Consider the following 60,948-nt stretch of genomic DNA (forward strand, 5'->3'; position numbering starts at 1 on the left):
TTAATTGAAAAAGTTTTTCTACATAAAAATTTTCTTATGTTTCCTCGTGAATTGGATGTTATTTTCAACATAATTTGCTCAATGTTATGCTTTTCATAGATTTATTCATGTAGTAAAGTATTGTGTTATTGCATTACTTTATTATATTATATCATTTACTTAAGGTTTGATAATTTTTTTAAAGTTTTCATTAGTTGTTTGACAAACAATGGCAGAATTGTGGAGGTCCCCCCGAGCAAAAATCCTGGGTCCACTACTGTTACCAGACATACACATAACATCATGACCACCGTATTATTCTACAAAAACCAAAGAGTATTACACACTTTATCAAGATAAGATCATTGATATATAAAAAGAATACTTTTTCAATGTTTTGTTATTTAGTGCTTGCGAAATCAATTTAAATTATGTGTTGTCATACGAAAAATTGTTTCCATTGGTGGAATTATACTTGGTTGTTGTAATTTTTTTTTTTTTATCGTATAATTATTGAATCAATATATCAAACGAGAGTGAGTGAACATAAGAAGCCTTGGAATTTTTATTGACGATCACTTTGCATGAAATTACCCAATTCACGTGGTGTATCACGCAAAGTGGATCATATGATTTCGAAGATCCATCACATCAACTAGGTTATTTTGAGCAAAGTGACAGTTTTAATTGTATTTAAAGTTTAATTTTGCATTTTTTATCATTCGTATAATTGCATGACTACTTAAAATGAACAGTAAATTTGGTCCTTTGACCGGTTATAGGGAGAGGTAATATGCCTTTAATCACTTCCCGTGGTCCTTCCACGTGAAATGATGAATACCAAAGGCATCATTATCATTATCCATTTCACGTAATGAACCACACAAACTAGGAAATCAGTACGCAAACTCATTGGAAGCCATAAACGCAAACCTCAATATAAATATTTGCGAAAAAAAAAAAAAAAAAAAGAATCAATTTTCATCACATTGAAACACAAATACACTTCATATCGTTCAAATTGAAAAACTGATATATATTTTTTAACAGAAAATTTAAAATTTCTCTTAGTTTTTACATATAGCAAATTTGCTGAACGACATACACCTACCCATAGTTTGTTGTAAAGACAATTTGGTATCCAAAAGGTTTAAAAATGACAAACAGTTACTTTTCATTAAAATCTGTTAATAAATTCCGTCTGAATAAGGGCAGTGTCGTAATTTTCCATTCAATTAAAAAAAAGGCCAATTTCCTCTCTTTTCTTCTTTCTTTTTCGCTGCATTATAATAAACAATACTTCAATGTCTTCGTCTCCACCACTTACCACCTTCTAATGAAACTCCATCTCTGACTCTCTATTTCCAATCTTCCTTCTTTCTCTCTAAAGATTTTGCCTTTCCAAGTTTTGGAGGGAGAGTAAAGGGTCCTTGAGTTTTTTTTTTTTTTTTTTTTTTAAGGAAGGTTGATCACACTTCACACCCCTTTAACCATCATGTCTGATTTAGCTAAAGAAGCTTAGAGAAAAATATCTTATACAACTCCAACTACACCCACTAAGGACCAAGGTTTTATTCTATTCTTGATCCTTATCAATACCTGGGGTGGTGGGTGGTGGGTTGGTTGGGGAAGTAGTTGGTGTTTTTGGTGGAGGTGAAGCTTTTGGTGGATCAGATGGTGGTGATGGAGCTGAATTTGATGGTGGAGGAGGACCTGTTGGTGGATTGGCCACTGGTGGTGGTGGTGGAGGGGAATTCGTTGGTGGAGGTGAACTCCTTAGTGGATTAGATACTGGCGGTGGTGGTGGTCGAGATGAACTGGTTGGTGGATAAGAAACAAGTGGAGATGATGGTGAAATGGATTGTTGAGGAGGAGGAGGAGGAGAAGGTGTAGATGTCAATGGGGGTGGAGATGTTTTTTGAGGAGGTGGTGGTGAGACAGGTGGTTGTGCAGGAGGCGACGGAGTAGAAGGTGTGGAGGGGTCAGGTGGATTTGCATTGGGCTCACACGGTGAGGAGGTTGTAGGAGGTGGAGAAGATGGCTGCGATGATGGGGGTGGACTGGTGTTAGATGGTGGTGGACGGAGGGTGCTGGAGGTGGCACAACAGTTGGAGATGAATTTGGAGGCAACATGGCAATAAAGAAAATATTTGAAGAAAAGAAAAAGAAATAAGAAAAGAGACGAAAGTGGTCTCTTTTTCGGCTGACTGCAAAATTATCATACTGTCCTTCTTCAAACAGAATTCGCTAATAGATTCTAACGGAAAGTGATTGTTTATCATTTTTAAGCCTTTTGGGTATCCAATTGTCTTTATGACAAATTATAGGTGGGTGCATGTCGTTCGGCCATAATAAATTTAATCAAACCAATATGTGAAATGATAATTAGGCAGCCTAGAAGTGCTATCTTGAATGAATGGAATGAGTTATTTTAGACTATAGGTGTAATATTTTTTTTTTTTTTTTTTGAGCACCCATTAAGTGATATATATAATTTTCCTATTCAGAACCCTCCAGAGTCTAAGGCTTCGTTTGGTTCAAAATTTAGGGGTTTTGGGAAAAGTTTTTTGAAAAAAGTTAAAAAAACGTTGAATTGGGCGGGTATTACGATGTAAAATTTATAAATTAATAAAATGCCCCTTATGTTTTTTTTTTACAAAATACCCCCTATAATAAAACATTAAAAGTTAACAAAAACACCCCTAACCCACCCTCAAACACCCCCAGCCGACCACCACCACCGGAGGTGGCCGGAGTCTCCTTATGGGCGCATGACCGGTTGGATCTTACCGGTCATACGCCGATATGGCCTTTTCCGGCCAGATCCACGGCCAGATCCACAGTGGATCTGGCCGGAAAAGGCCAGATCTACTGTCAGATCTGGCCGTCAACTGCCAGATCTGGCCGTATTTGCTCTCAACGACGGCCAACAAACGGTCGTCGTTGATGGTCAACGATGACCATTTGTTCCATCAACGACGACCGTTTGTTGGCCGTCGTGACCGAGTGTTACGGCCAAAGATCTGGCCGGAAAAGGCTAGATCGGCGCACTACCGGCTAAATTCAGCCGGTAGTGCGCCATCCTACCAGATTCCGGCCATTTTCCGGCGGTGGTGGCCGGAATCTGGTAAATGTGGATTGTTGGGGTGTTTTTGTAATTTAAAAAAAATATTTAGGGTATTTAATTAAATTAACAAATTTAGAGAGTTTAAAAAAAATTAAATAATATTGAAAATAGTATTCCCAAAAATGAGAGTTTTTGGGTATTTTACTATTTAACTTTTTTGGGAATACTAAGAGTAGTATTCCCAATCTTGAACCAAACGAAGCCTAAATTGCTTTCTTTAGAATGAGTCAACTGAAAATTTAACCATTAAAATATAAAGTAAAAGTAGAAAATTTAACTATTAATGCATGTACTGATATAACTTGCAAAAAATATGAAGTAGAAAGTCTTTATTTGTGAAAGTATTAAGATTGTTAATTTTCAACAAAGATAGATACCCTACAAGGTTAATTTTCTCAAGAAATAAAAAAAATGATGGCATTTCAAAAGCATCTTTATGGCAAGTCATTACACAAGTCAATTGGATTGCATATTCGAGTCAACAGGCTTGAAAGTTTGGGGGATTGTTGTATAAACCCTCCGAGGTTTGGTCAATTATAGGAAAACCCACTCAAAATGACCTTAATATTTAATTGACAATAAAGATGTTCAAAATTCAGTCCGATCCAATCAAACCAATCCAATTTTCATGGGTTTCAGTAATTTAATTGGATTAGATGGAATCTCAATTTTGAGAATCTAATTAGATTGGATCGGTTGTTGGATTTGCTAAATAAATGCAATTCAAAATCAATCTAATCCAATTATGCCTTTCAATTTATAAATTTTTATCTATTTTATTAATTTTTATTATCTCAAAATAATTTTTTTTTTTTAAGTTTTAATACTTGATAAATTCATTTTATTAGGATTATTTTCGTTCGTTATTTTAGCTTTGTAATGGACAGCCAACTTATGTCTTTTTACAATATAGGGAAATGATTATATTCAAAATTTTCAAATCGGATTTAGATGAAATCAATTTATTATTTATTCAATTGGATGCAATTTTCTTAAAGTCGAAGTAATTGAATTGGATTTTAATTTTGTAAAAATTGGATTAGGTTGAATCGGGTTTTAGTTTTCTATATTAGTAATACTAAACTTACCGACTTTTCCCTACCGATTTTCTATCCAGACTGACGTGGCATGAAATTATTGAGGCAGATTTGATGTGGATTGATGTGGCAGATGAGAGGCACATACCACGTCAGTCTGGATAGAAAATCGGTAGGGAAAAGTCGGTAAGTTTAGTATTACCCTTTCTATATACTGTATTAATAATTAATGTAAAAAATAAAGATTGAAAAACAGGTGACCGCTCTCAATCTCGCTCCTTGCTGCCAATCCCACCCATCCAACCTCGGAGCTGCACCAGTACCACTAGTCGCCGCCTCCTTCACAAATCAAAGAAACCAAAGTTTAACCCCATCTCCAACACACCTGACCTGACCCCACCAGAAACAATTAACCTCACAAACAACATATATCGAAATCTGTTGATGCTTGATTTTGGCACCAACTAATTGTCACGTGCGCAGCGTTGATTGGTCAAGAAGCACACGTGAGTATGAATATAGACAGCGAAATAAATGCTATGAGAGCTTTTAAAGTGGTTCGGATGCTAAGGTAGCAAGTCCTACGTCCACTGATTTGTATTGATATTGAGAATGTGGGTCAGGTCGCAACAGCGGACTGACTTACATATGATTTAGAAAAAGTAAGAGTGCTGTTTACAAGAGAGAGAGAGAGTTTTTTTAGTGTAAAAATGACCGAATCCCCTTAATGAAGGGGTCTTCTTCATTTTATATCGAGTTGAAGCGTGTAATCATCATTAAATCCATGGGTTGGTGTGATTGTCAGGATATAATCCGGCTTTACGTCCCATTGCCCTCTTCCCAAGCTGATTTCGCACGATTTATTGTAGGAAAATGGACGTGTGGGAGCTCCATATCGTTTGGCAGGCCTGACGTGTGCTTGTTACTCTGATGGGAGCAGGTCACTCTTCACGTGACTTTCCCACGTCAGCCCTTACTTTCCCAGGCATAACAGAAGCCCCCCTAGTTTTTAAGGTTTGAGGATCGAACCTTGGAAACTAAGTCATGCCGCGATTGAAGGTTTTGGTCGCTCCGACCTGAATGGGATAAGCTCGAAACAGGGCCCTTGGCGAACACGACCTCGCGCAATTCTTTGCCTAAGCGACCTGACAATCTTCATCCTAGCGACCTAGATTCGTCGGATGTTCCTTTCCGTACCTTAGGGTTAGAGATTCAATGAACCTAGTTTTGCACTGTCAGGCGCTCTGCATGCGCTAAAGCGTTTGTCAGGCACATTAAATGCGTTGTGTGCTGACTCGACGTCGTTTTGACAGCATTGGTTGTACGACACATTTGAAACGACGACTCTTATCACGGCATTTAATGCGACGTGGGGCGCATTTAATGTAGGGAGAGAGAGAAGGCTGTCGTTTTGATTCCGAGAGGTGGTAACCGTCGATTCGCAGTCCATATAAAATCTCACACTTTTCAGATGATGCCACCGAAATTCTTTTTGCTTCGAGTGACAAGCCTTTGCAAACCGAAAGCTCTTCTTTTTTGGTCGGAGCCTCTCAGATATCTGAAACAAGATTCGGCCTTGGTTGCGCGCTCCAGAAGGTAAGATTCTTTTTCTTCTTCCTTTTTGTTTGGTTGGGCAATGGCGTTGGGTCTCCCGGTGTTTCACCAGAGACGCGACGCCGTCGTTGGACTCGAGCCATGGATGGCGGCTCGAGTTACTGTTAGGGTTTAAGGGATTTGTCCTATGCTGCCGTGCGGGACATGCGATGGCTAAAATGACCTGTCTGTCGATGTTGCAGACTGGAATGGAACCGTCGACGTCCAGACCCGAGGAAGCAACTAGCTCGTCCTCGCGGGATGTTCCCGAGGATGCGTCCCTTGATGTCTTCTCGGTTCTCACCCAAGAAGAGCTGAATAGGATAAAAAGGCAGTACGATGTTCGCGCAGAGGTGTTCCTTGACAACACCCGGTCATCACGACATCCTTCAGATGGCCTTGCTGCGATCTTCGAAGAGATCTTCAAGGGTGGAGGGATGATCCCCCACATGGAAAATGGCCAAGGGCTAGACATAGTTATCAGCTCATGAGATGGGGCTCGCGGAATGTTCGCGAACCGCTGACACTTGTCACATTTCTTGACAAAGATGTGCGCATCTTCTTGAATCCAGGGCCAATAATATCCCTGACGAACAACCTTGTTCGCAAGAGATCGAGTAGCTGTGTGGTTACCGCAGATCCCTTCATGGATTTCCCTCATGATGTAGTCTGCTTCTTCACTGGTTACACATCGGAGGAGAGGGGCACTGAATCCTCTTCTGTACAGCTGGTCCCCGATGAGTGTGAAACGAGCAGATCTTACTCACAGGACCCTTGCCTCGACCTTATCGCTTGGCAAGGTCCCATCCTTGAGGTACTGGACAATGAGAGTCATCCAGGAATCCGGTTGAGCCACATTTACGGCCTGTTCAATCGAGCTGATAGTTGGAGCATCGACGAAACGAACAGGAATGTTGTTTGGAGCCTCTGAATCCAACGAGGAGGCTATCTTTGCTAAGGCGTCCGCTATAGAATTGCTCTCTCTAGGGATCTGAGCGATTTTAAAGTGCTTAAACGACCCCAGAGCGGTCTTAACCTCTTTCAGGTAGCGGACCATGTTCTCTTCCTTGGCTTGGTATTCCTCTAGAATCTGGTTGACGACTAGCATAGAGTCGCTGTAAATGCTGATCGCGGTTGCACCCATTTCTTTGGCGAGTCGCAACCCGGCGAGCAGGGCTTCATACTCTGCCTCATTGTTGGTCGCCTTAAACCTGAACCGGAGAATACCATGAATTCGAGCCCTCTCGGGGCTTACAAGGAGAAGACCCGCACCGGCTCTTTTCCTGTTTGATGACCCGTCGACGTAGAGGTTCCAGGTCGACAGGTTCTGAATACTTTCTTGCCCGACTTCGCTAGGCTGTTGCTCTCTTGGGAGATAGGAAAATTCCGAGATGAAGTCTGCAACAGCCTGCCCTTTAATGGTCGACCTGGGCTTGTACTTTAGGTCGAACTGGCTCAATTCCATGGCCCATTTGAGCAGTTTACCCGAAGCTTATGGTTTCTGGAGGACCTGCCTGAGGGGGTAATTAGTCATTACGTTGATTGTATGGGCATGGAAGTAAGGTCGCAACTTTCTGGACGCGACCAGCAGAGCAAAAGCTAGTCATTCCATTTCCGGATACCGCATCTCGGCATCCAATAGACGCTTACTTGCATAATACACTGGCCACTGCGCCTTTTCCTCTTCCCGCACTAAAGCTGCACTGACCGCGAACTGGGAGACGGACAGGTAGATGAGCAGCATTTCCTGCGGAAGAGGCTTAGAGAGGAGAGGTGGCTTCCCAAGATGTTCTTTTATACTCTGGAATGCTTGCTCGCATTCGGGAGTCCATTCAAATTTCTTATTGGCCTTCAGAACATTGAAGAATGGTAAACAGCGGTCTGTTAGCCTTGATATGAAGCGACTAAGTGCCGCTATTCGCCCATTTAGACTCATGACCTGCTTTTTGCTGGTCGGGCTCTCCATATCGAGCAGAGCTTGAATCTTTTTGGGGTTTGTTTCTATGCCTCGCTGATTGACCATATATCTCAGGAACTTTCTTGACGATACCCTGAACGAACACTTGAGAGGGTTCAGCTTCATTCTGTAGAGTCGGAGTATGTCAAACATCTCTGCGAGATGCGCAATATGTTCTGAGGCGACCTGGGATTTGACCAGCATGTCGTCCACATAGACCTCCATTGTCCTCCCGATCTGGTTGGAGAACATTCGGTTGACCAACCTCTGATAGGTCGCACCCGCATTCTTGAGGCCAAAGGGCATGACTTTGTAACAGTATAGCCCCTGGTCCGTAATGAAGGTCGTATGTTCCTCATCTGGCCTGTACATCAGGATTTGATTGTATCCCGAGTATGCATCCATGAAGCTTAACAGCTCGTGCCCCGAGGTGGCATCAACGAGCTGGTCGATTCTCGACAGGGGGAAGCTGTCTTTCGAGCAAGCTTTGTTGAGGTCGCTGAAGTCTACGCAGGTCTGCCACTAGCCATTTGGCTTCTTTACCAGGACCGGGTTGGCAACCCAGGTCGGGTAGAGAGCCTCACAAATGGATCCATTTCGGAAAAGGTTCTCCACTTCTGATTTTAGTGCGGCGTACCGCTCCGGATCCATCGCCCTTCTTTTTTGGCGAACTGGTTTGGCTTCACTACTAACATTCAATGAATGGCAAATAATATCCGGGCTGATCCCGACCATATCTGCGTGCGACCAGGCAAACACGTCAATGTTTTCCTTTAAGAAGCTTGTCAGTTCGGCAGCGAGCTGAGGGTTGAGACAACTTCCTATCTTTAACACTCGGCTCGGCTCTTTCGGATCAACCGAAACTTCGGACAGATCCTCAACCGGGTCGCTAGGGGGGATTTCCTGAATTCGCGGATCTATGTTATCCTCTGCTGGACTAGGCTGTGGCTCAATCCGGCTGATCGCCATAGCCTGGCGGGGCACGCAATCTCGAGATGCCCTTTCCCTTGTCGGCCATTTGGACCGCTTTTACATAGCATTTGCAAGATGCGCTCTGCGATCCGCTTACTTTCCCTATCCCCATTGGAGTGGGGAACTTCATCTTGAGATGATAAATGGAAGTGACTGCCCTGAAGGTTCTCAACAGAGGTCGCCCCAAGATTCCATTAAAGGCCGATGGGCAGTCCACGACCAAAAATTCAGTAACCCTAGTCACCTCGTCGTAGTCGCCGAGCGTGATTGGTAGCTGGATCGTTCCTTTGGGGATCAGGTGATCCCCTGTAAAACCGTACAGAGGCATCGAGGCTGGCTTCAGGTCGGCCTCGACTATGTTCATTCTATCGAAAGCAGACTTGAACAGGATGTTCACAGCGCTTCCGTTGTCTACAAGCATTCTGCAGACATTATGGCACCCTATGAGGGGCGTGATCACTAGAGCATCCTCATGAGTATGGTGCAAGCGAGCTACCTCCTTCTCGCAGAAGGTGATCGGTTCCTCCTTTCTGGCTTTTTGAGGTCGCTGCGAAGTGTTCATTACCTTGATCGGGTCGTGATGCGCTTCGTGAGCATACCTTTCCTACGCTCCTCGCGTGTTTTCCGCGAGGTGCGGACCTCCAAAAATTATGTTTACACTGCTGTACCCGCTGCGATCACGACGCTTTTTCTTCTGCTCCCCTTGGTTTTCTTTTGGGGAGTCATCAATGTACTCCTTGAAGTGCCCTTTCTTGATGAGCTCTTCGATAGCCTGCTTTAGAGCTCGGCATTCATCAGTGAGATGCCCATTATCCCGATGGTAACGGCAGTATTTTTTGTTGTTTCTGGCCGTAGTAGGGGTTTTCATGGGTTCGGGCTCACCGAGCAGGCTGGGCTCCTCGGATTTGTCGAGGATTGCAGATATGGACACGTTCAGCGGAGTGTATTGAGTCTTGTCGCGGTCGCGACGAGGAACAGCAGCATCAGACTTTTTCTGCTCGTAGGGGGGTTTCTTCCCTTTTCGCTGATCGTCAATGTCTCCTTTGCGATCAGGTCTCCTATTATCTCCCCGACCAGACATACTGCTGGAAGTGCCGTGATCGCGACGGCAGAGTGCCGCCAATGAATTCTCTATTCGGAGATACTTTTCTGCCAGGTTGTAGAATCTAGTGAGGGAAATATCATCCTCAGCCTGCAGTTCTTTCCACAGGCCGGTTTGCGAGCGAACTCCAGCTATTATAAGTGTTCGGATGGACTCTTCTGGAGTGTGAGCCACCTTGTTGAGTTCCCTGTGGAAACGGTCAATGTAAGATTGCAGGGATTCGTCTCTTTCTTGCCTTATGTTGCTGAGGTAGCTCAAAGGCATCGAAAACTTCCGATTGGCTTGGAAATGCTGCAGGAACGTCGTGCTCATCTGAGGCCACAAACTGATCGATCCCGCTGGGAGCGACCTTAACCACCGTTTGGCGTGAGAAGTCAGAGTCACGGCCAAACAACGGCATTTCGCAAGGTCCGAAACCTGGTGGAGCTCCATCAGGTTGTTGAACTCATATAAATGATCCTGCAGATCATAGTTCCCGTCAAACGGTCGCATATCTGGCATTCTGAACCCTGGTGGAAGTGGAGCAGCTAGCACTTCGGGAGAAAAAGGGGATGCAGAGGCGACCTGCGCCTGTTCATTTTGCTGCTCCCTTAACCTGTCCAGAGCTCGCTGTAGCTCCTCAATTTGTGGTAACGGAGCCAATTGGGGATTGCTTTCACCCGTGTGAGTTCGGCCTTCTCGATTACGGTTCAGGAAAGTCTGGAGGTCGGATTCCTCTTCTCCTCGACCGGCATTTCCAGCCGCACTTGACACACGCTGACTAGAGGCGTGTGAAGGCGATGGATTGTGCGGGGCATTTTCACGACCCTCGCGGTGGTACGAACCACCCCGCGAGGTGTGGGGGCCACCCGCATGATAACGATCGGGATCGTTCTACTGGTGGTGATAGGAATCATCCCGCCCAACATTTTCGCTTGGGTTTGCCTGCGACGTGGCATGGGACAGCTCGGGATTCATTTTTTCGCCGAGTCTCAGCTTTGCCGATACCCTGCTCGGGGCACCTTTTGTGTTCGCTGGTCCTTGGGAGCCCGTAGGCTTACTTTTTGCCACTTGGTTACCCTTGCGCCTATGCGCTGCAGTGCTCGCGGCATGGGCTATTGCCCTTTGCCGTGCTTTCGCGCGACCTGCAGGCGTCTTTGGCGGTTATACCGCCCCGGCTGTCGTAGAAGACATGCCTTGGTCCAAACGGTCCAACCTCTGGTTGACCGTCTGGAGATTATTGTCGAACCTCTCCAGGTAGCTTCTGATGGCAGGGTCGAGTTGCTGAGCTGTCGGGATATCCCCCGCAGCATTTTGCGAAACTGGAGGTATGTTGGAAGGGGTATCCCTCTGGACTAGGGGGACTCCTTCAGCACGCTGGTTGACTTGCTCAGGTTCAGATTGGCGGGCCATTTGTAGCTGTAGGACCAGTGGGTCGAAGATTCTCCTGATGAAGGGTAGACACTAAATCAGGCCCTCCTTCTAACGTCAAACTATTGATGCTTGATTTTGGCACTAACTAATTGTCACGTGCGCATCATTGATTGGTCAAGAAGCACACGTGAGTATGAATATAGACAGCGAAATAAATGCTATGAGAGCTTTTAAAGTGGTTCGGATGCTAAGGTAGCAAGTCCTACGTCCACTGATTTGTATTGATATTGAGAATGTGGGTCAGGTCGCAACAGCGGACTGACTTACATATGATTTAGAAAAAGTAAGAGTGTTGTTTGCAAGAGAGAGAGAGAGTTTTTTTAGTGTAAAAATGGCCGAATCCCCTTAATGAAGGGGTCTTCTTCATTTTATATCGAGTTGAAGCGTGTAATCATCATTAAATCCATGGGTTGGTGTGATTGTCAGGATATAATCCGGCTTTACGTCCCATTGCCCTCTTCCCAAGCTGATTTCGCACGATTTATTGCAGGGAAATGGACGCGTGGGAGCTCCATATCGTTTGGCAGGCCTGACGTGTGTTTGTTACTCTGACGGGAGCAGGTCACTCTTCACGTGACTTTCCCACGTCAGCCCTTACTTTCCCAGGTATAACAAATCAAATACCCAACAACACTTAAAATTATAAACTAAAACAAAATATGTCGAAATCAAAGACTAAAAATGAAAGCTGAAATTGAATTGGAGAGTGGGGTTGTTGGGATTAGCCTTTTGTATAAATACAGAGCTTAATCATCAACCTTTGATTTTCTTTCTTGTTATCTATATGCATTTTTTTTCAACAGTAACAAGTAATATCTCATTGAAGTCTGAAGGCCATTTATTAAACGAAAAGACATTGAAGTCCAACATAAGTGTTGAAAGCGCAGTGCTAGTTTAGGATTGTGGTAGTTTTAAGTTTAATAAGTTTTTTCTCAGTTTTGAAAATAATTTTCATTGTGTTTGGCAAAACAAATTTTAATTTTTTTAAATATATGATAATGCATCTGGGAAATTAGATTTTTAAAAGTTTCATTGTATGTATAATGACCAAAATAAACATTTTATTTCTTAAAATATTTTCATAATTCTAAATTTGTATTTAATCAATATTTAAAAATGTATTAAAATAATATATATTAAATAAATTTTTAAAATTAATAATTTAAAATTTTATTCAAAAATAAAACTCTTGACTGACGTTGATTATCGTTGGTGATGCCAACAACCACTCCTATTTCATTTTTTTTAATTTATAAATGAATTATAAAGTTATTTATTTAATATTCTATTTAAGTTTATGAAAATGAAGATTTATGATATTTTTTTTTATCATCATTTACTTTGAATATTTGTAAACTAAAAAAGTTGAGATAATTGTATTGTATTTGGATAATTGTATTTCTACTAGAGATGTAATTGTTAATGTCAATTCTTAATAATAATTTCAAAATTTGTATTTGCAATTTATAATTATAAGTAATAAAAAGTTTTGAAATTCAATTAATATTTCAATGTTTCATTATTTTATTGCATTTCATAATGATTATATATTTTTTTTAATTAATACAAATACAAAATGTCACTAAATATAACTTATAAATTTTTTTATAATAATTATTAATAATAAATTGAAATTAGCATAATTTATAAATATTAAATATTAAAAAAATGTTAGGCCAACCCATGTGCTAGACTCATGGCACGACCTTCGACATAACAAGCTATATAGTTGACTTTGTCGTAGACTTTCAGATTTGGTGGGTTGACACAGCAGGACAAGACACAAATTTTTGCGGGCTTTAACACAGTATGGCCCACAGCGTGACATGTCTTAAATTTTTAGACACGACACAACCCACCGTCGGATCTAATCATGACATACAATTTTGCTAATATAAAATTCATAATCCAATAATTTATTAATATTTCATATTAAAAGAATGCAAATTAAGAAGGTATTGGCATATGGAAAGTATGAGCAATATTGGTAAATGAGAAAAAAAGGCAATTGTTGTATTAACAATTAGAGCCGGCTCTCCCCATCTATTATCAAGCCTCGTTCTCTCGTAACACAGTAATAATGTTTGAACTTATTCTTTAAAAAAAAAAAAAAAAAAATCATATAGTTTCCTTTTCAATGATTAACTCTTAAAACATTTATTCAAAGTCCAAATAATTGTTTTAATGATTTTCTCTTCGTTAATTAGCATTATTGTAAATTAAAGGCAATTAATCCTTTTAGAGGCTATTATTATTATTTTTTTCTACATGCTAAGGTAACAATATTGGTATCATAATAGTCCACTCTAAACGTGTTATCTAACATTAAATCTTCTATAGCAATAGAGGCAGCAGTTATCCAAGATCATGCAAATTAAGATAGATTGTTTAAAGATGATCATTTTGATAATAATATTGATTTCTAAACTCAGCGAAAGATAATCTAGTGTCCTGAACCTGACGACTTATTCACCAATCTCTAATTTAAAATATTTTATATAATTAATTATAATAACTTACAATAAATATTAATATATAATTAACAATCAATTATAATTTAATGATATAATAATATAATTAATATAAGGATATATTCGTAAAAGGCAAATAGGGAAACTTTTATATTGACATAAGTCATTTTAAAAAATACAAACACATCACATGCTGAAAACAATCCATTAAGGTAATCTATCTTTCCAGTAATTCAACATTCCCAGTAATCTAACATTCCTGAACCAAACGCCCCCTAAGTGTCAGGATTGGATCTCGGCTTAAATGAAATTTTAATTTACTCTCTTAATTTAAACAAAAATTTCCCATTGTTTAATTATAAGTTTTTGAGTAAACCACATGTTCCCACCCAAGGTTTGACGAAATCCCAAGTTAGTACCACTGGTTTCATTTATTCCAGATTCCCACCCTTAAAGTGACGGAAAAACGTTTGATGTAACGGTAAAGGGGTAAATTGGTCATTTTACATGGGCGGCGCACGTTAACAGACCACCGCCTCTAACAGTCCTCCGGCGCACGTTAGCAGCTGTCGTTCCCCGACGTTTTTCGCTCTTTTCTGGCGATTCTTCCACCCAAAATCACCCTAGTCACCACCATTTGAACCCCCATCCTCCCCTCTACAAAACCATACCATTCACAACCCCTCATCACTCGCCAATCTCCGACCACGACAACGAAAAACGGCCGATGAACACGAACTCTCGCCCGGCGAATGACGATGAAACGGTTGCTGGGGACATAGGGGTTTTATAGATTTGGGGACGGTGGTTGCATTGGTGGTGTCCAATTGGATTTTCACCGTCGGAATCTACCGGAATCAAGTGAAGAACACCGAAACCCTAAGCTTAACGGTGCTGGCGATTGGAGGGGCAAATGAGTCGGGAACCAGAGGAGTTTTGGACGACGGACTACGGGGAAGGTGATGGAGGTGACCAGGGGGTTCAATGTCATCGAAAACAGCCCAGATCGGGCTGTTTCCGGTGAGGGTGTATAGTGACCGAGGGTGTTTTGATATAATTTGAAAATAAAATGGTAAGTTTTGTAATTCTACTCTTTTAGGGGTTAAAACATAATTTTAATTAATTTAGGGTTAAGGGCATTATGGTAATTGTACCCTCTAAACCCTAAAAATTCATAACACTGTTACTTTAAGGGTGGGAATCTGGAATAAATGAAACCAGTGATACTAACTTAGGATTTCGTCAAACCTTGGGTGGGAATATGTCGTTTACTCTAAGTTTTTAATTAACTCTGTTTTAACCTTTTCCTAGGATTATACTCATTGAAAAACTTAAGAGGGGCTGGACATGAGCACTAATGAGATCCACCAATTTGTCAACTACAAAACATTTCAATTCATTTAAGGCCCCATCAATATTTTTTAACCAAACTTAAATAATATATAATTGGGATTACGATATTTTGAACTATAAATTTTGTACAAAGAAACAATTTGTGAGACTCTAATATTAAGGGATATCCAGAATAGTTGTGTATAATTATTTTTTTAATATTGTTTCATAAAATAAAATTGAAAAATCAAAATTTTAGTCTGATATGTATTTGAAAACAATTTTCATATAACGAAATATCAATATAAACGGATTTGATACTATTCACTTGGAATTGTAAGGGAGATAAGATTTTTCTCTTTTCTATAAATTTTATTTGACAATGGCAAAAAATAATTCTTGAGTTTTATATATATATTATATAATATATATATATATATATATATATAATTATATTAAAGAAAATGCCTTGTTAAAAGCCCTCACATGGCGGTCAAAATCTGGCCCCAAGAGAGCCAAGAAGCAGCCATTTGGCCGCTACTTGTGGCCCACGCAAAGGCCAAATCTGGCCGCCACAAGGCCTCCATGCGGTGGTCACATCTGACTATTTCTCTTGTACTTATTTTGAGAAAAGGCAGGATTTTGGGGGACCAAATTGAAGAAAAAGGGATACTCATCAATGTATGATGGCGATGTCGCGGCTCCACACTCGCGGTTGGAGGCTACAACGCCTCTACCCAAATCGCCGCTAACCCAATAGCTCTCTCTTCTGTGCATATTTTTCTTATGTTTTTGTGTTTTATGGATTTGTTGATTTTTGTGGATTTTTTTGGGGTTTGTGGATGTGAGGATTTGTTTGATTAATGGAGGTTTTCTGAAGATGGGAGAGACGGTGATAAATGGGGGTGGAGGATTGGCTGACGGGCGCGGTTGGTTGAGGTGTCAATGAGTCGGGCCCTACACTTACCCCGAATTTTAAATTTTAATTTTTGATGCATAATATTAATTGACCATGCTCTCCTCACTTATAATTGCCTACACTTACCCAGGCTTTTGACCATCCTACTATTCTTCACAACGAAATTTACTAACAGAACCAAATTGTGGGAGTAAAGTTGTATTTTGAAACTTTTTAGATGGAAAAGTGTCATTAGGCAATTATTTGGGTGGGAAGGAGTTGTTTACTAAAAAAAACAAAAAAAAAAAAAAACCTAAAAAGATAAAGAATGTGGCCAAAAACATCATTGTTTTAGAAAGTTTAAGAAAATTATTAGAGTACTATGTTAGACACAACCTATGAAATTGTAAGTTTACATTGAGCCAAATAGTAAAATTTATATTATTTGATCTTGTTGATGCAAAAATACACCAACTAGAGCGATTCAATCGACCTTAACGGGATCGAAACTGATGTGTGTATGATTACGGGTAACCAACAATGTATAAACGGAAAATACAATAAAGCAAATGGCACAATGAGTTTTTAAAGTGGTTTGACGAGTGATGCTCTTAAGCCTTCGTCCACTGTTTTTATATTTGCTATGGGAGCTTACAATAATAATCCTAGAACAATTTGCTAACCCCTTTCTCATCGTTGGAGGGGGTTTATATACAAATTTTGTACAAATGAAAGAGCGAAAAATAAATGGATTACAATTAAGATTGAAATGCAACTCCAATATTCTCGGGATTGAGCGTCGAGATTGCGTCAGGATTACTGTCAATCTGATCCCTTCCGAGATATCTAGGATCTGAAGTTATTTGTGAGCTGGTTGAACAACTGTAAGGATTGGTCGTGACTAGCTTGTGCAAGGTCGAGCTACAACTCGACGAGCTTATGTTGGGTCGGACAATTGGTTGAGTCAAACTGGTTCTGGATCAAGCTATAATCTCGCAATTCTCCGAGCTTGATGGAAAAATCACACACACATCTGTCTTGTAGTGTTCGGTGCTCGTTTTGAGTTTCGAAGACTATTGCTCGATTTGATAACAAGCTCTGATCTCATCAGTTATGCGCTGAATACAGATTTGGTTGAGCTTCATGAGTTGGACTCATCTCCAGTTGACATACTTAACACTTGGCTTTTCCTCTGCTGTGGTATTCTTGACAAACTTGGAATTTGAAATGAAGGGTGTATGTGTAACTTCCACGTGGTCATGTTGTATTAAATGCGACAGAGACGGTTACTATTCGTCGCGCGTGGGTGACTGCAACTGTCCATGCACGCAATTGAAGCGATGTGCAACGACATTGATGATTGTGGCAACCTGACGGTTGATCGCCTCTCGCGGATGATCAACACGTGGCAACGTCCAAGGGCTAGGATTGCTCGACAAGTGGAGGGCCATGATTCATTATAGATTGACGGTTGAGATCGAATCCCGCCCTTTCGTCTCCCATGTAAACCATTATAAAAGCATGCAACATTGTCATAACTTCTTCACGCTTTGCAAAAGTTTAGAGTTTTCTTTGCTTACTCTGTCGCAGTTATTTCATTTTCACAACGCTCTTTCGACGAGTTTCATCTATCTTTTTACTTTGGTAAGGTTTCATTCCCTTTTTTTACTCGTTTTCATAACTTTTTATGGTTGAGGGTGGCCATTGTTGTGGCCACATTGAGCTTTTTAGGGCTTTATTAGGGTTTTTGAGTGTGTTTTCGGTGGTTCTGGGGTTAAGAAGTGTTTATGGTAGAGGCCACTAGAATCCTTGTAGGTCGCGTGTGTTTGTTGTCCGATGCGAGCTACCCTGGGTGCCTGAATTGAAAGCAAAGTGTGGATAGGTCGCCGAATATTTGAGCTCTGACACATGTTCGCTTATATTTTAGGTACCCAGAGACAAGCTATCATCATGTCTTTCTCAAGCAACCATAGCATTGATCGCATGTTCGACTCCCTAACGGGCTCAGCAGTTCTTGGAGGTGTAGTCCCTAAGGCTTTCAAGGATGTCATTGTCTAGAGTTTGGACCCCGATGCGGTAGGTTGCTCAGACCACGCTTTTACGGAGATTATTCAGTCGAAGAAATCTCCAGTCCATAAGCTACGCAAGGAACCACAATCGTCAATTAGGGTCGAGAATCTTATGCGTATAATTGAAATTTATGCGCCTCAACTTTCCTTGAGGGCTCTGGGGAGCTTTTCTTGGAAAAATCCTCATACCAGTTGTGTGGCGGTCTCTGAATCCCTTTTGAGGTATGGGATGTCCATTCCCGCTCATCACTTCATCGATAGTGTTTTGAGACAATTTGACATCGTCCCTTTTCAGTTGTCGGCGAACTCATAACTGATCATTGTAGGCTTGTACATATCATACTAGATAGCTGAGTTAGGCGAGCCATCCATAGAGGAGTTCGTCCACTTCTATAGGTTAAAAAAAGGTCAAGACTAAACATACTATCTCTCCAAGGCAAGGAAAGTACATTTTAATGGTTTGGTCGATGTCCTAGAGACTAGTGTTTTTGCTTCGAAAGCTAGTAAGAATTCGATCCTTGTGTGTGTAGGGTGTTTCCAAGCTCGACTGTCAGGCTAACCAAATTTCTTTGCTTTGCAGTAAACATCGAGCAAAACTTTCTTCTTGTAGTGAGCTTAGAACAGCTTCTGCGCTTTAGCAATCTCTCTGACAAGGAGCGCAACATTAACGAGATTATTTCGCTTCCTCGGTTGAGGGCGTACGACTTTTGTGTAGTCGAAGCCACATTCAACACTATTCTTGAGAAAGGTAAAGTGCTTACTTGCTCTTTTTTTTTATGTCACTGATTTTTTGCTTTTCCTTTCGTAGATATGTGGGCCAAGAGACCAAAGGGCTTGAAGAAGAAGACAACAACGTCTGGGGCTGCCAAGAAACCACTGATCGCTCTAGTGAAGAAGCAGCCTACTGATGCTGTTGTAATGGTCGGATAGGGTGCCTCACGCCCCATCCTCGAACGCGGCGGTGGCGAGCTTGGGGAAGGCCCAAGTGCTAAGAGGCCTGCGACTACCTCCAAAGTAGTCAGGGAGAAAGGTGCCCTCGAGTCTCAAAAGGGCCTGGCGAAAAAGACTTCTGAGCCAATTAAAGGCTTGGGGAAGCAGAAGGCGCTCGAGCAACATGATGGCTTGGGCAAGAAAAAGTGTTGGAGCAGCATGAGGGCTCTGGTAAGAAGAATTCGACCGAGCTATAGAGGGCTTGGGAAAACAGAAGTTCATCGAGCAGCAAGGTGGCTCAGGCAAGAAGGCTACAAGGCAAGCTGGTGGCCCTAAGAGGTCCACAGCCAAGGACTTGGCCAAGAAGAAATCAATTCTCACGAACGATGTTGTCATTCCCGTGGGAGGTAAATCAAGCTCGCCTCAACAGGGAGGGCAAAAGACGGATGAGGTAGCTCAAGTTGCGCTCGATGCAATAATCAACGAGCCCTTCGAGCACATTGGTGGTCAGAGATGTCGTCACCCTACGAACTTATGCGAGCACCAGAGATTTGTCTCCTCCCCAGCTACTATCTTGGGCATGTCGCTACGTGACAAAGGTATTGATAGTTCGTCCATTTTTTTTTTTTTTTATATATATATGCTTCTCTTTATTCTTTGCTGACCTTCATTTTTTTTAGGCTTGAGTGGTGACCAAGCTTTTTTATGATAAGAGTTACCCATATTGATGGGTACTAATCAGGGGTGACAAGAAGCAGAGGTGCTCAAGGAGGATGTCTTGGCTAGGGCCAAGGTGGCTAAGAAAGAGAAGGACTCGAAGTAGGCCAGGCTTGAACGGCTTAGGGAAGAGATGGATGCCTTTGGGGTCAAGAAAAGGGAGTTCCTTGACAAAATTAAAGTGAGTGAGACTGCATGGGCAAAGGTTGAAGCCAAGGCATTCAAGGCTGAGAAGAGTTTGGCATAGCAGTAGGGTGCCAACAATAAGCTGAACTTCGAGCTCACCTCGACTCAAAAAGTTGCCTCAGATTGGGAGGCTAAGTTTAAAAAGGTCTCACTCGATCTCATCAAGGAGATGAAAGGTCTCCAGAGGGCTGAGGCTGAGATTGAATAGCTCATGCTCGAAGTCGGGGAGCTAAACTAGGCCATCATGAGCCGAGCTTGGGAAACGTTGGTCTTCTTGTTCATAAACTGTGGGAAGTTCATTCTTCGATTGACTTTTTTCTTTTCTTCTGAAGGCTTACCAGAAGGAGGTTGATAGGATTCGGACCGAGGCTCAAGGCATGGCCTATGTTTACTTGGATGACTCTGAGCCTGATGGTGAAGGTGAGGAGGGAGTCGAAGAGGGAGAGGAGGATGATGGCATCAAACAGGGGGTCAAGGATTTGGCTCCTCTGGCCACACTTCCACTTATTGTTGTCGACCTTCCTCCTATCAAGACTCTAAAAGACATCCCGGCTACTATCTTTGAAGAGGCTGTCGAGATTCCTACTGTCGAGGATCCTTCTGTCCCGATTAGCGATGAACTCCCTGGTCCTATTTGCGATGATGTCCTTGCTCCTCCAACTGCTTAGAGATTTTTTCGTGCCTCTCTCTCTCAATATTTTTTTTTTTTTTTTTGTTTTGCTCTTCAGTTTAGTTTGTAACTAAACTTCATAACCAATGAAAAATTTGTTTTGCACAAATCTGTCGAGCAATTTTTATTTCTGTAGAGTCGTTTCGATCGTCCTAATTAAACTTATCATAAAAAATTTGAATTTGCTCCAAGTTATGCATAGCTTGCTTCTTGAGGAACTTTTTGAATATACATAAGAAAATCTTGTGCGACAACTCTGAGTTTAGACTAATTGTCCACCTTGAGTTTTGGTTGCCAGCTTGTGACCAATTTTCCTTCGACGTGTTTTACTTGAGTTTTTCCAAGTTTAACTTCGTCGATTCAGGAAATTTCTCCCTTAATGAGTTGAATTTTGGCGTGGCTTATCGAGCTAAGCTGCTTTTTCTGAACTCTTGACTTTGAGTTTTGGATGCGATCGCGTAGGTCGTGATTTTGAAACCATAGATGATAAATGACGAACAAGATACTAATAAACAAAATGCAACAAACAAAATAAAGTTCATGAACAATACCTCTTTTTATTGATAGAAATTCAGCCATAAATGACCTTACAATGAATATTGGTAATACCTTTGTAAATGTTCGGCATTTTATGCTCGCAGTACAACTTCACCATTGAGGTGTCCTAGGTGGAAAGTTCTTGGTGCAAGCTTTTCTAAGATCCTGAATAGACCTTCCCATTTGGGCCCAAGTGCCCCTAGATTCGGGTTTTGTGTACCCTAGACAACCTTTCTAAGGACTAGGTCGCCCAATTCAAAGTCCCTATTCTTGACCTCGGAGTTGAAGTATTGTCTGGCTCGGTGTTGGTATGAGGTGAGCCTTGGCTAAGACTTGGCTTGATGTTCTTCGATTAGGTTTAGCCTTAGGCCTAGAAGATCTTCGTTTGTTTCTTCATTAAAGACTTCTTTCCGAAACAAACTAATCCTCACTTCAACTAGGGGCATTACTTCTCACCTGTATGAAATAGAGAATAGTGTTTCTGTCGAGCTTCTGGCTGTCGATCTGTAAGACCATAAGGCCTTAGGCAATTCCTTAGCCCATCTTCCCTTTAAGGCTTGAGCTTCTTCTTAATGATATGCTTGATCACTTTGTTCACAATCTCCACTTGGCCATTAGCTTGAGGCCGATAAACAATAGCGAAGCTCTTCTTGATACCGAGCCTTTCGCAGAAAGATTTGAAGTCCTCATAATCGAATTGTTTCTCATTGTCGGTTATTATTGTATGGGGAATTCCAAATCTACAAATGATGTTTTTGTAGATGAAATCCTTCAGCTCGTTTGATGTGATGGCAGCTAAAGGCTTGGCTTATGCCCATGATGCGTTGAAATTACAACATGCAATGTGTAGCAAGTGTACTAGTCGTAAAAAGTAATACGGTGATAAGTAAAGTATCGTTCCCACGAGGATTGTTTGTTAAGCACTGATTTTCCTAGTTGTTTATCAAGTTGGAGAAATCGAAAGACGTTAGGATTTGCAGAAGAATTTTAAGCTAAAGTGAAAACAAAATTTACTACGTACTTTGAAAACTAATTAAAGACCATAAAACTAATTCGAGAGAAAATATCAATTAAACAAACGGTTTGGGTTTTGACTTCACTAGGATGTTATGAATTAATCTACGAATTATGCTACTTCTACACTCACATGCACGGATTATAAATCAGACTCCTTAATGTGTAAAACATACTTTCTCAGGCTATGTTTTCCTACTTTTCCCTATTAACCTTCCACACCCAACAAATTGAAGGTTAATAGTTCCAAGTTCTTTAAGCTAATGGAATCCTAAATTGATTTCATTGATTCTCAAACCTATCTCTAGCATTCAATACAACAATGGCAATTACCTTAAGAAGCTCATACATGATTCATTTCTCAATCTCATCATGTTCAACAAATAATTTCAATAAAAACAAGAGCAATCCCACAATCCATGCAATAAAATGTAGAAGCAACATTAATTTATTGATTAAACATAAAAATCCCAATTACATCAAAACCCTAACACAAAGTGAGTTAGTTCATACTAACATTAACACAAATAGAAATAAAAACAGTAAACAATGCATTCAACATGTTGGAATAAAGAAAAGGGAATGAAAATCTTCCCTATTTGATGAATCCAAAGAGTTCAATCTCTAATCTCCAATCTCCTCTTCTTTCTCCCAAAAATGACGAACTCACCTCTAAAATGGCTAGGTTTTTCTTATATAATCGGTCCAAAAAAACCTAAAACTCTCGCCTAAAGTAAAACGCACAGTTTTGAAAAACTAAAACTCGCAGGCTTTGCCGCGGCGAAGAATATTCTTCACCACGGCAACGAGTTGGTTTAAAATTGTAAATCCTTCCTGAGAGTTTATCACCATGGCGAAGAAAGTACTTCGCCGCAGCGAAGTCTTCTGAACAATTTTAAAATTACGGAAGTGCCCTCCGCTTGCTTTCTTGCTTGAATCTTCAATCTTTGGTGCTCTCCAATAGGAATAAACTTCATACTGCTTCAAATCCGCTTCAGAACTTCCCCGAATCCTGAGATTCTCTTGCTTCTGGGTCCAGAAACTCAATTCCACTCATTATTTGCTCTAACTGCACGTTTTGGCCTAAAACATAAAATATATGCAATTAAGTTGGAATTCAGGCACAAATGAAATAAGAAGTATCCAAAATTCGGTCAAAAAGCCTAAATAAAACAGTATAATCCTAGGATTATCAGCCTACTTAGTGAAGTAGTCTATTGCAACCACTGCGAACTTAACACCTCTTTTCCCTCAAAGGGCATATCAAATCAATCCCCTAGATTGTAAACGGCCAAGGACTTGTCAAGGTAGTTCACTCTTGGGGTGGAGCTTGAGGAACATCTACAAATCTCTAGCATTTGTCGCACCTCCACACATAGTCTGCTACATCGTCAAAAACTATTGGCCAATAATAACCCTGGTGAAGCACCTTGTATGCTAGAGATTTGCCCTCTGCATGGTTCCCACATATACCTTCATGGATTTCTCTCAAAACATAGTCCGCATCTTCATGATCAACACACCATAAGAGCGGTGAATTGTACCCACGTTTATACAATTTGTCATTGATAAACGTGTATCAAGTTGACTATGTTCGAAGTGTCTTGGCTTCACTTCTTCTTTCAAGCACTGTTCCATCTCTTAGGTAAGCAATTATTGCATCCATCCAACTATATCTCTGTTACTAAAACTGATTCTTGTGGAGCGAGGATGCTCGGACTTGGGAGGAATTTGACAGGTATCGAATAAGTCTTTTCTTGGCTCATTACCGAACCTAGGCGAGCTAGAGCATCGGCCACTAAATTCTTTTCTCTCGGGATATGAAGAATAGTAAAAGATTTGAACTACTCGACATCAGATTTCACCTGTCGGAGATAAAATGTCATTCTGTCCTCTTTTGCTTGATATTCCCTGGAAATTTGATGGAATACAAGCTGAGAGTTGCTGTAAATCTTGATGGACTCTACCCCCATTTCTTTGGTGAGACGGATTCTCGCAATTATTGCTTCGTATTTTGCTTCATTGTTGGAGGTAGCAAACCTGAATCTGACTACAACGCTGATCGGGTTCCCTTCGAGACTTTTGAGTAAGAGCCTAGCTCCTGCCCCTTCTCATTTGAGGACCCGTCTACATAAAGAGTCCACTACCATAGACCAACAAGCTTTGGTTCCTACGGTTCACTTACTCCTAAAACGCTCGCCCTTGGAGGGCTTACTTCTCCCTCGGGCTGAGAGGAAAATTCTGAAATGAAGTCTACCAAAACCTGAGCTTTTATTGTCGTTCTCGGGATGTATTTGATATCATGCTGACTCATCTCCATTGTCCACTAAATTAATCTACCTGATGCCTCAGGCTTCTACATTATTTTCCTCAGTGGGAAGTTCCTCAAAACATGAATGGAGTGCGCCTAGAAATAGGGCAGTAGCTTCCGAGAGGTGATGACAAGTGCATAGGCAAGCTTCTCTATCTCGAGGTATCTTGTCTCAGTATGAAGCAATCTCTTGCTTACATAGTACACCAGCCATTGCACTCCCGCCTCTTCGCGTACCAAAGTCGCGCTAATCGTAGACTTTGACACCGATAAGTACAGTAGCAAAGGAAGCTGCCCCAAATGCTTCTTCAATTCTTGAATGCTTTCTCACACTCCTCTGTCCATTTGAAACCCTTGTTTCCCTTCAGGGTTTCGAAGAATGGTAGGCACCTGTTTGTGGCTCGGGAGACAAACCTACTAAGTGCGGCCACACGTCCTATCAAGCTCTGAACCTGTCTTACGCTGGTTAGGCTTTTCATGTTTAGGAGAGTTTGAATCTTTTCTGGATTGGCTTCGACACCTTGCTGATTGACCAAGAAACCTATAAACTTTCCTAAGCTTACTTCGAAAGCACACTTTAGAAGATTGAGTCTCATTCTGTATTTTTTAAGGATGTTCAACATTTTCTCTAGGTGTTCAATGTGGCTTTCGGCGACCTTTGACTTGATGAACATGTGATTGATGTACAACTCTATTGTCTTTTCGATTTACTCGGCAAACATCTTGTTCACCAAACGCTGTTAGGTCACTCCAGTGTTCTTCAAGTCGAACGACATTACTCTATAAGAGTAAATACCTTGGTCAGTAATAAATAGGCATGTTCTTCATCGTACTGATACATCGGGATTTGGTTATATCCCGAGTATATGTCCATGAAACTGAGAAGTGCATTACCAACTGTCGCATCTACTACTTAGTCTATCTACGACAATGAAAAGTTGTCTTTGGGACAGACTTTGTTCAAATCTGTGAAGTCAACGTAATTTTACCACTTGCCATTCAACTTTTTCACCAAAATTGGGTTGACGAGCCAGTTTGAGTATTTCACTTCCCTGATGAAGTTAATGTTCAAGAGCTTGTCAACTTCATCTTTGAGCGCTTTGGACCGTTCTCCATCCATAGATCTCATTTTCTGTCTGATTGGTTGAGCTTCTGAGTTGACATTTAATCTATGGCACATTACCTTAGGGCTGATCCCCACCATATCCGCATATACCCAAACAAACACGTTGAGGTTTTTCTTTAGGAACCCCACCAGAATATTTGCTAGCTCATCGCTCAAATTGCTGCCAATTTTTAGCACGTGAGATGGGGCTTGCTCACTGACAGATACTTCTCGCAACTCTTCTGTTGGCCCTACTATAGGCTCTTCTTTATAGATACGAGGATCTATGGTGTCTTCCAAAGGTCAGGGGTTTGGCTTGGACTCTACAATGACCATGATTCTCGAGAGTGGCCATTTTAGTGCAACATTAATAGCCCGGTTGTAGCACTCTCAAGATTCTTTTATGTAGCTCTTAATCATTACGACCCCACCTGGAGTTGGGAATCTCATCGCCTGGCAACATACCGAGGTGGCTACACTCAGATAATCCAAGATCGGTCTTTCGAGGATGACATTGTAAGTGGTCGAGCAATCCACTACTAAGAATTTTGTCATCACCATCCTGATCTTGGGTTCTACCCCTACGGTCACGAGCAGGTCAATTGTTCTCTTGTGGACTAGGCTGTCCCCAGTGAATCCATAAAGCGGCGATGGACACACCCATAGATATGGTTTTGTGAACCTCATTTCTCGGAAAGCTCCCAAGAAAATGAGCTACACTACCATTATCAACCATCACCCTAAGTACTCAAGCATTGTCGATCCTTGCTATGATCATGATCGCATCGTGATTGTGGCGAGGAGATTCTTCACACTCATCCACGGTGAATCCTATCACCTTACTCTCTTGTCTAGGCTACTTCGATGGCTTATGTTCATAACTCATTACTTGGGGGACTGCGTCTGTTCTGGCTTTTAAGCATATTGCTTGTGAGAGTGCCTTAAGCTTCCTGCAATGTCGGGCCCCCCATAGATCATGCCTACCAAGACCTCATTGTTGGCTGGGGCTTGTTGGACTTGATTATTTTGCTCGCTTATATTTTCGCTAGTTGGCGCCTCCTTGACAAATTCTTTTAGGTGACCCCTTCAGATAAGATCTTCGATGGCGCCCTTTAAAGCCCAACACTCATTGGTGTTGTGCCCGATGTCCCAATGGTATCGACAATATTTCTGTCGATCTCTTTTGTTCAATGCCCCCCTCATCCTTTCTGAAGCGAGCAGTCTCTTAGCCTCATGGGAGACTTCATATATATGAGCTATGTCTTAAGTGACGGTGGTGTATTCTGCATATTGTGCAAAAGGTTGCCTTTCCCCATGATTTTTTGTTTTTTGTCTTTTTTGTAACCTGTTCTGGTCCTTATCATTGTGGTTTTGGCCCATTCGTTTATCTGTTGGGCAATCTTGTCATCTGTCTAGGGCTTTTCATGGCGAGCTTCAAGCTAGGGCAACTAGCGAGCTTTCCACTCGCTGATGCTTAGCAGCCATCTAATAAAACTTTGTCAGGCTCACGTGGTCTTCATTTTGGAGCTCTTTCCACAGCTCCCTTTCTGGTCTGATGCCCGCAATTAGCAAAGTCCGGATTGATTCTTCGGGTGCATCCATAACCTTTGCTTGCTCGTTGTGGAATCTTGTCAGATACGCCGTTAGCGTTTTGTTTCTCTCTTGATGAATATTGCTCAGGTAGCTGAGCAACATTGAGAACTATCTCCTCGCTTGGAATTGTTGTAGGTACAACGAGAAGAACTATTGCAAGGAGCTAATTGAGTTCGCCTTGAGCCTTTTATACCACCTCTTGGCATCCCCTATCAATGTGACTGCGAAGCAGCGACACTTTGCCAAGTCACAAACCTGGTGTAGTTCCATCAAGTCATTAAAAGTGTTCAAGTGGTCTCTAGGATCTCCTTTCCCATCAAACTTGCTTTTTGGCGCCTTGAATCCCTGGGAAAGTAGGGCCTGGCGAACTTTCTCTATGAAGAGAGAGCTTACTATCTCTTCTGCAGCATTGTTCTGGTGGGCTCTTAGATCGTCGAGCATTTTCTACACTCGATCTAAGTCTTCGTTGTGGGGATTGCCCTAGCTGGCTTTGTTTAGCCTTACCTTGAGCAAGTGAGTTCGCAAATCTATTGCTTATGGGCCCCCTCCATTATGCGCATTGATGCACAAGGTTGAGTCATGATGGCTGGGCTGGTAGGTGCTATCATGCTCATCGGTGTGTTGCTCGCAATGTTGGTTATAACTGGAACATTGGTCATTGTCAGATTGGGGCACATGACTTGCCTCATGAGCTTGCGAGGTCTAAGCTTGCCTTGGGTGTGGGTTAAAGCCGACACGTTGATGTTAGAGGTATTGTTGAGCAGGTTGAGTGTCCCGTGGGTGACCATTGCCTTCATTTTCCCCCATTGTCTGTTTTCCTAGTTGCCTTCTAGGGTTAGTTTGCCCGTAGGACTCACGTTCATGAGCGGAATGTACCCTGTGTCGTCGGGGATGCCAATTGCCCCTTGGTGCTGATAAACCAAATTAGTCGTCGGCTGAATTTTGATTTGTCAGTGTAATATCTGTGAAATGTGGCTGGTCAAGATTTCAGGGGGTCGGTTGCTGATTTCTTAGCTCAACCGCGTTCTGTTGCACTACCTATGCAACTATTGTTCTGATCATCTCCACCAGTTGGCCGTTCTCGTGATTCGACATCCCTACCTCCTAGTTATTTGCAGTCTGTTATGTTGGTAGCACTAGTGGTCGACGCCTGGTGGCGTCTTGATGCACCTCCTAGTGGGTGGTTTCTACGTTGTCATGGTTTTCGGTGGTGGTTTTTGATCGTGTACAAACCATTGTGGGCCTTGAGTGATCGGGTCACTGGGATTGTTTGCTGGAAATTCTGAGATTTTGGTGGAGGCCTGATGAGAATGCAAAATGTCATATTTACCCCCTTAATGCCTAGTCTTTTATACCTATTTGCTGCCTAAAATGTACTGATTTTTATTCTATTTTGACTTAGGGAGCAAATGGGAGCGTTAATTGCAAAACGGAACTAATTAAGTGAATTCGGACAGTTTTGACATTGTTTCATATTTTGGGCATAACTCTCTCATCTGAGCTCCGATTGAGATGATTCAAAATTCTGTAGAACGCTAAGAAATATATCTACAACTTTTATGTTTTGAGTTTGGAGAGATATGCTGCATCAGGTTGTAATTGGGCTTGAAGTTTGACGCATCTGCACTACCGATGTTCTGGAACATTCTACCTTGTAATGCAAGTCCAGAGGCAGTTTATTATTGGAAGATTTGAAGACATGTGGCACACGATTACAGCTGGACACATCACTTTCCTATTTTTATTTTAAGACTTTATTGTATTTTCAATTAATTAGAATCAGATTAGGATAATTGATTTTAGGATATTAGAATATTTAGGAGATGGAGTTGAATTAAAACACTGAATTAGATTTTTGGGAAGGGAGATCGATTAGGTTTTGGTGGACACACGCTCTCTCTGGTCTTCTCTGAACTTTTCCTCTGTAATCCGGTGATGGCCATGAGAGGCTGATTTTGATAACTTGTCGAAGTAACGGAAGCCTCGGATCGATAACTGTGAATCTAATATATTTTTCTTTGTGTTCAATTTTCGTGTTTGAGTATTGGATGTTTTTCTATGCCTAATTTTATGATTGTTCGTTTAATTATAGGAGGCCTACTTTTATTATTGTCCAATCTACTGCTAAGTTAGATATCAAATCTGTAATTGTTTGATCCCTCCAACTTGCGAAGCAATTAGGTTAGTAATTTGCTGCGTCAGAATTAATAACCTTACGAAGAACATTCAACTAAATAAAATACAACCGCTTGTGTTTGTGTTGTTTGCTTCATAGATCTCTCTAATTCTTAAGGCTGCCACTAGATTAAATCTTGACGCTTGTCTAGGGTTGTTAGGGGTAATATTAATTAGGACGCTTGTTTCCTGATTAATTCACAATTAGGAGAGATAGAATTAGTTCCAACGGTGAATATTCATGTGTGAATTGATTATCTTCGTATCAATGATCAGTTGTAAGATTCCTGGTGGATGTTGACGGAGACCAAGTTTCGTTATATTATTGATTTCGAATTGAACTGTTTTGTTTTTGGTTTTTGCTAAGAACGTTTCCTGTTTTACACAGAACCCCCCAGCCTTGTTCACACACAGCAAATTCAGCTAGACACTCTTCGTGGGATCGACCCTAACTTACACTACTACGTGTATTTTTAGGTTTTATTCTGGTGCCTACGACAGCACGCCAAGCCCCCTTCTAACGCCAAATTGTTGATACAAAAATAAACCATAGAGCGATCTGATCGACCTTAATGGGATCGGAACTATGTGTGCATGATATGGTAACCACAATGTATAAACGAAAAAGCAATAAGATAAATGGCACAATAAATTTTTAAGTGGTTCGCGAGAGTGTGCTCTTGAGCGTACGTCCACTGTTTTTTTATTTGCTATGGAGCTTACAATATAATCCTAAAATAATTTGCTAACCCCTTTCTCATCGTTAAGAGGGTTTATATACAGATTATGTACAAAGGAAAGAGCGAAAATAAAAGGATTAAATTAAGATTAAATACAACTCCGATATTCTGCAATTGAGTGCTGAGATTGTGCCAGGATTACTGTCGATCTGATCATTTCCGGGATACCGGGATCTGAAATTATCTTGAGCTGATTGAACAACTGTAAGGATTGGTCCCGACTAGTTTGTGTTAGGTCGAGGTACAACTCGACGAGCTTTGTTGGGTCGGACAATCGGTTAAGTCGATTGGTTTTGATCGAGCTATAACCTCGCAATTTTTCGAGCTGGATGGAAAAATCACAGACACAGATCTTTAAGAAAATGACATCAAATTCTATCCAATTTTATAATGTTTATTGTGATTAATAAAACAAATTTACTTAAGCATGTATGACTCCTGATCGTGAGGTTCATTTATATATTAGTTGACAACGATATGTAATTAATCTTAATTATCCTTTTCAAAATTGTCATTTTCAAGATTTTGTATAACGCCAAATTATTGCTCAAATCTGTTTATTTAATTTAACCAAGATTTTATGAGATTATGCACGTGCTTTTTTGTTCGGGTGTAATTGTAATTATGTAAAGGGCTCCGTTATGTTCTGGGTGATTACAACCGTTGATGTCACTCCTTCGAATATTATCAGGATAAGATAACAAATCTTATGAGTTGTATGGAATCATTTCTCTATCAATCAATAGGGTTTATTTTATATATCTCCCTTAAGTTTGAAGAAATTAACTTGACTCCAGAGGTGAAATGTGTAAAGTGTTTTAATTATGAGTGATAAAATTTATGATTAAAATATTTTTGAGTATATTACTAGAATAATCTTTTTAGAGTTGAAAAGATATTAATTTTTTGGTTATTTTATGAATATCCCGTATCTTAGAAGAAAAAAGTGGTGATTAACCCCAATTAACACAGTAAATCTTTTCCTTAATTATTAATTACAATAAAATAGTGAAAAAGGACAAAACAAGCAAAGACATTGAAACAACTGGAGCCAGCCACACCTAAAGAAAGAGAGACCCAGTAAGCCACTAAACACTAAAAGTACTTTTCAAATAATATCTCAAAACAAATCCTCCCAAAGCAGAAGCTCACACCAAAAGTCTCCCAAGGCGTTCAGCACCACAATGGTTCTTGCTCCCCGGAACTCAAACTCGCTTCTCTCCACTCACCCGACCCTCCTCCGTCTTAAGCCGACCCGAATCCCAATTGGGTCCTTAACCATAAAGGCCAAAATCAATGATGCTTTGGTGAAAGATCCGCCGAGTTGAGCTTCTACGAGCTTCTGGGGATACCCATCAGAACCTTGCCGGAGATTAAGCAGCCTACAAGCAGCTGGCACGAAGTATCATCCTGACGTGTCGCCGCCGGATCAGGTCGAGGAGTATACGAAGCGGTTTATTCGGGTCCAGGAGGCTTATGAGACGTTGTCGGATCCTAGAAGGAGAGCTCTCTATGATCGTGATATATCTAAAAGCCTTCACCTCGCCTTCTCCGCCAGAAGACGATATCAAAACGACTTGGTACTGTGTTTTTTATTTTTATTTTTATTTTTTGGGATATGGATGTGTTGTTCAATTGTCGTTTTCTTTGATTTTTGTCCTTTATTATTATTAATTTGCTAGGGTTTTAATTTATTGTTTTTCGTGCATCAATTTGATTAAGGTGGGTTTGGAGGAATTTGGGGGTTTTAATGTAATTTTTTGATGTATTGAGATAATATTGTTTCGTTGCAAGAAGAGGTGGATGTATGAACAAATGGTACTTCCATGCTTTAATTTAGTAAAGAGAAATCAACTGGGTGGAGAAAACAGCTTAAAGTGAACAAACTTATATGAAAACTATGATTTTTAGGGGTATTTATTGTAATTCTTTTCAAAATTTTGTGGATTGATCACAGTACGAAGCTCAGTTGTGGCCTTCTTCATATTTCATTTGCTTTTTCAGTGTCAGGATTGTCAGCTATCATCCCGCTGTTTAATACATTTCATTTTCGGAACAGAAGTTTGTTTCTTGGTTTATATGAGATTTAAGTATTCCTTACTCTTTTGGTAGTGTGATTGTCATTTTCCGATGCAAATTGAATTGTTCTGTCATGTTTTAGTGATGTAGGATTCAAATCACATTGGTTTCTGTTATGTTTTAGTGATGTAGGATTGAAATCACGTTAGTTTCTTTGGTTTCAAAGATGTCTGCTTGATATTTTATACTCATAAGTTGAGGGGCTGTTTTGGTGGTTATGGTTTAATCTCTTCCAAATCTTCTTCTATATCATTTATTTTATCCATGTGGAAATTTTACTTGCTTTTCTCTTCTTTCAAGAGAGATTTTTTAGCCTTTGAATGTTTAAAAGAAAAGGGTGGACTGGTTATGTTTTCATTGGATTTCAAGATTTGCTTGCAGTGTTTGCAATGCCCTCTAATGTTTTAAAAGAGTTCGTCTTCTTTTGATTTCAGAGTCTAACTGCTGTTATATTAATCACCATTAACTCATTGGTGTTCTCTTTGCAATCAGGAGATGGAAGACAGAAGCGAGTGGAAGAATCGTTGGCAATCTCAGCTGTCTGAGCTGAAGAGAAGAAGCATGAATAAGGATGTGAAAGGAAACATGTCATGGGGAGCTCGAATGCGCCGGCAAAGGGAAGAATTATCAAAGGACTTATAGATATGTTTTATTTTATTGTATATATGCATGTTTCTACTTCATAGATAGTGTGTTTTTTCTTTTTCCTCTCCAGAATGAGAAAATTAAGGTGCTTTTGGGCGAAAAGTGTTGCTTGAAAGAGTTGAGGAGTATTACTTTTCTAATGGTATTTGTTAGTTGCCGAGAAATAGAAATTGTATAGTTTGCTTACTAATCATATTATAGGCAATGAATATTGTACATATAATTTTATCAGACATAAAAAATTTCGTTATAATAATTTTTGTTCTGTGTTCTGATTGTTGATTGTACTCTGTATTCATCTTTGAAAAACAGTCTGAATAAAATTGTTTGTGAAATAAACGGGTAGATGGATTTTCCTTTTAACAGTAAAAGTGGCTGTAAATTAAAAAATTTAAGATTATTAGTTTTTACTTTAAAGCTTTTGGATGAATTAGTTGCTGAATTATTTTTGCTCGAGTTATAATAGATCTTGTTATATGTTTAAATTTTTGGGTTGTTCTGATTATGCATTATGTTTCAATGCTAAATAATTAAACTTCAAGAGGTTAGTTTACGGTCAATAAGGTTTCTCCCTTCATTGACTCAAGAGGCCACCTACACGCGATTCCCAAGCTTTTCAAAGACTGTAAAAACCCCGTTATAATTATTAAATACCTTCCTTAAATTGTTAAAAGTCCTCGTCTTATTGGGGTTTTCAATAATTACAGGGGAGTTTTTAATAATTTTCCAAGATCTTCTATGTGTTAAGATTAAACATTCCCACAAGGGGATGTATAAAATAAACACTAAATTCCCATTGAATGATTTGATTTTGTTGAGCTGAAAGTGATTGGAAGCTTGTTTTCTTCATACAATAATTGATAAATGTATTCATTTTCTATCCTTTTTGTAAGTTTGTAAAGAGTTGAAATATATGTGGAAACTATTAGAAGAAACGGATGTCCTTATTCTATTAAATTAATTATGAATATGACATTGTGTGGACATAAGTGTAAACTGCAAGAGGAAATGGTCTTTGAATACACCAAAACAAAAGCAAGAACATAAAAGAGCATTGCGGGTGGATTTGCTTTATTTTCCAATCACTTCAAGCTTATAAAGAAGAGGTCTATTGCAGGTTTCAACGGCCTGATTCATGAAAAGTGGCAAAGCCCTGGAGTGCTTATCTTTGGGCCTCTGGAGTCTTGTGGTTGTGGCTCAAATTTTATCTTATCCGATATTCTCTGGGTGATTCTTACATTGCCGTCGATTATACAAAGAGTGATATTATTTAAACATCACTTTTTTTAAATTTTTTTAGTTTAATAATATATTGTATTTGTACATACATAATTATTGAAAATTTTTAATAAAATCTTTCAAAACTTTTTACCTCTATTTTCATCTTGCTCTTGCATAACTTTTGGTTGTAAATCACTTCAACTTGTTTTTATTTTATTTTATTAAATTATAGATAATTTTAAGTTGAATTATTTGGTTTAACTGCTTTTGATATTATTTGTAGAATTATGGTAGAAAGTATCATTTCCATCCTTTGGTTTAATTTCTTTTTTTTTTTTTTAATGGACTTTCGTTATTTTTTCTAAATCATAAGTTTATTCGAGTAAAAAATTTCCAAATAAGTAAACAAATGAAAAAGAAGAAAAAAAGAGTAAAAGTGCAATAAGCATTTCCTTTTGAAGAAATCTTTGTTTTGTTGCTTCTCACTTATGATATATAGGAAAGAAGAAAATTAAGTTAAAAAATACTAGAAAAAGAATAATTTATTAAATAAATTGAAATTAAATTAATGATATAGATTTTCAAACCATTTTTGTTGCTTAAAAAACACCATTTTTATACAAATTATTTGAGATTAGATTTTGCTTGCAAGAGTAGATAAGAACGTGTGAAATTTTGTCACATACATTTTCGGTAGTTTATAAACTTCGATTTTTCTCAGTTAAGTAGATATATTTCTTCTGTTTCCCGATTCCTCGTATAGATAGTAATTACGCCATACAAGTTTCAGATAAAGTTTATAATTACGCATTTTACAACCATTCTCTAATTATTACTAGATATTAACCAATCAAGAATTTCAATTTCGATATTATTAATACTAGAGAATCAATTGCATCTATCATCGGTATACAATTAGTAATTTTTTAAAATAATAATTAAGAAGATAACATAGATATTAAATTGAAATTATTTTGCAATTATTGATAATCGTTTTTTTATAACTTTTTTAAAAGAATTTATTCTCGAAAGTAACATATATAAAAAAAATACATATAACCGAATAATATTACATATATAAACTATTGATACAAACTATTCTTTATGAATTAATGTGGTAATCATTTGTGTATTTGGAATTCTAAATATAATATATGGCTTTTTTTTTTTTAATTTAATCTTTTTAATACCTATTGTGTAACGCAATTAGTTTTTCAGCTTAAATATTTTAATATTTAAGTCAAAAACTGGGTGGTTTGGGGTCGCCTCGAATGGGCACCCAACTGTTCGAGCTCAAGCTCGAACCGAGCCGAATCTGAGCTGCTCGTGAGCAGCTTGGCTCAACTACACCCCTAAATGTTAGTAGCCGTTTTGAGAAATTAATATTGTCAAGCTTTAATTTTATTATTTACTTTCATACTTCTTTTGCTCCCCACCCAATTTTGTATTATTTGTCCAGTTTTCCTTATTCAGTTTAGTTTAAAATTTTGTATAAGGAAGGCTCATCTAATCATAAACACACAACAATTACTTCTTTTTTGTATCAGTTGTGCATTTGGAATTCTAGATATAATGTATGACTTTTTTTTCTTTAATCTTAACATGGATCGTGTAATGCAATTAGTTTTGCTCATATAATTAAAAAAAAAAAAAAATTATTATGTTTAATCATATGATGTAGAGTAATGTTAGGTTCACAAGTCAATCTCGCAATCTCCAATGTGATACTCATTCGTTAGCTTGTAAAATGGGTCTCGCCTATTTATATGGGTCCTGCTTGCTCATTTGCGAGCTAACCAATAACGAGCTACCGCATAAGAAGTTGTGAGAGAAGGTTGTGAGATTGAATTGTGGATCTAGCATTATTGTATAATATATTTAATGAACCTCACAAAGTCTCCTTCTTCTTTATGTTTGTCTCAATTGTTGTTAACTAGCATGCATGTCCTTTTATTGTAGCCATTAGTAACATGTGCCCCCTTTGAATGAAAAACATGATATATGTTGATGCAAGATTTACAGTAATTAGAGTGATCCGATTGACCTTGATGGAATCGGAACAGATGTGTGTGTGATTAAAGATAACCAACGAATGTATATATAAAATGCGTGAATGTAAAGAACACAATCAGATTTTAATGTGGTTCGGCAAGTTGGAACTTAAGCCTACGTCCACTATTTTTCTGATTGCTTTAGAGAGCTTACAAGAAAATAGCAATATGCGTAGAACAATTAGCTAACCTTTCTCCCATCGTTGGAGGGGGTTTACATACAACTTTAAGTTATTGGGATTGCAATCACGTTCGAATTGCAATTCCAATATTCTCGTGATTGTGTACTAAGATTGCGCCATTACTGTTGTTGATCTGATCTATTATGAAATATCCAACATCTGAGCTTATCTGTGATCTATCGAACAATTGCCACAGTTGGTAGTGACTAGCTTACGTTGGGTCAACCTATATCTCAATGAGCTTATGCTGGGTCGGACAAGTGTTGAGCCGAATTGATTTTGAGCTGAACTATAACCTCGCAGGACTTTGACTTCTCCAAGCTTAATGGAAAAATTACACACAACATCTGCCTCCTAGTCTTCGGTACTCGTTTCGAGCTTCGAAGACTAATTGCTTGATTCGATATTTAGCTCGAACTTCACAAGTTGCATGTTGAATGCAGATTTGGTTGAGCTTCATGAGTTGTATGCTGAATGCAGATTTGGCCAAGTTTTAGTCGCTGTGAAAAAGACTTAGCTTTTCACTGTGATATTCTTGACAAACTTGGAAGTTGAAATGAGGGTCATGTAGGTTATTTCCACATGATCGTGTCATATTAAATACAGTTGGCTTTTGCAATTACTTTTCGTCACGCGTAGGCAAATACAGTTATGCAAACACGAAGTCAAAGTGATATGTGACAGCGGTTATGATTGCAGAATTCTGATGGTTGATCACCCTTTATAGATGGTTGACACATGGACACGTCAAGATTGATCGATGAATGGAGGGCTGAGATTTGTTGTAGATCGACAGTCAAGATCGAATCTTGCCCTTTCGTCTCCCATGCTCACCATTGTAAAAGCGGGCATTCTTTATTATAATCACACATTGCAATATCTGAAAGCCATTTGCTTCTTATTTTGTCATTGCTCTTTCAAATTCACGACGACTTTTCGGTTAGTTCCCATCGTGTTTTGCATTTTGGTAAAGCTCTTGTCTTCATTCTTCTTTATTTTAAGCTTTCTTTGCCATTGAGGGTGGCCATTGCCATGGCCACGCTAGCTTTTTTAGGGTTTTTTTTAGTAAACCCATTGGTTTAGGTTTTATGAGGGTTTAGGGAGGTGGCCGCGGGAATCTTGGTAGCTCGCTCACACTCCTTGGTCGATGCAGGCTATCCTGGATGCCTAAATTGAAAGCAAGTGTGGATAGGTTGCTAATTTTTGAGCTCTGACACTTGGTTACTTATGTTTCAAGTATCTAGAGGCATGCTTCCACCATGTCTTTGTCCAACAGCCATAGCATAGATAGGCTTTTTGATTCCCCGGCGAGCTTAGTAGTTTGCGGGAGAGGAGTCCTAGAAGATGTTTCTGAGGATTTTATTGTAAAGATCTCGGACAACGATGCTACGAGCTCCTCGGACAATGCTTCTACCGAACTTCCTTTGCCAAGGAGCTCACCAGTTCCTAGACCTAGGAAGGAACCAAGTTCCTCAATTAGAGTCGACGATCTTGAGCGCATAAAAGATATTTATGCAACTTAACTTTCGTTGATGGCTCCGAGAGATATCTCCCAAAAAAAATCCCTTCAAAGGTTAGGTGATGATCTCGAACACCCTTCTGAGTTGTCGAATATTCGTCCCACCTCATTACTTTATTGCCAACGTACTGAAAACGTTCGACAGTGCACCCCTTCAACTAACGGGAATTCATACATAGTAATTGTAGGAATGTATATAGCATACATGATAGCCGATTTAGGCGAGCTATCAATGGACGAGCTTGTCCACTTGTATAGACTAAAGAAAAGCCAAGACGAGATGTATTACCTCTCTAAGGCGAGGAAAATACATTTGAATGGTTTGGTCAAAGTCTCGAAGGGAAACTGGCATTTTTGCCTTAGAGTCCAATAAGTATCCTGGTCTTCGCACAAAGCTTAATGCTTTTCAATCGGACACACAAGCTAACTTGATTCTCTTTGTTTTGCAGTAAACGTCGAGAAAAACTCTCTCTAAAGCGAGCTGAGAGAGGCTTCAATGTTTTAGCGGGCTTCCCAATAGCGAGCACAATGTTACTCAGCTTATCATGCTCTCTTGCCTGATAGCGTACAGTTTTTGCAATGGTTTTGCAAAATTCTACATGATCTTTGAGAAAAGTGCTTAATAGCTTGCTCTTTTACGTTTCCATTTGATAGGTTGCTAACAATTCTGATTTCTTTACAGACATATGGGTTGATAAGCTAAAGAACCTGAAGAAGAAGGAGGCAACCGACGGAGTTGCCAAGAAGCTACCGATAATCCTGGCGAAGAAACAGCCAACGAACCCTGCTAGGGCGACTGGGCTAGGTTCCTCGCGGTTTGCCCTCAAGCGTACTGTGGAGAGCTTGGGAAAGGCTCAAGTACAAAGAAGCCTGCAACTGCTTCCAAGGAAGTTGGGCAAAAAGTACTCTCGAGCTTCCCAAAGGCTTGACAAAGGAGTACTCCAAGCAGGCGGAAGACTCGTGGAAGAAGAAGGTGACCGAGCAGTAGGAGGGCTCAAGAAAGAAAAAATCAGCTGAATAGTAGGAAGGCTCGAGAAAAAGGAAATCGACCAGTCAGTTGGAAGGCTAAGGAAAGAAAACTGTCGAGCCTACTAGTGGCCCAAAGAAAATCTTAGTCAAGAGCACGACCAAGAAGAAGTTCGTTCCAGCAGCTGGGGCCACCATTCCCATTGGAAGTAGGTAGAGCTCACCCCCATGACATGGTAATAAGAAAGCAACTGATGCCGATCTTGATGAGTGGCTTAGCAAGCTCCCCGAGCATATAGGCGTTGGAGCCTCAATGGTCAAGGAGGCCATTCCGAAGAGGACTTACGAGATGCTCAAGGTTGCCCTTCCTTACGAGCAGCTTGCTTGCTTTTGCAGCTATATCACCAAGGTATTAGTAGTTCAACTTTCTCAAAGTGTTTCAATGTCTTTCCTCTTCCTTTTTGTTAATTGCTTTTTCCTTTTTCAAGTTAGCACGGTGACTAAGTTGTTTTTTATGAGAGTTATCTGACCTTAGAGGGCAATCACCTGGGTTGTCAAGAGGTGGAAAAGCTTAAGGAGGACGCCTTGGTGAGGGTCAAGGTGGTGGAGAATGAGAGGGAGTTGTTGCGAGCTGAGTTTGAGCGACTGAAGGAAAGGCAGGTAAAGGCCCTCGAGGTCAAAGAAAGAGAATTTCTTGACAAACTCTCAATGAGCGAGGTTGCCTAGCAAAAAGCCGAGAAGGACCAACAGAAAGCTAAGAAAAACCTAGCACAGTAGCGAGGTGCCAATAATAAGTTGGCTTCCAAGGTTACTGATGCGTGTTTCATACAACATGCAATATGTAGCAAGTGCACTAGTCGCAAAAAGTAATAAAGTGATGAGTAGAGTATCGTTCCCACGAGGATTGTTAGCAAAGCACTGAGTTTTCTAATGTTATCAAGTTGAAGCAATCGAATTCTTTGGATTGGTGGGAGCAAATTCTAATTAAAAATAACAATGAATTTTAAACTAAGATTAAAACTTAATTAAGAAAGCAATATGAAAACACGGATAATCAATTCAAGTAAAACGGGTAGGGTTTTGACTTTATTTGGATTTTTATGGGTTAAACCTAAAAATTACACTACATTCACATTCATACGCAATGGTTGTAAATCGAACTCAATAAGGTGTCAAACATACCCTCTTGGGCTATGTTTTCCTATTCATCCTTATTAACCTTCCGCACCCAACAAATTGAAGATTAACAATTCCAAACTCATTAAGCAAAAGAATCCTATAATGATTTCATTAATTCTTGAATCTATCTCTAGCATCCAATACTATAATGGTGATTACCCAAGAAGCCTAACATGATTCATTTCTAAATCTCATCATGTTCATCACATATAGCATTAAAAATCAGAGTAAACACACAACCAAAGCATATTCATATGAAAATAAAACAATCAAACACTTAACCCATTAAAAATCCAAACTACTATCAAAACCCTAACCCAAAACAGATTAGTTCATAGCTAAATCAGTAATACAAAAACGAAAAACGGAAATAATCAAGTTCAGCATAATGAAACTGAGATAAAAGATAAGAAATCTCCCCAAAAGATGAATCCTTTAGTCAGAGTCAAATCTTCTCCCTTTAACAAACCAAATCGCTCAAAGTTTACTAAGAAAAATGTAAAAGTAGCTAACCCTCCACAGACGAAGACCCCTGGGCAAAAGGCTAAGTTTTTCTTTTATACTTCGTCCAAATAACCCAGCTAAAACACGCACAAAACGAAACTATGCGTTTAACAAAACTGAAAATAATGACTGTCGCCGCAGCGAAGAATGAAGCAGACACGCTCGTCCCTGGCTTACTTCGCCGCGACGAAGACAATTTCTTCGCCGGGGCAAAGCTTCTTGAAAAGTTCTGAAATTACAGAACTGCCACTCTGCTTGCTTCTTCGTTTGATTCTTCGATTCTCGGTTCTCTCCCTTGGGAACAAGCTTCATCGTGCTTTATCCTGCTCCGGAACTCTCCTATCTTCTGAGATCCGCTAATTTTTGAGTAAAAAATATCCAATTTTGTCCTTATTTGCTCAAAATGTCCATTTTAACCTGAAACACGAAAAGTAAAGAGTTAAGCAACAATTCAGGTCAAAATGCACTAGAAAGTACCTGAAATCCGACAAAAAAGTCTAATGAAAACTGTATAATTCATGGATTATCAGTTACTGTGGCTCAGAATGATGCGTTGGATTGGGAAGCCAAGTACACGAGTGCCTAAGGCCAACTCTTCCAAGAGAGGGAGGACAACAAGGCTAAGGTAGAGGTTGTTAACCTCAAAAAAAGAGGTTAAGCAATTGAAGTCGAAGGTCAAAAGTCACACCTAAAATGCATCGATCTACTTGGTCTAGCAGCTATGGGAGGCTCATCCCTCGCTTGACTTCTCCTTTCTTCCTATTGTCTATCGAAAAGAAATTGAGAGGATGAAAGCTGAAGCGACGGGCTTGGAGTTTGTTTACTTGGACAACTCCTAGTCTAACGAGAGCAAGGATGAAGAAGGAGGCGACGAAGACAAAGAGGTCCTTGCTAGCCCACTTCCGACTAATGCCAGCGACCTTCACCTAGGCAAGCCATCAAAAGATGCTCCTACTCCTGCTCCTGAAGATGCTCCTCAGGCTTTTGCTGCTGAAGATGCTCCAACCCCTGGGCATAAACACGTGTGTGTGTGTGTGTGTGTGTATATATCTATTTTTTGTTTTTAGTTTAGTTTTTGTAACTAAACTTTGATCTATCAATGAAATTTGACATTTTCCATCTTTGTCGAGCATTGATTTTACTTCTATAGAGTCATTTTAACTGTTTTAAATGAACTTAGCATAAAAATTTCAAATTTGCTCCAAGTTATGCATAACTCGCTTCTTTAGGAACTTTTTGAACAAACAAAAAAATCTTTCTTGCGACAACGCCAAGTTTGGGCTAGTTGTCCATCTCGCATTTGGTCACCGATTTATGATCGATTTTCTTTTGACGTGTTTTACTAGAGTGTTTTTCGAGTTTTAACTTGTGTTGGGGAATGTCTCCCTTGATGAGTTGAATTGTGGCATGGCTTACAAAGCTAAGTTGTCTTTTTTGAACTCTTGACTCCAATTTTTTAGATGTTATCACTCAGGTCGTGATTTTGATATAACAGATAAATAATAATAAACGAAAGGAAGTTTTGAATGTTACCTCTTTATTGATAATCGAAATTTGGCCACAAAAGACCTTACATTTGTTATTGGAAGAAAAAAGAGAACAAACTTGAACCTGAGCTACTTATTGGTAGTATCTTCGCAGATGCTCGGCATTCCATGCTCGCAATACAGCTTCACCATATAGGTGTTCCAGGTGAAAGGTTCCTAGTGCAGGCTTTTCAGAGAGACTAAAAGAACCTTCCTATTTGGGCCCAAGTTCCTCTAAGTTCGAATTCTGTGTACTTGGGATAACCTTTCTGAGAACTAGGTCGCCCACCTTGAGGTCTCTGCTCTTGACTTTGGAATTGAAATATATTTTAGCTCATTGTCGATAAGAAGCAACCCTTAACTGAAATTTAGCTCGATGTTCTTTGATTAAATCCGGCCTCAGACAAAAAATATCTTCATTTGTTTCCTTATCAACGACCTCTATCCAAAACGAACTAATCTCAACTTCAATCGGGGCCATCGCCTCGCATCCATAAGAAAGCGAGAACGGGGTTTCTCCTGTCGAGCTTCTAACTATTGTTTTGTATGACCATAAGCCTCGGACAGCTCGTCTACCCATCTTCCTTTAAGAGAGTCATGCTTCTTCTTAAAGGTATGCTTGATTACCTTATTGACAGCTTCTACTTGTCTGTTAGCCTGAGGCCGGTAAACTACAAAGAAGCTTTTCTTAATGTCGATCCTTTCATAAAACGATTGTAAGTCTTTCTAATCGAACTGTTCCCCATTGTTAGTTATCATTATATGGGGGATTTTGAATCTATGAATGATGTTTTTGTAGACGAAATCATTCAGCTTGTTCGAAGTGATGGTAGTTAAAGGCTCGACTTCTGCCCATTTGGTGAAGTAGTCAACTACAACCACCACAAACTTGACACCTCATTTTCCCTGAGGCAAAGGGCCTATCAAATCGATTATTCAGATCGCGAATGGCCATGGGCCTATTAGAGTGGTCAACTCTTTGGGTGGAGCTTGCGGAATATCTGCAAACCTCTGACATTTATCTCACTTTCGTACGAAGTCGGCTGCATTATCAAAAACTGTCAACTAATAATATCCTTAGTGGAGTACCTTGGATGGCAAAGATCTGTCGTCGATGTGATTTCCACAGATACCCTGGTGGATTTCCTTCAGGATGTACTCTACATCCCCATGATCAACACATCGTAAAAGCGGAGAGTTATAGCATCACTTATACAACTTGTCGTTGATAAGCGTATATCAAGCTGATTTTGCTCGAAGGTGTTGGCTTCATTTCTTGCTTCGGGCACTGTGCCATCTCTCAGGTACACAGTTATTGAATCCATCCAGCTATACCTTTGCCTTATTACCAAAACTGATTCTTGTGATGCTATGATGCTTACACTTGGGAGGCATTTAACAAAGATAAAATCAGTTGTTTCTTTGCTCATCCCTGAAGCCAGGCAAGCTAAGGCATCAACCACTGAATTCTTCTCCCTTGGGATCTGCAGAATTGAAAAAGTCTTGAAATGGTCAAGCTCAAATTTTACCTTTCGGAGATAGAACGTCATTTTGTCCTCTTTGGTCTGATATTCTCCAGAGATTTGGTGGACCACGAGCTGGGAGTCGCTATATATCTTGATTGACTTTGCCCCCATTTCTTTGGCGAGGTAGATCCCTGCAAGCATAGCCTCATATTCTGTCTCATTGTTCGAGGCGAAAAACCCAAATCTGACTATAGCTCAGATTGGATTCCCTTCGAGACCTTCGAGCAAGAGCCTAGCTCCTACCTTTTTCTCATTCAAGGACCCATCCACATACAAGGTATACTACCATAAACTGCTGAGCTTTGGCCTTACTGGTTTGCTATCTTCTGAGGTACTTGCTTCAGACAGGCTTATCTCCCCCTCGAGCTAGTACGAGAACTCTAAGATAAAGTCAGCCAAAGCTTGTCCTTTGATTGCTGTTCTTGGGATATACTTGATGTCATGCTGACTAAGCTCCATAATCTACTGAATTAATCTTCTCGATGCTTCAGGCTTTTGCATTATTTTTCTTAGTGGAAAATTTGTGAGGATATGTATGGAGTGAGGTTGAAAATAGGGCCGTAATTTTCGAGCGGCTATGATGAGTGCATAGGCGAGCTTCTCCATTTCTGGGTACCTCGTTTCTACATCGAGCAGTCGTTTGCTCATGTAGTACACTGGCCACTACACTCCCCCTTCCTCGCGTATCAAAGTCGCGTTAATTGCGGACTTAGATACCGATAAGTACAATAATAGGGGCTCGCCCTAGACGGGCTTTGACAATAAAAGAGGCTACCCCAAGTGCCTCTTCAACTCTTGGAATGCTTTCTCGCACTCCTCTGTTTATTTGAAACTCTTGTTGTCCTGCAAAGTTTCAAAGAAGGGCAGGCATCTGTCAATAGCTCGGGAAACAAACCTGCTTAGTGCAACCACTGCCTTGTCAAACTCTGAACTTGCTTTATCTTAGTCGAATTCTGTTTGTTTAAGAGAGCTTGAATTTTATTTGGGTTGATTTCAACACCTCGTTGATTTACTAAGAAGCCTAAGAACTTTCCCGAGCTGACTCCGAAAGCACATTTCAAAGTATTTAGTCACATCTAATATTTCCTGAAGATACTGAACATTTCCCTCAGATACTCGATGTGGCTTTCAACGACTTAGATTTGATGAGGATATCATCAATGTATACCTCCATGGTTTTGCCAATCTGTTCGGCGAACATTTGATTTACCAAATGCTGGTAGGTCGCCCCAACGTTCTTCAAGTTGAACAACATAATCCTATAACAGTAGATGCCCCGCTCATTAATAAAGGAGGTACTTTTTTCATTGGGCTGATACATCGAGAGTTGATTGTATCCTGAGTATGTATCCATAAAGTTTAGTAGTGTGATGAGAATGCAAAATGTCATATTTACCCCCCTTAATGTCTAGTATTTTATACTTATTTGTTTCCTAAATGTACTCATTATTATTCTATTTTGATTTAAGATGCAAATGGAGGCATTAAATGCAAAACAAAACTAATTAGGTGAATTCGAACTGTTAGTGGATCACATACATCACTATGGATGATGCTTAATAGTTCAGTAGCCATTTCACTTTGTACTGTGAAAGGTGACTTGGTCATCTTGCCTAAAAGGCATGACTCACATACCTCAAATGACTAGAAGTCAAAAGGGTCTAAAACTCCATCCCTTTGAAGTTTTGCAATGCGGGTCTGATTAACATGACCTAATCTACAATGCCAAAGGATGCAAATGGAGGCGTTAAATGCAAAACGGAACTAATTAGGTGAATTCGGATAGTTTTGACATCACTTCGTAATCTGGGCATAACTCTCTCATCCGAGCTTCGATTGAGATGATTCAAAATTCTGTGGAATGCTAAGAAAGAGATCTACAACTTTCATGTTTTGAGTTTGGAGAGATACTCGCTGCATCAAGATTGTAATCCGGCTTGAAGTTGAAAAACATGCAATACCGACGTTCTGGAACATTCTGCCTTGTCATGCAAGTCCAATAGGCAGTTTATTATTGGAAGATTTGAAGACCTGTTGCACGCAAGTTACAACTGAAATCACCACTTTCCTATTTTGTATTAAGACTTTATTTTATTTTAAATTACTCAGATTAGGATAAAGGTTATTTTGGGATTTTAGAATATTTTTAGGAGATTTAGATTTAGTAGAATTAAAATTCGAATTGGATATGGAGAGAGGGAGATCAGATTAGTGATATACACACACACTCTCTTTCTCTTTGGTGGAATTCGTTTTTCTTTTGAGTTTTTCATAGCCATGAGCAGCTAAACTTTTATAACTTGGTCGAAGAAAACGGAGACCTCGGAATCAATAAAACTGTAAGATCTATCTATTTTTAGTGTTCAATTTATGTTTTGAGTATTGGATGTTCTTCTATGCATATTGTCATGATTGTTGCGTTTAATTACTAGAAGGCCTACTAGTTTATTATATTTTGCAATCTACTGCTAAGTTAGATATCAAATCCGTAATTGTTTGATCCCTTTAACTTGTGAAGCAATTAGGGGTTAAGAATTTGCTGCGTCAGGAATTGTTAAGTCTTAAGAATAACATTTGACTAAATTAAATACAACCGCTTGTGTTTGTGTTATTCAGCTTCATTGATCTCTCTAGGTCTTAAGGCTGCCACTAGATTAAATCTTTAGCGCTTGTCTAAGGTTGTTTAGTAGTAAGATTAATTAGATCGCTTGTTTTCTAATTAATTACAACTAAGGAGAGATAGGAAAATAGTTCCAATGGTGAATACTCAAAGTATGAATTGATTTATTTTTGCATCGATGATCAGTTGTAAAATTCCGATGGTGGATGTTGACTTAGACCAAGGTTTGTTATTTTGATTGATTGTTAATTTGAATTGTTGTTTTCCTGAAATTGTTTCTGTTTTAACTCAAAAACCCCCCAGCCTTGTTCACGTAACATTAAATTCGGCTAAGCACTCTCCGTGGGAATGATCCTACTCACACTACTATATGTGTTTTTAGTTTTTAATTCTGGGTGCCTATGACAACACGCCATAGTGCATTCCCTATTGTCGCATCTACTAGTTGGTCAATCTGGGGTAGCAGAAAGCTCTCTTTAGGACAAGCGTTGTTCAAATCAGTGAAGTCGACGCAAGTTCACCACTTGCGATTCGACTTCTTTACTAAGACCAAATTGGCGAGCCAGTCCAGGTACTTCACTTCCTGAATGAAGTTGATGTTCAGGAGCTTATCAACTTCATCCTTGAGTGTTCTAGATCCCTCAGCATCCATAGACCTTCTTTTATGTCTTATTGGGCGAGCCTCTGAATCAACGTTTAATTTATGGCATATCACCTTGGGGTTGATCCCCACCATATCTACACGTACCCAAGCAAACACGTTGAGGTTCTTCAGGAACCCATTTGGACTATTTGCCACCTCGTCGCTCAAGCTACTCCTAATTTTTAGAACGCAAGTTGGATCTTTCTCGTTGACAGGTACTTCTCACAGCTCTTCTATCAGCCATGTTGCAGATTCTTCTTTACGAATGCAAGGATCTATGGTATCCTCCAAAAGTCCAGGCTTTGGCTCGAACTCAACAATGATCATGGTCTTTGGGAGTGCCTATTTTTGTGCAACATGAATAGCCCAATTGTAGCACTCCTTTGAGTCTTTCTTGTAACTTATAATTGTTGCGATTCCGTCTGGAGTCGAGAATCTCATTGCCTGGCAACGCACCAAGGTGAATGTGCTCAAGTCATCCAAGAATGGCCTTCCCAAAATGACGTTATAGGTGGTCAAGTAATTGACCACTAAAAACTCTACCATCAATGTCCTTATCTGAGGCTTTTCCCCAAGAGTTATAGGCAGTTCGATTGTTCCCTTGGGGACTAAGCTATCCCCGGTGATCTCCGTACAATGGCGATAGACATGTCTTTAGATCTCGCTCGGTGAACCTCATTTCTCGAAAAGCTCCCACGAAAATGATATTCGTTGCACTGCCGTTACGACCATTACCCTGCATACTTGGGCATTACCGATCCTCATCGTGATTACAATTGCATCATGGTTGTGGCAAGGGGATTGGTCGCATTCTTTCTTGGTGAAACTTATCACCTTGCTTTCTAGTCTAGGCCGCTTTGGCGGCTTTTGCTCATAATTCATTACTCGGGGAACCGGGTCTGTCTTAGCCTCTCCCGTATATTGCTCGCTAGAATGCCTAGAGCTCCTTGCAATATCAGGTCCCCAATAGATCATACCCACCAACACATCATTGTTCAGTTGGGTTTGTTAGATTTGATTATTCTGATCGCTCAGATTTTCGCGAGCTGGCTCTTCCTTGACAAATTCTTTTAGGTAGCCTCTTCTAATCATGTCCTCAATGGCGTCTTTCAAAGCTCGACACACATTAGTATTGTGCCCAATGTCTCGGTGGTATCTACAGTATTTCTGGCAATCTCTTCTACTTGGTACCCCCCTCATTCTCTCTAGTGCGGGTAATTTTCTAACCTCATGAAAGACTTCATAGATGTGAGCTACATCTTGTGTTAGGGGGTATATTCTACATATTGTGAAAAAGTTTGTCTTTCCCCACGGGATTCTATTCTTTGCCTTTTTTGGAACCTATTTCGGTCCCTATCATTACGATCCTAGCCCCTCATTTTGTCTGTTGGATGATTTTGTCACCTGTCAGGGGCTTTTATAGGTGAGTTTCTGGCTAAGGCTGCCAGCGAGCTTTCTACTCACTAATGTTTGGCGGCCATTTGAACTTGGCCAAGCTCACATGATCTTCGCTCTGAAGCTCTTTCTACAGTTCTGTCTATGGCCTTATTCCTGCTATGAGCAAAGTAAGGATTGACTTCTCAGGAGCATCCGCGACCTTTGCCTATTCATTTTGGAACCTTGTTAAATATGAGGTCAGTGTTTCGTCTCTTTCCTGGCGAATATTAATCAAGTAGCTGAGTGGCATTACGAATTGTCTCCTCGCTTTGAATTGATGTAAGTACATCGAGGTGAATTGTTGCCAAGACAGTATTAAGTTCGCTTTGAGCTTATTGTACCACCTCTTGGCATCTCCTACGAAAGTGACTGTGAAACAGCGACACTTTGCCAAGTCAGAGACCTGATGTAGCTCCATCAGGTCGTTGAATAGATCAAGGTGGTCTTTGGGATCCCCTTTCCTATTGAACTTGTTCTCGGGCGTCTTGAATCCCTAGGGAAGTGGAGCCTGATGGACTTCCTCTATGAATGGAGAACTCACTATCTCTTCCGTCGAATTACCTTGGCGGGCTCTTAGATCGTTGAGCATTTTCTGCACCAGATATAAGTCCTCGTCACGAAGAGTCTTCTAACTGCGAGCCCTGTTTAGCCTTACCTTGAGCAGATGAGTTCGAAGGTCAGTTGCTTGCGAACCTACTCTATTAGGCACGCTAGTGCGTGAGGTGGAGTCATAATGGCTAGGGTGGTAGGTGATATCATGCTCTTTGGTACGTTGTTCACAATTGGTTAAAACCAAAACATTGGTTGTTGCCAAATTAGCGTGCAGGGCTAATCTCGCAAGCTTGCGAGGTTTGAGCTCACCTTTGGCATGGGTTAAAACTGACACACTGGTGTTGGGTATGTTGTCGATTAGGACGACCATCTATCAGGCAACCATTGCCTTCATTCTCCCCCATGGGCTGCTTGCTCGATCGCCTCCCGAGGTTAGTTTGCCCGCGGGACTCATGCTCTTGAGTGGAGGGCGGCCTACGATGTCGAGGGTTATGGTCATTCCTTGGTGCCGATGAACTAGATTGGTCGCCAGCAGAGTTATTCCTACCTGTGGGGGTAATCTCTATGAAGCATGGCTAATCGAGGTTCCAATAGGCCTACTACTCATTTCTTATCTCAGCCACGTTTTGTTGCACCGCCTATGCAACCATCGTCCTTATCATCTCCATCAACTAGCCGTTCTCAAGATTTGAAGTCCCTACCCCATACTGGTTTGCAACTTGTTGCGCTGACGGCATTATCGATTGACGTGCAGTAGCGCCCTGATGCACCTCCTGGTAGGCAACTTCCACATTTGTCGTGGTTTCCGGTAATCATTTTGGATCTTGTATGAACCATTGTGAATCATTGATGATCGATTGTCAATAAAATTGTTTGTTTCTTGCCGAAATTGAGTAAAGTAGGCAGCGACCCTTCTTCTAGTGCCAAAATGTTGATGCAAGATTTACACCAACTAGAGTGATCCGATTGACCTTGGTGGAATTAGAACAGATGTGTGCATGATTAAAAATAACCAGCGAATGTGTATAAAAAATGCATGAATGTTAAGAACACAATCAAATTTTAAAGTGGTTTGGCAAGTTGGAACTTAAGCCTACATTCACTGTTTTTATTAGTGCTTTAGAGAGCTTACAAGAAAATAGTAATATGCCTAAAACAATTTACTAACCCCTCTCCCATCGTTGGAATGGGTTTATATACAAGTTTGTAAACAATGAAAAAGAGAAATTATCGGGATTGCAATCACGTTCGAATTGCAATTCTGATATTCTTGTGATTGTGCGCTAAAATTGTGCCATTACTGTTGTTGATCTGATCTCCTTCGAAATATCCGGGATTTGATCATATCTGTGATCTGTCGAACAATTGCCAAAGTTAGTCGTGACTGACTTATGTTGAGTCAAGTTATATCTCAATGAGCTTATGTTGGGTCAGACAAGTGTTGAGCCAAACTGATTCTGGGTCGAACTATAATCTCGTGGAACTCTGACTTTTCCGAGCTTAATGGAAAAATCACACACAATGTTTTCTTATTTTTTACAATATACTTCAATATAGTCGTTCTTCATCTAAATTGAACGACTCGTAAGTATAAAATGTATAAGCTTTTGTTATGAAACTCTTCGTGACTCGTAATCTTGGCTTTTTCTGATTCTAATAAAGCGAGTAATGCAGGGAAAAGTTTAAAATGCAATCTGCTTCAATATGGTCGGTTTGCATCGTTATCAAATCTCGTGTAACGGATATAAGCTTTTATAACAAGCTTCTGTGACACGTAATCATGGACTGTGTGATTTTGATGGTCCTAAAAATGGAGAAACAAGGTTAAGAGGCAATATAATTATATATGGTCGTTTTTATCTAAATTGAACGACTCATATAAAACATATAATTTTTTCTTTTCAAAACAAATAATAAAAACTGAGAAGGGGTTTGTTTGAATTTTGTAGAGTTTGGGTTTTTGGATAAGACTAAGGTTTAGTGTTTGTATAATGTTATATATATTCTAGGTGCAATGAGATTGGTACCTTTTTACTATTAAGATTAACGTTTTTATTTGAAAAATAGGTGAAACATTGGTAACTTGATTTCCCAAACTAAGGGTATCAAATTGATTCTTTTTTTTCTTTTTTTTTTGGGTGTGTGTGAAAGATAGGGTATTATCAAGTTTCTTCTTGGTTAGACTTTTAGCTAAAGAATTTTAGGTAGATAGTTCCCTTTTTTTTTTTTTTTTTTTTTTTTGCCCCCGCGGGGGGTGGGAGGGACGGGGTTGGGGTGGGGGGTGTGTTGTGGGTGTTATTTCATCTTGTGAATGCTTAAATACTTTTGTAAGACTATTTGAAATTATCAAAATAAATTTTAGGTAATGCTTTAATTAATTAAAATTATGTTTCCCCTTAGAGATTTATTTCATTAATTAAATATTATACATTTAGTATTTGTTTTAGGAAAGTAGTATTATTTGAGGTTTTTTCCTCTTCTTTATAAGAAACTATGACCAATGACTATCCGTATTTAACTTTGCCTTACGGAAGTAGGATTTGCTTTTTCTTTTTCCTTTTTTTGATATCTTCGTTAATTAAACAAATTAATTTGGTATAAATATGAGTGTTTTTTATTCCCATGTATACTGACTTCCATCAGCTGCAATCCAGCTATAACAATGTAAGCCCTCTCTCTCTGTCTCTCCATAAGCTTTTCGTCTTCTGTTTTCTGCTTCATAGTAATTGTAGATTATATACTTGATGTCTTCAAAGTTTAATGTAGAAATTTTTTTCATCTATGTATTTAGATTGTCAAAATTTTAATATAATTATTCTCTTATAGGAATAATCATAGATGCACTGTATATGATTTGTCAAAGTACCAAATGGATTCTTATGAGGTGAGTCGCTATCTAATTTTTTAATTGACAAAAAATCTATATATCCTCTTGTACGTGCTAATATTTTGTGAAGTAATTATCTAACTATTTGGTTGTAGAAATTAAGTTATGTATCCATAACACCCCATGCAGAATTCTTAAGGAATTTTGTCGCAAATACTATATGCCATAGTTGCAAAACATCTCAGGTATAAATATATTTATAATCAAATTATTATTGTAAATTATAATTTTCTAATTTTGATATTAACTCAATATTGTTGATTTTGTGTACAGCGTAAAAGATGTATCAACATGGCTGATGATCACAATTTATGTTCAGAGTGCTATAAGACTGCAGTTTTTTCCATTGAAAGATTACCATATATTGTGCACAACTTGCGTAAATTTTACAGACAATTTAATCTTAAAGTCGATAAAAATATTCCCATTTTTTTGACTGATAAAGTTGAGATGAGAAAGGTATCAAAAGTAAGAATTATATTACACTTTTTTTCTATTTCAATTAACTTAAAATTTATTAATTTTCAATATTCTTTTAACTTATTGTAATACTTTCCGAAGGAGTTTGACGATAAGACCACTCATAGTATGACCGTGTATGCGAAGAAAAGCACTACACTTGTGGTAATCATTTTTATTATATTTGTTTTATATTTAGGATTTTTTTTTTTTTTTTTAATTTGGTTTTTAAAAATATAGATTAAAAACTGTTTATGGCAAGGAGAAAAGATGGAAGCAGTTAAAGAACCTAAAAAGCTGTCCAAGATTTCAATTTTACTTCGCTTTGGATATCCTGAGTAATTTTCCTTCAACTTCACATATATTTTATTTTTAAAACATTTTTGTTTTATAACCAAAACATTTGAATCCAAAACACAGTGTTATAACAGGAGCAAGATTGGCACATGAGATGATGAATGTATGGTTGGGAAATAAAGGTAAACTTTTATTATTATTATTATTTCAAATTTAATTTGATTGAGCTTTTAAATAACTAAGCAAATCATATATTTTTGTAACAGGTTGCATGGATATACAGCAAAATATTAAAGAAGGAATTTGTAAGGTGATGGCTTACAAATGGTTGGATTGGTATTTCTGCAATTATGTTGATTCCTCGAGTGATAATGGCCGATTAGGTCTAAGGTATATTCAAATCTACAAACCTGAAATCGAATCAAACCGTGCGTTCAGAGGGGCTAAAATGGCAGTTGATAAGTATGGGTTAAAACATACGTTGAAGCATATCGTGAACACTAGAAATCTTCCTGATGTGAATCAAGCCACTGCACTTGTTAAAATTATGAATGAACCAAATGAGATTAACACTGTTCTTTTAGCCCAAGAAGAGATGGTGGAACAAAGGGTAATTGATGGATCGGCCCAAAAAGTTTGTTTGCTCAAGATGAAGTCAAGAAGCCTAATTATAACCCAAACCGTCACAATTCCCCACTTGATGACTTTTTAAATCTAAACCCAACATTTGGTTATAATTTGATTTGGTGATTGAGAAAGAAATTAAAGAGGGAAAACCAATATAGAATGTTCATGGTGTGTTATTGTGAAGTTTGACGATTGAATGGTATTATCTCACTCTAAATTGGTGCAAACAGATCACTTCCAAACTAGTTGAATTTTTATTTTATTTTTTTTGTAAGTTTTAGCCGTTATTTTCCATATACAGTAACATTATATTTTCTTTTTGTGTTATTTTTATTTAATTTCTTCTAGACTTCAAGAAAAATGGGTCTCATTTTCTCTTGAAAGTAACCAAAAAGTGGATCTTTATTTGTAGTTTTTTTCTTATTTCTTTCCTAAAGAACACACGAATAATCACGCAGCCAATTAATATTTATTTCGATTTCTTTAAGGATTATTATCAGATACCTCCCTTGACCACATGAATCCCTTTACATTTCAACTTACATCAATGACCTGAGTATGTGGTTTCTATGGACACCATGAGGTTTAGTGAAAGAAAATTAGTAGATCCATAGGTTTCACTTTTCAGAATAATATTTCACCCTCATAATTGATAGACATTTTGTGAAAAATTAGTTCGGACATAAAATCTTGGCACATTTACAAAAACATTTAGTTAGTTTCTGTAATTAACAGAAGGTGTTAAACATAAAAAAAAAAATAAAAGATCTGAACTTTCTTCCAATCAACATGTAACAAAAGTGACCAAGAGAAAAGAGAAAGAATAAAACCTTGATATCATGAATGAAACTGGCCAGACCTTGCATTGAGATTCAACTCTCCACTTATCTGCTTTCTATAAGATAACATATATTAATTCTTTTAAACTTGAAATTTCAGCACAAACCAGTTTGAATTACCTTCACTTTTGACAAAATGCTTATAAGATTTCTGCAATGAATCTTCAACAAAGAGCCAATTTAATTCTGAGTAATAAAAGTGGTCGTATTAGCAATTAACTCCAAATCAGTTCAGTAATTACAATTCAAAACCTAATTTCATCGTTGATGGAAACTTTAATGACTTATAAGATCTAATTCATATCTGACCCAACAACATTGTAAATCCAATCACGCGCCACTGACATAGCCATAACGGCTGTGGCCAATGCCACACACTGGACAGTAGTAGGAACTGTAGAGATAGCGACCTCTACCACAAGAGCAAAGCGGCGGTGCTGTAGGCTCCATTGACAGGGGAGAAATCATTGGCTGTGGCTGTCCCCGTATCCTCTGATATTTCCTCATCTGCTTGCTCTCCGTCACCATCAGCCACAACATCGTCGATAGAAGTCAATATCCAGCCACAACATTTAAGAATTAGAGTTATTAGTGCAGATAAGATCTTTATTTTTAAATGCCAGAGTATTCCAAGAGCAAAAAGTATTGCAAAAAATTCAAGGAGGCCGTATTTCTTCAAATTTTCACTCACGAATCCACAGGCTGAATCGGATGTGGATTTTTTGATTGGTCCTTTCTGGACTTGTGGAAGTGGAGGTGGAGGTGGAGGTGGAGTACCACCACAGACCATTTCGAAGACGCAGTCATCGGTGTTGGTGGTAGCAGTAGCAGCAGCCGCGGCAACCAGAGCTACAAACATAAGAGTCTTACCGCCAATTACAAATATCTTAAGACTTGGTATTTTTGAATTTCAAATTTAAAAAAAAATAATAATGCTTTGAATAATGGAGACAAACCCAAATATCGCCAAGCAAATGTTTAATAGGAGTTAATAACAATTTCATCCCTGAGGTAGTGAGGTAGTGAGGTTTGGAGAAAATCATTTTAGTCCAGTCAAATCTGAAAAGACCATTAAAGTCCTTGTTAGTGTCAGACTACTACAACTAGGAAATGTCTATCAGTCTATGACTCTATTATAGCATATTTGTGTTATTAGGAAGAATAAATATAGAATAAAAGATTAGGACTAAAATTACAGTGAAATAAAAAATGAATAAAACTTATAAACAATTAAAAGATTTAAATAAAATTCCCTACCTCCAAAAATCCTTATATCATATTTTATCTTTTTATAATTCTATTGTCCTTTATTGCTTTTCTTTTTCTATCAAATTTTATTTTATAATTTTATAAACTAAAATGTTTCTTTTTTTATTTTCATTTTATTATTCTTAAATAGTGCAAAATAAAAATTATACCCTAGTACCGTTTAATTTTCTCATATCCCTAATAATATTTAATTTTCTCTAACTGCTATAGGGACTATAATGAAAATTTTACTGGGCCAAAGAGATACTTTTCCAAACCTCAGGGATGAAATTATCATCAACTCTATTATAGAGTTCCAGGTTTGTTTCATTACATTTACAGTGCTTGGGTTCGTGTTCGAAGTTTGCACTTGTACATACTACATAGTAATAAGCTCCTAATTTTGTTTCAAATTTTGTTCATTGACAAAGACGTATTATCACTTAAATACGTTCTTAGCACGTGACTAGTTACAAATATGTAAAACTAATTACGGTACTCTTATAAAATTTAACAAAATGTTGCTAATTTTTATTAATGAAATTTAAATTATTGCATATTTTATGATTTTAACAAACAAAAGAAACTAACTTTGATAAATAATTAAATTTTTTAATTTTAATTTGAACAATTAAACATTGATAAAAGAGGATAAAATGTCATTTAAGATGAGAAAATTGTCATTTAACCATTTAAAACAAGAGTTGTCACTTATACAAACTCTCTACTTTAAATAGAATGACTGCAACCCAGGTTCCTTGTCCTTAGGGGCCGTTTGATTGTATTACTAAACATATAGGATTACTAATGAGATAGATTAACATAAAGATTAAAGAGATTGTTTTATACTATATGTTTGATTAGACTTGTAGGTATAAATAATTAGTATGTTTGGTTAAGAGGAATAAAAGAATTATGGGAGACCATTTTACTAAATGATAGTTTTTTTTAAATATTATTTTATTGTTTAGATTGTTACTATTAAACCGCTAACATTTGAGAATTTGGCTAAAACACCCCAACCACAATAGAAGTTTAAAATATAACAAAATACCCCCAGTCCCCAAGCAACTGTCTATTGAGTGTTGGAAATGCAGATTTATTTAGTGATTTGGGGCTGAAACTGTAAGAAATTTAAGGTTCAATGCATCACTTATGATGTGATTTCTTGCATGTTTAGTTATCTTTCGGAATCATGGGTGTTGTATGTGTTTTCATGTATTCAGGTGCAAAAGAATGGATTATTCGTGCTTGTGCTGGTGTTCAAACATCCTGGACCCATCGAGTGGGAATAAATCAAGGCGAGAAGAAAAAGAGTGAAATTCCGACTTCATGCCGTAACACCCGATTTTTTGAGCCGCGGCGAGAAAATGGCGCAATCCAAACTACGCCTCAGCAAAGAAATATAGTGTCGCAGCACAATGTCGATGAAATCCAAACTATGCTGTGGCGCAATTCAATTGGGTTGCGGTGTGGTACGGTTTTTGTCGAAGAAGAAATTGCCAAGAAACACGCCGAGGCACAATTCAACTGTGTCGGGGCATAAATCACACAGAATGCAAAAATACTGCGTTTCCAAACCTAATTTTACTTACCAGTATTTACTAAACTACCACTCAGTGTAAAAACTATATAAAGGGTAGTTTATTTCATTTTAGGTTTAATTTTAGATACAGATTTTGGAGAGAATACATTTGGGGCTTCTTGGAAAGGTAGAGCTTGGAGATGAGAGGAGGTTTTCTTCCTCTCCTTCTCCTTTGTTGTTTAGATTATGGTTCCAAGTGTTATTGTTTCTTTTCCTTTATGTTGTAGTTTGTTTTCTAGGGATTTGATGTAATCTAATTGAAGGCTTGTGTTTTATTGTTATTCTATTTGTTTGATCCATTCTATTATGTTCTAGATTCATTCATTGCCATTAATTCAATCTTTAGTTGATATTAGGGTCTGATCAACCTTGATGTTAATTAATTGATTGTATGAGACAAGATTGTGTATGGAATGACTGATTTGTGGCCCTATCCGGGTATAGATTGGTTATTGTCTTTAAGATCGTCTTGCGCTTAATGGGTTTTCATTACTAGACTAGGCTATACGCCACCAGCTAGTTTAGGTGATGAAAACTCTAGGTTATTCCGAATGGCCATAGTAAAACCTTAGAAATGAGAGACATTGTGCCTATATTGATTAGCTCTATGAATGGATGATTAGTGTCTATGCGAATTAGTTCCTTCGTTATTTAGACTAGGCTATACGCCACTAGTTAGTTTAGAGGATGAAAGTACTAGGTTGAACCTGATGATGTACGAACCCTAGAATAGAGTAGAGAGAACAATATTTGATGAAGAACACGTAGCCTGATGACTATGATGGAGTTAAAGCCCTAGGATCCTTTGTAGATAGTTAGACTTAGATTTACTTTAATGTTGTTTACATGTTTTTCTTTATTTCATTCTCATTTTAATTCATGAAGGCATAGAGACTAGGATTGCGAGAGCACCTCTAGTCTCTGTGGGATCGACCTTTACTCGTGCATTATGCTGCGATTGCGACTTGTGCACTTGCGAAGGATTAAACTTTATATCTATCACAATCAGCGGTGGCTACCACCGTCGGTTACTTCCGACAGTTGCCAAAATGGCGTACGACCAGCTAGATCTAATCGGTCGTACGTCGATCTAGCCAGAAACGACCATATCACCATGGATCTGGCTAGAAACGGCTAGATCTATCTATGGCCGTTAACAGCCTTCGATTTGGCTGAAAACGGCCAGATCGACGCACAACCGACTAGATCTGCCCGGACGTGCACCATTTCTATGACTATCAACGGTGGCCACTAATGGTGGTCGGCAGCCAACAGTCGTCTTGGGTGGTTTGGGGTATTTTATTAAATTTTAAACTTTTATTATGGCTAGAGTGTTTTAGCAAATTCTCAAATATAGGGGGTCACAGAGCATTTTGCACAGTTAACTAATTGTTATTTGATAGACATATGAGAGCATTTGTGTTTTAAATGTTAATTAATTAAGGGTAAAATGAAAACAAAAATTGGATTACCTCGTTAATCTCAAAATAACATGCTTTCACTCGGTAATCGGATTACCCCCAATAGGGTCATTTGGATAGGGGGTAAATAAAATAACAGGGGTAATCTTCGTTTATTTTGAATGATTCTCGTGCTTGGTTTGCAAGTAATAAAATATTACGGTAATCTTTTATTGCAAATAGTGTTTACTATTAGTAATGTGAGGGGTAATCTTATTATCTTATTAGAGGATATTATTAAAACATTACTGAGGTAATATTAATTTTTTACCTATTTTGCCCATAATTGAAAACCATTTCAGACACAATTGCCCTCAAATATCTAACAAATAACACTTACCCAACCCCCTTACATTTGAGAAATTAGCTAAAACACCCTAGTCACAAAAAAATTTAGAAGTTAACAAAATATACCTTGCCACCCAAGACCACCGCTGGCTGTGACTCACCATCGTCGGCCGCCACCGTTAGTCGTCATAATGGTGCACGACCAACGGGATCTGGCTAGTCGTGCGTTGGTAAGACCTGATCCATGGCCAAAAATGGCCAGATCCGTGTTTCTATGGCCATTTCATGACTAAAGATATGGCTGTGAAATGGCCACAGATCTGGCCATGAAATTGCCAATTTTTCGACCATAGATTTGTGATCCATGGCCATTTTCGGCTTTGCCGATGCACTATCGGCCATATACGGCTAGTCGTGCACCATTCCATCGACTGTCAGCGACGGTCGGCGATGGTGGTTGGCTGCCGGCAATGGCTTGGGGTGGATGGGGGTGATTTTGCTACAAATTAAAGTTTTATATGGCTGGGGTGTTTTAGCAAAATTTCAAATGTAGGGGGTTAAAAGAAATGATTCTAATAATAATAATAAAAATAATATTATGTTAATATTTAAAAAGAGGGCAATATAGTAATCTATATAGCATACCTATCCATTTATCCTCCCAACCAAACATATTATTCACTTATTTATTTGAATCAACCAAACACATTTTCCAAACATTCCCAGTAATCTTTAAAATGATCTTTCTTTCTGTTAATATAATATACTCATATAATAAAACATTATATAATCCAAACGCCCCCAATATGGTGTACAATAGACACTATTTGCATTGAAAGATTATTGAAATCTTTGATTACCTACAAACCAAACATTGTAATATCCCCTTTTTGAGATAGACTACTAGCATCATCATCCATTAACCCTAAGTGTCATCATCCATTAACCCTAACCAAACGGCCCCTTAATCCATTAGAATAAACGCCAAAACTCTAATAAAATATTGATAGCATAAGATAAATTGTCGTTTTGGATATTTAAGAGGGAAAATAAATTCAAGGAAATTGTAATTAACTCTTTAACACATAAGGAAAGGTAAAAACCCTTTTTCCATCTTTGAATTAATTATTTTCAACCCCTTAAATTTTCATATAACCACACAATTGAAAGTTATATTAAATATAGTAACATACAAAGCTAGATGACCAAACCTAAATATGGTGATTGAAAAAGAAATTAAATGTAAATTGACATTAATGACACAATAAAACTAATAGAATTGAATAATTTAAACTAAGAGATATTTACTTTTCAGATTTGATAATTGAATTCCTAATTACATTGTTCAAGGGAATTCCAATTCCTTGATTGTCGGAGATTAGGATTCCTACAAATTTTGGGAGGAAACATGGTTTACTTTGGTCCTCAATTTATCCTTTTGACGCTCATTTAAATTTCCATTTCCCATTTTATCCTTAAAGAAATTTATTTAATTAATTATTTTATCATTTAATATTATTAAATCAAAATTAAAAATATTTATTTTCTTTAATAAATAAAAAACTATTGTTTTTATTTAACTAAAAATATTCAAAAATTTCAAATCGGGAAACACCAATCAACCTCACGGGTCGACAATTGTTCTTTGTGATTCTAGTGTTAACATCGACGCGTGAAAAATTAACAGCTGATGATCTACTAATCTAAGCAGATTCCAATCACAGAAAATTGGTGACATACTTCATGCATGACAATCGACAAAGACGGCCGCTACACGTGACATCAAGTCATTGGTTATCAACAGTTGGAATCTACAAGAGCGATAGACCGTTGCCTTTGGTCCTTCACATGTTTGCGATGACGTCGAAATATTGAAGAAAACCCGCCGACAAAAGACATTGACTGGTTTGAAAATTTTAAATTTTTTAAAATAAAAAATAATAATCTTATACCTGTTAAATAAAAAAAAAAAATTTTATATTTATTTAATAAAAAATTTAATATTATATTACTGTTATTTATATTATTTAATTTATATTTTAATATTTTATAAAATATTTTAAATTAATAGGTAATTTTTTTCTAAATAATTTGATTGCTTTACTTGTAAACTTAGAAATGATATTAAGTTAGTTAAGGACATTTTTGTCCACACAACATATATTTTACTCTATTCCTTATATATTTCTTATCAAAAATAAACATGGCAATCCCAATTTACTCCCTCCTTCGTCCCATCTGCATTTACTTTTGCTAAGAAAATATGCCCTAAGGGTGCATTTGGTTCATGGAATATTGTATTACTAGAGAAATGTGTTTGGTTAGGTTGGAATAAATTGGTGGATATATTATATAGATTACTAAATTGTCCTCCTTTTGAAAGATTAATATATTATTATTTTTATTATTATTTTTTGAATCATTTCTTTTAACCCCCTACATTTGAAATTTTGCTAAAACACCTCAGTCATATAAAACTTTAATTTGTAGCAAAATTACCCCCACCCACCTCAAGCCACTGTCGGCAGCCAGCCACCACCGTCAATAATTGCCGGAATGGTGCATGACCAGTTGTGCACCGAAAAACGCCAATCTATGGTCGTTTCATGGGCAAAGATCTGACATTTTCATGGCATAGATCCATGGTTGGAAATGGCCTTAGCAGTCAAATCCAATCGGT

General features: G+C 38.7%; 2 protein-coding genes and 1 pseudogene across 2 annotated transcripts in view; all 3 read left to right on the plus strand.

Annotated features, from left to right (window-relative positions):
* The window catches only part of LOC116128717 (keratin, type I cytoskeletal 10-like), an 8,632-nt gene extending 6,512 nt beyond the window's left edge, over nt 1–2,120 (plus strand). The window contains exons 2-3 of the mRNA XM_031414470.1: nt 1,639–1,803; nt 1,906–2,120. Coding sequence (XP_031270330.1) covers nt 1,639–1,803; nt 1,906–2,120 — 380 coding nt within the window. The remainder of the gene's footprint in view (nt 1–1,638; nt 1,804–1,905) is intronic.
* Nucleotides 2,121–31,112: 28,992 nt separating this feature from the next.
* LOC116128718 lies at nt 31,113–32,924 on the plus strand (annotated as a pseudogene).
* An 18,523-nt stretch (nt 32,925–51,447) lies between these two features.
* On the plus strand, nt 51,448–53,229 carry LOC116128719 (protein DA1-like). The gene is made up of 8 exons (XM_031414471.1): nt 51,448–51,462; nt 51,561–51,650; nt 51,739–51,924; nt 52,027–52,089; nt 52,165–52,262; nt 52,345–52,403; nt 52,488–52,831; nt 53,197–53,229. The coding sequence occupies exons 1-8, from the start codon at nt 51,448–51,450 to the stop codon at nt 53,227–53,229; spliced, it is 888 nt and encodes a 295-aa protein (XP_031270331.1).
* Nucleotides 53,230–60,948: the final 7,719 nt, after the last annotated feature.

This window comes from Pistacia vera, unplaced genomic scaffold, assembly GCF_008641045.1.
Source record: "Pistacia vera cultivar Batoury unplaced genomic scaffold, PisVer_v2 Contig202, whole genome shotgun sequence".
Classification (NCBI taxonomy): Eukaryota; Viridiplantae; Streptophyta; class Magnoliopsida; order Sapindales; family Anacardiaceae; genus Pistacia; species Pistacia vera.

What these genes read in the sequence shown, in the direction of transcription:
- LOC116128719 (XM_031414471.1), top strand. An exon ending in AGAAAAGCACTACACTTGTG is followed by an intron (nt 52,090 to 52,164) that starts GTAATCATTTTT and finishes TTAAAAATATAG; the next exon opens with ATTAAAAACTGTTTATGGCA. An exon ending in CTTCGCTTTGGATATCCTGA is followed by an intron (nt 52,263 to 52,344) that starts GTAATTTTCCTT and finishes TCCAAAACACAG; the next exon opens with TGTTATAACAGGAGCAAGAT.